The sequence below is a fragment of the Empidonax traillii genome, unplaced genomic scaffold (genome assembly GCF_003031625.1).
Source record: "Empidonax traillii isolate 1590-97213 ecotype Southwest subspecies unplaced genomic scaffold, ASM303162v1 scaffold343:size799674, whole genome shotgun sequence".
Lineage (NCBI taxonomy): Eukaryota > Metazoa > Chordata > Aves > Passeriformes > Tyrannidae > Empidonax > Empidonax traillii.
This window is the reverse complement of record NW_020955536.1, coordinates 3,138-75,226: the sequence shown is the minus strand read 5'-3', so window position 1 is coordinate 75,226 and position 72,089 is coordinate 3,138. Positions and strand designations below refer to the sequence as shown.

The window sequence follows — 72,089 nt, the reverse complement described above, 5'->3', positions numbered from 1 at the left end:
ATTTTACTGCTGCCATGCCAAGCTAGAAAGTCCTCTTTTGTGATTTCCCCCTTGAAACCCTCCTGCAGAAATCACTGCACCACACTTCCCTAGACACTGTGGATGTTCTCAAAATTCTCCTGGGCAAATGAAAAGCAGTCTCTTTTTCTGTGGGGCAGCATAGTCAACGAAAAGCAAGAGCGCTTTGTGTTGCCCATGGATACCTGGCTATTATGGGCAGTACAGTGCGTGGCAAAAAAGCAACCAGGGTAATAAAAAGCAAAACACCAAGGTTTCTTAGTCTTTAAATTGCCCAGTAAATGGGCAGTAAGCCATCATGAGTGGTTCTCTTACCTAACTGTAGCTGCCTATAAGTTAGGAGTCTGGTCTCAGCTAACTGTCTCCCTATAGAACTGGGGAGAAAGAGGATTCATCCCACCATAGCACGTGGTTAATACTGTCCATTGGAAGTGTGCCACTCTGCTGGTTACTGAAAAATCCTGGATGCCAGTTCAAAGTCAAAGAATCCTATTCTAAGAACAGAATTACACACAAAAACTGAAAAATCAATGTGGGCCAATAATTAACTTGAAAGTGTTCCCTTTAGAAGAGATTTTATACAACTTTTTGTTTCCAAAACAAATCATTTGGGTAAAAATAACAACACTGTTTTGGTTCAATCTCAACAGAAATAAACAAACAAAGAAAATATTTTTCATTGAAAACATCAATTATTGCATGACAGGATATAACTTTCTACCACATCCTATTTCTAGCTTCAGACTTTCTAAAAAGGCACCAGCAGCCCAGTGGTGGAAGTGGTATTGTTGAATGAGCTCTCTGGTGACAGAGCTTTCCAACGACAGCAAGTCTCGTCTTCACCTCTCCATCAGGTCTGCCAGAGGGTGAGTTCAGAGTTAAGTCAGGATGGGCAAAGACATCACAACATCATCTTTCAGCCCTTTGAAAAAAACAAAGAGCACATACTTGGCAGCACTGTAATTTCTATGGTTACTTATGAATAACAGCACAGCTGGGGAACTGTTGCTACAAGCCACTAGCAGAGATCATTTAAGAGGTCACACTAAAGAAGATCCATTAAAAAAGCACTGGGGTTTTTTTCAGGGATAATAGAACTGAGGACTGTAGGTTGTACTCTTTACATTAGTTTCAAGTGGACTATCCTGTGAGTCATAAATTTTCTCTCATTACTGTCATTGTTTAGAAAGCAAGAAGAGGAAGGATGACTCTTCATTTAAGACACCAACCAGGACTGATTGTTTCTAGACAAAATCTTGACCAGGAACATGATTTACTTGGATTTTTTCGGTCTGAGATGTTGATGTCTCCCTTGCTAATGCAGGCCAATGCCTCATGCAGCTTGGAGAGACTTTCTGGCCAGAGAGACCTGCATCAAGGCTTCTCCTTCTACCAAGGGGACAGTAATACAATTTTCCAGCAAAGTCCGGAAAAAATAATTGAGTAACCCTGAATCAGAATGGTTTGGAAGCTTTGACACAGACTTCCTGTACGACCTGGGTGAAATGGCTGGTTTGTGTTTCCAGTTTTGTTTTGTATTTCCTTTCTTAGCAGTTAGGACAGCAGTCATGAAGCCCTGGTAACTTCATTGCAATACAATATATCTTTAAATAATTGATGGAACAGATTTTAAAAACCTTTTGGCCTAGGAATGTCTATTTCTTTGTTTTACACATGCCCTATTCAGAATGGAAGGCAAAATTCATCCTTCTTTTTGCCTGCCATGCACTAACTGTGGGCCCCTCTGAAGAAAATCCATTCCTGAAACAGCCAGTAATAATGAAAAGACTGTTAAAAATAAAAAATAACTACTAATTATGGTTTGGCTTGGAAGGGACCTTAAAAATCATCCAGTTCCAACCCCCTTGCCATGGGCAGGGATGTCACCCACTGGGAGAAGCTGTTGAATTAACGCCCTAAACCTGTGAGTCGGCCCACAGAAATGCACTGGTGCGCCAATGCAAGTGTTGCATTTTGACATTTTATTCAGTGGAATGCAGGATTAGAATCAGAAAAGACAAATTAAATCCATGTAAACCCTTTTGCAAGACTCTTCTTTCTGCATACTGTGCCTACACACAGTGGAACAAGCACATCATCCCAAATGAAGCCACTGACATCAGTAGAGTTTCACCTGGGACAGATTTGGCCTACTTTTGCAAGTTGCATCATTACCCTCAAGCTACGCTGAACAATTCATTAGTGGCAGACAGCTGAATTTCTGAAAGTGTGTGTAACCTAACTCTAACCACCACACAGTAGAAACTACTCTCAGTAGCTCCTCTGGGCAACCAAGGACACCATGAAATTGAACAAATAAATATAAACAAAGAATGTTTTTCAATTTGCTGTCCATCTGGAGTGCTGGATATTTTTCCAGCTCTGAAACTGAGGCATGTTTGCACATTATTAAAGGCAATCCTCTTTACATTCTGCCATCTCTGATGACCTCAGTGAATTCAAGTGCATTCCTATAGATTAGAAATTTCCCTTGTCACCACTTTCGAAGAATAAGCCAATATGCCATGGGTTGCTTCATTTTTGAATTGTTTGCTTAAATATTTTTTTTGTTTTATCTAAGGCAAAGGCCAAACTATGATTTCGATTTTTATTCTTTCTTCCTCAATGCATGTTTTCACCTACCGGTTAAACTCCTACAAACAATGAGGCAATGCTGGGCATGGCTCCTGGCTGAGTGGAGCTGAGCTGCTGGAGCAGTGCCTGGGCTGGGGTGGCAGGGACAGGCAGCTCTCCACCACAGCTCCCAGGCCATTCCCCATGGGAGGTGTCCGCATGCTGCTGTCCCGGAGGAGAGCTGAGGTCACTGCCAGACAGGGCTTGCACTGTGCCAGCTGGCTGGAGTGCCTGACAGCCTTTCTGAACTTGCTTGATTTACCATCAGAAGCTTAACTTTGGAGTCTGCTGAGGCACCTTTCACTGGCAGGTACGTGCTGGATTCCTTTTTCACTTTTGTCTTACACTGCTTAAGGAGGAATGGTATTGCTTCATTTCTCTTGTGTTAGACTCTGGATGAACAGGATGTTTCCTACAGAACTTGCCATTTGACTGATGTGTCTAATATCCAGTGTAGGACTTAATTAAATAAATATCCCCCCATCCAAATAATCTTAGTTCTTGGCTAAAGTTTTATTTCTTGAGACAAAAAATTACCTAATCTGTAATGTTGTTATTATTCTCATCTTCCTTCTCTCTTTCTGATTCATGATCTTATTTTTTCTCAGTAACAGTGCTTCAAGGATGGAGGGACCATCACTCTGTCAGTGGGACACTCTTCTTTCTCCCCATGATGGCTGGAAATGGCAGAGACTGTAGGTAAATAATCACAGGCTTGTTTCTGGATCTCACCAGAGCCGTTTGGGTGCAAGTGCAGCAGATACATGTGAATGTAGACTTCCAGGTATCTGCTCTAACAAATATTCCAGTCAGGAAGTGAATACTTTTGTTAATGTCTGCAGAAAATGGTGTTCATCTCACCCCACCACACACTTTTGAAATAGCTATTATGAGCAGTACCTGTTTCTATTCATATAAAGGCATTCAAGATGAGCCCCTCAGCTGCACCATTGCAGACTGTGATTTCCTGACACAGGTACTATTTACAGAGTAAAAATCTGTGATCAAATCTGTTTCTCCTACATGCCCTTCCCCACTCCAGTGTATTGCCTTTTGGACAATATCCAGCTTGCAGACCGAGCTCAAGTTTTCTTCCCACCCTGCCTGACTTGTATTTGAGGAAGACCTACATGTTCCAGCCATGGAATCAGCATTTTCCAATTTTTTTAAGAGCTGGGGTTATGCCCAGAGAAGCACCCTGGGGACTGCATTTGTGAATATTCCTGGTAGATGCTGACTAACATGCACCTGCTGCTTGAACAGGTCCCAGTCAACATACTGGCTGTGATCTGGGTTTGATATTGTCTCAGATGTGCTGATTCAGCAGAGCCCCTCCTGTTGCATGCTGGAGCCATCCTCCCCTTTCTCCTGGAACTGAGTCCAGACCTTATCAAGTCTAATAGTCTAGAGTTCCCAGGAAAACAAATCATCCTCCGTGAATCACCTCATAAGACAGGCATTTCATTGTCCTCCACCTCTGGTTCTGTGTAAATAAAGAAGCTGAATCATCTTTTTCAGAAATATTTAACTTGACCTAGTCTGCAAAAAAGAATAAGATCAGAAAAAGATTTTTATAAACATACTGTACATGTCCAGTTTATTCTGCTTTAGCAAAGTGTAGCCAAAGACTAGAGAGATTCTGATCAGTACTTAGTAGAAAGTTTATATTTAGAGAGGAACTTACATGTATCAGTGTGTTCCATATATATATATATATATTTATATATCAGTGCATTCAAGCATTCTGTGTATCTACACACTGGTCAAGCAGTTAAATTTTAGGGGTAAAGTCCATTAAAGCCTAAAGTAAGGAGACAGCAGTCTAAACTTTGGTCGAGGCCATGATCAAGTAAGTTTGAAGACAGCTACTGCACAGCCGAGTGCTGTAAATTGCTAGCGACAATCCCTAGCAAAATTCCCTAGCAAACTTTCTGTGGTGTAGCTTTATCACCAAATGTGATCTCTTAATTTAATTAGTGAATAAATTACAAGTAGAAGTTAATTTGACTCTTTATTGCTTATCTTCTTTATCTCTATTTCTTTACTTTACCTCTCCAAAAAGTAAAATTGCTTGTACAAAAGAAGTTTCTCACTTGCTCTGATTCCAGGAATAAAGACAAACCAATCTCTGATGCTGTCCTTCACCTCCTGCCTGTCCCTCAAACCAGCTGCTGCAAGTCCAGCCTTTTTAACACTTATCTGCATTTAGTACTACTTTTCTAGTTTTTAAGCTCTCAAGCAGTGTGTCACTTTAAAGGTGATTAATGAAAGTAACAAACCTATATCAGACTGAGACCGTTAGAACTTTTCTTTTAAACACAGAAAGTATCCAGTCTGGTGAATATAAACTGATAGCACTTTCAAATGCAGTAACTGGGAAAGACCCTGGTCACTGAAGATGTGATGCAATTGTGCAGTTGACTCTCCTGCTCAGCTGCAGCCAAGGAAATCATGGCAGGTTTTGTGCTGGGGGTTTGAGGAGCACAGAAGTAGCGGGGATCCATGTACCAAGTGTAAACTTCTACTGTTTGAGCTGTAGCTTTGCTTCTGACACCTTAGGATGCATGCAGGCCTGGTTTCAACAGGAGGGACTCCAAAGCTGTTCAGAAGTAAGTAGTGAAGATACTTCCCTGGGAAGTGCATCTCAGGCTACTCCTGCTGAGAGGGAGCTGGATGCTGTCCTCACCTTTCCAGAGCCAGTACTGTGAAGGAGAGTGTCACCTCACTGCTGGCAGCACAGGTATAAAGGCTCAACCTGACCTACAAAGAGGGGCTCTGGACTCTGCAGTCTTTTGAGTGTCCATTCCCATCCTGAATTAGACTCTGTAGCTGGAGAGAGGAGCAAGGGTTTGCATGTGTTTGTCTGCAGGCTGGCTCCTATCAGCAAGCCCTGCACCTCTCGTGTTCATAATACATACATCTGCTTGTATTTGTGCTCTTGCATATGAAACTTTTTCCACCCATAGTTGTGCCAAGCAGTTTTGAGTAATGTGGTTGCAGTGAGTTAATTTAGCACTTCAAAACTAAAGTACAAATGAATATTGGTATGAGTAAAAGGTGCTTTGGACAGTGTAGATTGGGACAGCAAATGTTCATCCCACTTAAAGCAAATTTCTTTCTATAACTATTTCAAGGAAATGTGTTTGTCTTGTGCAAAATGGCTAAAAGATTTTAGGGACCATTTAATAATTATATGTAGTTCAAGAAGGTAAGTAGAACAGAAACTACACTTTTCATAACTCAAGGAATCATAGCATGCAGCAGTGGTAATTTGGCACAGAGCTTACACAATAGATTTCATTTTTTCTTAACAGAACAATAATTGAAAACTGACTTAGCCCCTTAAATAAACCAGTGACAGCTGGGAAAATCAGCAGATTGGCCCTTTGTGTCTGTTTATAGTAGATTTTGGCAGTGAGGTAGTTGATGTAGTCTCTATAGGACACAGCTATTATGTCTTCCAGATGTGCTTGACCTTTATCTTGGATAAAAAACCATCTTGCCGTAGAAACTATCAATTTATATACTCTCAGCCCAAGTCATCAGCTTCTTTAAGATGCTGAAAAACCCCTCTTGTGGTGGTTATGCTTCCACTGCCATTCAGTACAGACGTCTAACCTGTGAGAGCCTAGATTTTTATGTATGATTGCATAATTTAGTTAAATGTGCCTGTAGAAATCCTCCTATCAGGAAGACCTGTAATAGGATAAGGGTTGCTCAGTACTTTCAGAGGGACGTTTAGGAGGCCCTTCGTTGGCTTGGTACTCACAGTGGGTGGAAGTAGAAAGAAAAATGACAATGGCTTCTTCATGGGTTGCCTTATTATTTATTTACGTGTACAGAATGATGCTACTGTTGTCTCTGGCTCTTTGGGGAAACTGTAGCAAACACAGAGCCTAGTGAAGAGTTAAAATACAGACAGATTATTGCTCACACACCAGGGAGTTGAGAAGGGCACAGACCAGCTCATACCTACTGAGTCCAGGGGATAATGGCATGCCTGTATCAATGCAAACTGTCCCACTGGCAAAACCCCTGAGCTGGGAAAGGAAGAAAAGGAGCCTCTGACTATAAATGCAGTTGAGTCAAAAGAGGATTTTTAGTTTGTTAATTTGACTGTACCAAAAGCTACAGAGGCATTTGGAGTGGCAGAAGAACGGAGTGAATGTCATACATCAGTGTTTATGGGGAGGAGACCAGGGGACATAGTGGAGCAGAGGAAAATAGGGGAAACAGGTAGAGTGCTGTGGGATGAGAGGGGAGCTCGGGGCATGCCAGGTTTGACTTGGAGGCACAGAGGACTCCGAGAGCATTACATCAGGTTGAAGAGAGGACTTGTTTTGATGGAAAATAAAGAAAGACAAGATGTCAAGTGTCTTGTACTTGGTGTCGCATGCTCAAGTCTCTGGGCTAGAAGGTGAAGAGCAATGGCTCCCTGACTCCCAATGGTTTTGTGGCATCTCTGTAATTTGGTTAACCCTATAGTGACTGAACTGCTCGTTTTTCTGTTTCATGTAGATCAGACATGAGAACTCCTGACACGGAATACAGGTTCAGTGCAGGAATCCAGGCTGACACATTGACTCAGGGAGCTGCACATCTTGATGAGTGTGTTTCAGACAATCTCAGTGCAGTGCTCCTTTCACCACCACATGAACCAATCTGCCTTGGTTCCCTGTAACCAGGCAGGCTCACAGGTGTGTGCTTGTCACCGAATCTGAGGCATAATGTTCCCACAGGACCACCTCATTACGTGACTTTGTGTACAGATGCCTCGTGCTGGGAATTTAGAGGGTTGGAGTGGGGTGTGACAGGGTGGGTTAAGGTCACAGCAGAAGAAACCCGACTGAAAGAAAGACTAGAGCCAAGCTGCGTGAGCTGTTGGCCCACTAGTATGGTCCACTGACAGTGATGGATACGGCTCTACCCTCTACCTTGCTGAAGGGCAGGAAGGTAAGCTTATGGAAAGGAGGAGTATACAAATGATGGAGGGAAGAGACAAGAAAGGGACTGAACAACATTCCCTCATGTCCACATTTCACTCAAAGCCTCTGAGATTCTATAACACAACAGTAAGCCAGTTCCAAAAAAGAAGGAGGATTCTGGAACATGATTTCTGCAATGGTATGTAGCACTGTTTCTGCAGCTGATTTTATGAGGAATTGTTTGTGGGAAATTGAAAAAGAAACAAACCCACAGTAACCGTTCAAACTGGACCAAAATTACAGACAAATAAAAATCTTGATTTTCAGCCTTTGTATTTGTCTTCTGGCTCTTCTACTGAGACAAAAATGCCAGCTGGCAACAGATGGATGGCGCTTTCCGAGATGTTGTTTCCTGGAGATAGGAATATTTTTAAGAGAGGTGAAAGGCAAGACAGGACTTTGCTTAATCATACTGAACTGCTGGTGTAATGTTGTTGGAGGGCATTACTGAGTTCTGCAAAGTGGCAGCTCTAAACAGGGCTGTCTTCCTGTGCTCTGCAGAACTCTGAAAGGGAAGAATTCTGTCTATAAATCCCTGTTTCTTTCAGTATTGAGAAAGATATAATGGTACACATGCCAATTTATCCATATTAACGACTTCAATAATTTCACAGTATCTCTAAATCATGAGGCAAATCAAGGAAGGCAGTAAAGCAATATGGGGAAATGTATTTTGTTAAAATAACCAAAGAAAAAAAAAAAAAGAGAATATGACAAGTGAGAGGAGGGAACAGCTGCCTCAGTTTTTACTTTGCTGTGTAAACAGTTTAATGCAATTATAAATCTGCTTCTGGTCATGCTGTGCTATAAATAAGAATAATAATAAAAATTAATTAATAAATACACTGTTCCTCTGCTTCCATCGGAAGTCCTCCTCTTGAATCTCAGACTGTTTTGGTAGTTTGGTAACACATGGTAAACTGTGTTTGTGGGCTGACATGCAGATGTTTCAGCCTGAGCCTCTGCAGATGCTCTTGTCTGGACTGCTGGGGATGAGCAGGTGCTATCAAACCCCGTGGCTGGATTGCAGGGTTCAGGCCATGCCTTCGCCTTTATGCTTCTGCCAGCAGGAAGACCGCAGCTTGTCTTCTTAGTAGTGCCCTTGTGACTCTTACAAAATGCACACCTTTTTTGCTCAGATTTAACCCATACCTGTGATCTTTGCCAGATTTAACCAGCTTTACATCCCATCACTCACAAACCCCATGGAGTTTGAAGACAAAGAAACAAGGCATTTCCCAAACTGTTAGTCCAGCAGAAGATGCACGAATGTGGCCTGTCCTATGCTAGGGCTGAGCTAGAGGAGGCTTTTACGGAGCTGTTGTCCTGAGTCTTCTGCCCCCAGATTCCTGCCTGCAGAGGGTCAGCCAGTGCAGACCCCTGGTGCTGTGGAGGCAGCTTCCTACACACAGGGGTCTGCCCACTGCTTCTTTCAGCTTCATAAACTGAAAACTTCTGGCTCAGAGACCACTGCTTACTATGGACTATTCAGTGTTGGGCTTTTTTTGTGTGTGGTTTAAATGCTGACTTGCTTGCAGTGCGACAGACACACTGTAACCTGCATGAGGCAGGGCAGAGTTTGCATGGGTGCACATGTAGGGAAGTTCATAAGGAAGGGGGTTTAGAAAGAGTTTGCCTTCCAAGTCCGGAAACAGTACAATGCAATAATTTAAAACACATTACTTCAGTAATCAGAGTGGGTGTATGCATCAAAATAGAGTTTGCATGTAACTTAAAGCTTTTCAAAGCATTTATAGTTTACATAGCTATATGTTAATCCACAGACAGAGTAATAGTTCTGAGTATTCTCATAGCAACCACAGATCAACAAATGATTTCCCTGGGTTCTTTAGGCATACCACTGCCATTAGATCCTCTGATTTTTAATTAAAAGGAAATATCTCTAAACATCTTGAGGTAATTAAAATGGTAATATCTTCTGTAGGATGCATTTGTTAAAATAGCAGCAATTCCCCTACGTGACTTTATTACTCAAAAATATAACTGCAACTTCATTAGACAAATGAGATAAACTAATTTTTTTATATAAACTTAAAATATAAAATATGCTAACAGTTCTGCTGTAATTCTTGAATGTAATAAGAGAATTCCCTCTCCCACACTTTGCAGTGTAACTCATCATATAATGATCTTATTTACTTTTACTATATTTCTAATATACCATATCATAAATAGCTCCTTATTATCTCTCTGCCATTTGTAATGCTTTCATAAGAAGATGATTACTGTGATAATGTTATGACTCTGTGTCAAAAAAAAATTCCACATGCACACCTAGATTTACACAATTATTTCTGGAAGAATTCTGACTGAAAGAAATAGCAACCAGAAGGAGAAAAATTTGAGTAAATAACTTTGCTTTAAAATTGTCTTATTTGCATCTGAACACATATCTGCATGAATTGAGTCTTGTAAATAAGTGTATATCTGTGTGTGTATGAAATCTGTATATAGTAATGTTGCAACATGTTGCAATGAACTACTGGATTTTAGAAGTTTTTTTAGAGAATAATATTATTCTAGGTGTTGCCTAGATACATATGGAAGAAAAAATAACTGAACAAAAATTGCAAAAGATGTAATTAAATAGTGGTTTAAGGAGAGACTTCCACTGTGGATGAAAATTCATCATCAGCCAGTCTGGTCCTTAAGTCCAAACTTTAAAACCCCTTGGAGTTTTCTGTAAAAACTATTGACTTCCCTCTCATACAGCAAAACTGACTTATAGAAGTATGTACCCATTATTTCCTTTTCTCTGTCTTTGGCAAATGCACTTCTGTCCTTTTAATGTCCATGCCAAATACAAGAGATTACTTGCACTTTCTCTTAGCACAGGACCTTGGCATTGTCCCTTGCTTCCTGTGTCTCTCCACTGTCTTTGTTATTAGATAAAGGGTAAATTCTTGGTCTTCACTCTTGAGATTCATCATAATCCAGTCCTAATTTTGAAATCTCTCATTCACTGATAGCATATTTACTCCAGCCTCTGTGATGCCATTCTGGATGCCGAGTACTGGATACCATTTTTCTCATAAGCTCCCTTTCCAAATTAGGATGGTCTCAGAAAATTTTGGCTAAAAATGGCAAATGTTACATTGAGATTGCTGCACATCATGCAATTCAGTACTGACATATTGATTTGTTTACAGTATGTTTATTTCATTTCTTCTATTTAAATTGCAAACGGTTTGGAAATACATTTGTGAGAGTACAGTTGTGTACAGCATTTAGGATGGTGGGACCATACGCTATGATTTCATCTCTCATGCATTAAAAGCCCTCCCCCTCTCTCCACCAAGAATCAAAAAAAATGAGAAGAAAATATGCTAGATTTCTAAAACAACAGCTATGCCTACCTTTTACAGTATGTTAATCACAGCGTAACCTGTATTAAGAAAATTTGAGATCTAAGGACTAATGCAGTTGCAGTTCATCTTGTCTGGAAGAACAGCATTTGACCAGATGACATCTTGAGTAATCTCAACTTGTATGACGTGGGACACGTCTGAAAGAGTCTGTATGGGACTTCTTAATTGTTTTTCTTAGTTACATTCCTGAGTGCAAATTTGAATACACATGAGAGAATCATTCTGGTCATTCAGAGGTAACACGATGGTTCTGAGAAATGGTGAGACACACCTCACTACTAATAATGATGCTACCATATTCCTCCCAACTAAAACAAGCTGTGATCAATCATGCTGCAGATTGAACTTCTAAGGAATGTACCTTTTTGTAGAAGTTTTTTGCTCTCTACCCTCAACTTAAGCAAAATACAGCATGAATATTTCAATTCTGAGCTTTCTTAGGTCCGAATGAAAAAACCAAGAAAATATCTTTTTTCCTTTAAACATTGAAAATCCTGTCTTGTGAGATTATCTGGTGAATCAAGTTTTGGATAATATTATTATGGGAGAAGTCAAGCAAACAGAAAGATGACTCAAACAGTTTATTGCCAGGACTATTTCTTAACACAGAGGAAAATCATATCTGGTTGCATATGGAATCCTCCTAAAATGAACAGGGAGCCTGGCAACAGAAATAAAACTGCAAATGCTCCAACTTCTGTTGTTGAACTGGCCTCACAGCTGAAGGATAGTGCAAAGACACCAGAAATCTGGACACCAAGGAGGAGAAACCACAACATAGTTAAGTAATGCTATGCCTGTTGCCTTGCTTGTCAAAACAGACAACCGGGTAATTAGAAAGGTAAAATTTTCTGCAATTCTCCCTCCCCTTCAAAAGAACCCGAATGAAACCCACAACTAAAAGTGAGCCAAAAACATAGAGGGAAATTCCCTGAACACATGCTCTCACTGTAGGCACGATGGAGAGTGCAGGCTAAGAACGTGTTTCTTCTGCTCAAGTGAAGTGCAGCAGGACAGCACTGCACCACCTCCAAAGTGTCACCTGGTGATGGTCATGGGGCCACCCCAGAACAGAGCCCACCAGTGAAAGCAAAGAGTGGCTCTGACTGCATCTGTGCCCGTGCCTTGGATGAACAACGCTGAGTGCCGTGAAAAAAAACTCCATGGTTTTCATCTGCTGAGGAGCACAGCTCAACCATGCAAATATTTATGTACTGAGCAAAGAACTGGGCTGCTGCTTGCTGAGTGTCTGAGGCACTTGTGTGTTTCTCCCACTGCCCCACACTCCTGGCTGTGGAACTCACCCACATATTTAGGACTGGGACAGGATATGCAGTTCTGTGGAGCTGGAAGACATCCCTTTAATAAGAATTTGTAAAGAGATCAAAACAAGCACAGAAACCCAATTCCACCCTGTATGTGTCAAAAATAAATTTACAACAGGGAATACTCCCCAGGAGATATGTTTTTCCTGGCTTCTCCCTCACACTAGTGAAATACAGCCAGTGCTCAGTCCTGGACTTTGCAAACACTCATCATTGATAAACGAGACGGAAAAAGCCAAGTGTTTGTGTGGGCTTAAAAAAAAAAATCATTTTTTAATGACACTCAGGTTTTTGGAGGGTAGTTCATATGGCACCAGCTGTTCTGATTTAAAGGATCTTAGTACAGTATGTAACAGAACCATAGACTGTATTTTGGTCACCCCAAATACTGTGTATATGCACTTTCCTTCAAAGAAGGAACTTTCCTACAAAGTAAACCATTTCCTTAAATCTCTCCCCATTTATGGGACAAAAATTATATTTATTTTGACATACAACATTTTGTTCCACTTTGGACAACAAGCCAGTAACATCGTAATTGCATCATATTTTAAGCTCCTCTTTGACATGCTAGACATTAAGTTTGTCCTGTTGTACCACACTTTTCTCCAGCTTTGAAGTCAATATTGTTGCTCCTTTTTTGCAGGTTTGCACCTGTAAGGAAGCAGGAGTCTTGCACCTAGTTTCTGCCAGCACATATAAGTACTCACAGAAACTCTCTTTTTCCACAGGACCATTTCCATTTTCCAGGCAGGCTGGCATTTGGATGTGGCTTTTTAACAACAGGACTGGACAATTCTCTGATCATACAACGGTTATAAGGATCTCATGTTTTCTTTCTCTTCCTGTGACACTCCTGTAGCATTTAGAAAAATTACAATTCTCTTCAAAATACATAAATGGAGGTCAGTTGTTGATGAGAGAAACGAGACAGTGTGGAGAGGAAAGCATTCACCTTCTCTTTTCTCTGTCTGACCTAGGATGACAAAAATCTCTCTTTATCCCCATATTTTTGAAGGCGCTGTTGCGTACTTGGATGAGCAACACCAGGCTAGTTTAAATTTACTAAGCATTTCAGATTATTTCTGTTCTCACCTTTATTTGCCAGTCCACCAATTCTGCACATTTTAATAAAAGAGATTTTATAACTAATTCAATCTTTCTGAAGAAAATAATAAGCAGTGGCAGGTCTGGGATTATCCTTAATAACATTCCTAAAGCACACATAATGATTTCTCCACTAATGGCTTCCTGAGATCTTGTCAGTCAGAAAGTTCCTAACCTAAGTCAAGTGTGTTTGCTGATAGAATGCCAATTTTTTTACTTTTGGTGTCATGTAACTCTAAATATGGTGTGTTAGAGAGGTAAATGTCTATGTTGCAATGACACATACATTCAAAAAAGAGTTTGAGAATACCTGGAATAAAATCAGGTTTATCTGACAAAATGTATTTTGCGTAAAATTTCGGGCTGTTATTTTTTTTGTATTATTGTATGCTAATTATTTTATTTGCACACAGTAATACAAAAACCCCTTCAGGTTTTCCATTATTTTGCTTGTGATAGAATCAGGTTCACCACTTTTTTGTCCTTTTAAAATATTGGTATGATATCTGGCAAACTCTAATCTAGAGGAATTTCTTTGATATTCTTGAATATAACAGAAATGAGTATGATTAAACCAGTCAAATCTTCCTAGGAAAGTCTTCACCATCTTTTGTTATATGGGTCTGCTAATTTTAAAGTGTTTACCACAGTACATGTTGCTTAACATCCGCCTGGGTTACTAAGGGATTGAAAAGTATTTCCTCACATCCCAGTGATAAAAGCATGTAAATATAGTGCAGAACCACTTCTTCAGTACTTCTTTTGCCTCATTATAAACAATTTCGTCATCACAGCTCATGTTTTTGCCATAGGAAATGATGTCTCTCTATAGATTCTTGTTTTGATTTTTACATCTTACAAAAATAACATATCACACTGTTAAAAGAGGCTTCCTTCTCAGGCAATGTTTGTTTGTCCATTGCTTATGGACAGGCTGCTCCAGGTGATAAGGTCAGTGCAGTATATGCTGTACAGCATAGTGGCAGGATGGTTGCTTTTCTCTGGATGCCTTAGAAGGTGACCTGGCCCAAGAGTCACGTCCCTATCACAGCCACAGGTCTGGACAAACTCCAGCTCCATGTTGGTCCTTTCATGGGTTGTTTTCCAACTCCTGCCTCTCTCTCCATGGCAAATATGCAGGAGGCAACTTCTCTTCTAAACAAAATTGACATTATGGATTGAGGCAATTTTTTCTATCAAGGAACACATAATTCAAAAATATTCTTTGCTTAAAAGGAGAAATAACAATGGATATTTTGTGATTTGGCAAAAAGAAGGAGTATTTAGCAAAGGTATGAGTATAGACAAGATCACAAGTGAAATCAGTTGGGGAGGGTGCTCTGGAGGAGGATGGAAGAACATGGGCAGGTGAAGGCAGCTATTGCCCAATGACACCAAGGCAAGGCAGTCAGCAGAACTGTTGTTCTCAGCAAAACTGTGTTCACCTCTCCCTCTGCCTCTGAAAGGAACTGATGTGAAATGCTCTGCTTGCACTTGATAAATCTGTGATTTGACTCGCTTAGAGAAGAACGAAGCTTTCTGCTTCTGTTCCCACTGACAGTGTTGTGGGCAGCCCACTGTGATCACAGCTGACCTTCACTTGGCTGGATCGCCTGTCTCAGATTATACTATCACATGGATGTCTCATGCAGCGAGCTCCCCTCTGCTTATGGTGCTCCTTAGGCCAGTGAACCGAGTTAAAATGATCTGGAGCCTTACTCTGATCTCAGGCTAATGAGAATTGGGAATAACAAAACACAGTTGAGGCCCGTGAAGGTACAGTGCTGCAAGAGGACACACAGGCCTCTGTGATGTCCATATGGCTGAATCTGAGAGAGAGACTGGTCATGCTGGTAGCATGTGCTTGTATGAAATCACCTCTCTGCTTTGAAAACACATTAAGTCAGTAAAGAAAATATATGAATAAAAGCAAACAGAAGAGGAACTTGTAACCCTGCAGAATATGTGATAAATCATTTAATACAGTGGGAAAGAGGCTTTAGGACAGAAGTAGTAGTGTATGAATCTACTTATCTCTCAAGAAAACAAGCACCTCTGGGAAACCTGCATCCACAGAACTGCAGCTGTAAAGACAGTAGAAGTTCCACCTGACTCCCCGTGTATTTCTCCTGACACCCATCACTCCTACAAAGGTGATGTGAAATATTCATGTATTTATCTTGCCACATCAGCAAGGGAGGTGTGTGCATTCAGTGTCCTAATGCTCATAAACAATTTATTGTTTTTTTTGCTAGAACCTTTTTGCTTTGAGTCACATCAGCAGGAAGAGCTCATCATAGAAGAAACCAGTTTGAAACACCCTTGGCAGACATTCACTATCCAGGAGAGAAGCATGACACGGGGCACAGGGGAAGCAGAACGTTAGGGCTCTTTCAGGCCTGCTTAGATTCAACTTTCTGGTGCCTTCATGTGGCAGCTTAAAAGGACAGATTCCTGTGGCCAAATTGTTTTCGACTGAAGCTATTTGACAGCCTTTGACCCGGTTCCCCAAACAAGTTAAAATGACACATCCAACTTTATTTGGCATTTGAAGTGGAAGGGAAATGACTTTTCTGTTCTGCCGGAAGCCTCTCTTATTTAATGTTCTACAAAGAGGAAGAAACTGCATATAATAATGACATCTTGTGGTAGTTGTTGAATTATTGCCCTATGATTTAGTATATAATTGGATGCCAAATTTCATGACGCCTCTCTCCCTCTGTGCTGAAGCTCTGCAAATTCAGACTTATAATTTCTGTTGCTGAGAAGCTGGATGTAGAAGACCTCTAGAACCTTTGAGTTATTACTGAGTTCATAGGAAGAGTATATTTTGATCATTTGATTACAAAGGTCTGGATAAACACACAGTTCAGAAATTCACAGTCATAATTGATGAAAGAATGGCTATCCAGCTACCCATACAGAAAATACCAGTTTTGATAATGTTGAGTGCAGAGTGGCTTTCCACATCCATAAACAGGATGAACCTGCTTATGTTGCACCATGGCTTTGTACTGGGTGTGGGTCTAAATGGTGACAGCCTCTGCTGGCAGCACGTAAACGTGACAGCTGCTGAACACCTGCACTGAGCTTGCAAACAGCCTCGGTGAGTGGTGTTTTAAACAGTAAATCCCCAAGGCCTCACAGTACCCTTGCTCTGCTCCTACTTACTTCAGCTGTGGAGTGCCAGTCTCTAACCCCTGCCATTAACTGTGTAGGTAGCCAAGGACCCCATGAAGCTCTAAGCTTACCACAAGCTGTGCGACAGTTCATATTTAGGGTCCATAATCGTGCTACTTAACTGATCCTATTTTCTCTGCCCATAATCATGTTCTTGCTGATGTAGCCTCTGCAGTGCTCGCTCTAGTTGAAGTTAGAAGCTTTGCAGAACAAACAGCACCCTCCCTGCCAGTTTGTACAGTCCTTATCAGCATGGAGGAGATCAGCTTTTATCAGGGAGTTTGGCTGTTGACAAAATAGTCATAATAAATAAGATTTGTGGGAACAACTTAGGGATATATTTTTGCAGGGTGTCTGTTTATTCTGTCATGTGTTTTGGCCTCCCCAGGTCTTCAGTTCTGTGGTACTGTGACAGTTTTGTTTTGGGGTTATTTTGGGGATGAAGGCAGCTTAAACTATATGCCAAACACCTTTGTGATTTCTTCTGGGCTACCAAGGCCTCATAAACAGACTTATGGTTATATGCAAGACTTACACAAACCTCCGTTTCCCAGCTGCGAGGAAGGAGGCAGGAAAAGACCATGTCACTTATGAAGAACTCAGAGGTGATGGTGAAATCACACGCATGTAAGACAGTGAAATAATACTGTTGATCAGGGAGCCCCTGGTGGTCTAGGGGAAAGGCACTGCACTGTCACTGCAGAGACCCGGGTTCGATTCCCGGTTGGGGCCACTCCCTGAGCAGATGGAGCTCGTTAGCCCTGTAAGGCAATCCATCTACATCCTGAGGACCTTGCTGCCACTGTCCAAGCTCGCTTGGCCCCGGCAGATGAACCTCAGGATTAAAGGGTGGGCTCAGTTCCGCACACACTGTGTCTCACCTAAAAAATCCAATGCGCAGGCTGGAAGGTGGAAAGACCTTCCCCGGTTCTTCGTTCGCAAAGACTGGACATTATTACTGTTGATCAGCACTGATAGTACAGTATGTGGATGGACAGATCACTGCTACTACATTTAATGTAGCAGGGCTTCTCTTCCCCATTTGCCTTTTTCTCTGTCAGAGATCCTGGTGTCTACAATGGATATTGGGTGTAATCTACTCTGCCTGTTTCCTTCAGCTCTGCACAAATGCAAGCAGGAGACACCTGCTGGATTCCCTATTGATACAGAAAATTGCTAACCATGAGACTCCATGATTCCATAATATCTAATGACATTGTATTGATCTATTTTTTTTCAGGGGATGATGCCACCTATTGGACTTTATTAAGAGAGGCAAAACAGCTCAAAGAAAAGAAATACTTTATGCTGGGCCATTTTTTTTTCAGCAAAGGTTATACTTTCCTACAGTTCAGTAGCAAGAAAAAGAGTTTCTCTTAGGACATCCTGAATTATGGTACCTCATTAAAAGAGAAGAGGAATAGAGGCAGAAAAAATACTGACAACACTGACTATCTCTGGAAAGGAAAAAGAAGTTCAGAAAAAAAATACTGGTAAGGTTTAACAAGATAGTTTTTATCCATTTTTCCAATGGGTCTATAAATGAAAGTAGCAGAATTTTGGGATTTTGTTTGATTTTTTTTTTAACTGAAGTGGGTTGATGGTGATCATTTTTAACTGACCTTGAAATTGTGGTGGAAAAATTATTAATATCTAAGATTGAGAGGTCTGGCTAAGAAGCTATCTTTAGAAAAGGACATCCTTTCAGCCAAGTCTGTGATTACTTCCAACTTCCCTATTCTGAGCTAAGATAAAAAAGGTGTGTCACTAATCGGGGCCATTTTTTCATACTGCTGTTATTTACTGTTTAGTTCCTTAGAATTGTGGTAGTTAGAAAGCTCTCTACGGAGTCCCATGCCTCCAGGGATGGATGTCTGGTTCTAACATTGAAATGGTTACTTTTACTTACCTCTTCCTTTCTTTTTTTCTGAAACAGTACATAGGTTGGTTCTCTGCAATCTGAGAACAGCAGAAGGGAAGATGTTCTCTGAATGTTCTCTCACTGTATTCACAGTTAGTACAGCTTCTGTCTGACCTGTCCTAATTTACTTATTTTTTTTTTGCTTTTGTCAGTTTATTCATAATCCCTGCTGGGATATGTTTTTTTAATTATTTACCTTCTGTAATATGACAGTAATGACAACAGACTGATTGGAAAATTTCTTTTATATAAACTTTGCAAAGCAGCAATCATAATGAATCTTCATTTTTTTGCATTTAATTGAGTAAATATGTATAGTGTGCAGATTTGTTGCTCTTGCTCCTGTCATTACTATGCTAACAGTCCCTGAGACCAAGTTGGACTTGATTTCAAAGTTACTTTACAACTTGGCACCTCTCAATGAAAATCTCTTCCATTTTCAGTGTTTGACATATGGTATCCTTTCGTCTTGATGTTTGAAATGAGGTATCCATCTCAGGCCCATCCAAACTCCTACAAGTTGTTTGGTTTACAATCTTGACCCCAGCCTGCCTGTAACAGGTTTATTAATACAAAATTCTGCCCACCATGGAGGTCTGTTCAGAGCTTTGTTGCCTTGAAGGATCTCTCCCCAGATATTTTTATATAACTGCAAAATAATAATAACAAAAAATGATTAATGCATACGGAAGAAACAAACAAAACTTCTGCAAGATAGATGATCTAACTTATTGGTTGAAATGAGTTTGTGATTGAATTTCTAGATAACAAATGTGAATAATTATGTAGAGGCAAGAGTAAACACACAGAGAAAGCACAGAATTTCAAAGTACTGTAAACGTCAGATTTCTGTGTAGATCATTTAGACCATACTTGGCATAAGAACAAGAAGTCAGTAATCTTTATTACTTACTGTTTTCAATTTGACATGAGTTATATTATCAAAGGTAGAAATTCGGAAACAAGGTTATATTAAGCTAATCTTTGTTCTGTCCAAACCTGATACCAGAAGACTGTATCTGAAAGCACTCATGCATGCCTGTTGTTATCTTTGTTTCAACACATTTCTGGAGATTTACAGAACTTCTCTCCCAGATGTGAACTGTTCAATTTAAGCATAAGAGACTCTTCTCTCTTAAGCATATTTTTAATTTATCATCAATTTCCAATTTTATGTGGAAGAGTTAAAAATGTCTATGTGAAGTAAATTTTGCAAATGCGTAATTTTAGCAATATTTCTTATTTCATAATTAATTGAAGCTTAAAACTTTATTTAACATTCCAATAAGATGAGGAAAGGAAGGCCATATTTTCAGCAGTAAGATAGAGTAGAGTACAATAAAATATTAACATAATATAAAAGCAATCAGGGAGGTAAAGTGAAAAACCTTTCTTCTACACTGAAAGATGGGCTGGCCCTACACATTTGTGATGATTTAATTAATAGTGAAATATAATATATTTAATATTAATATATTTTACCTTGATTACATGGGCCATTTTTAACTATTTATTCCATTCTATGTTTGAGTTAATATTGTTCAACAATTTTTAATTAATGTTGAAATAAATGTGACAATAACTTCACATATTTAAGTGACAATTGTCAAAACTTCTACACAGAAACGATGTCCACACCATGAAAGTTTCTTTTAAAGAGAATGTGAATTCTTCTTTCGTGCAAAGAGCTGCCCATAACAAATCTTGAAACTTTTTTTCTGCTCTGGTGAGCGGAAGATCTGAGGCTCATGGTGCAAGGCACTCCACTGCAGCACAGCATAGCTTACCTCGAATTAAAGTAATTTTCCTGTTATACTTGGATTATCTATTCTTTACCATATTGTAATTTTTACTAAAATGTTTGTATTGGTTTTTAGAAGCTGCAAAGATAGCAATGAATAGGGAATTAAATATAGACAGCCAGGAGACAAGGAGCTTTATTGAGTATTTTCTTTGAGTGAAGGATTGGCAGCCTTTTTCAAATTTCAGTTGAAAATATTTACACAAGTTGAAAACCACAGACTCAAAGGCAGTTCATAAACCCTTCCTGAATTCCATAGAGCACGGGTTGGATATCACTGATTGAAATTATTTTCTCAATATGATTCAATGAATTTATAAAAAATTAATACACAAGGAAGCCAATAGTGTTTATAGTCCCATGTGCATAATTAATACATTATACTCGTAATGGTAATCTCTAATATAAATAAGCCTCTGTGCCTCCTGCATTTGTATGAGCTAAGAGCTAGCCAAATCCATCACATGACAGCTTTATCAGCTAAGGAATCTCCATCTGACTGTTAGAAAGGGGATAGTATTCTAGGGAGGGATCACTGGGTACTTGCACTATATTTTATATTTCTGCCTATAGTACCTGTTCACAGCTTCTGTTAGAGACAGAATAATGTGTGAAAATGGCCTTTTGGTCAATACAGATATTCTTATAAATTATGTTTCTTCTCTCAAAAGATACCTTTGGAGCTTCCAACCCAAAACCCTACAGAAATGGAAACAACGTTTCCAGTGATGATTACAGCCCTCAGTTGAGATGGCTGGATAGGTAACACTAGGCTTTCCTCCTGTATTTGTAAAGACTGTATTAAAAAAGTAATCATTGTGTTAGGTCAACCTCTGGTTAGAAACATCTGGGCTGCCTTCTGTATTCCTTGATCACCATGGGAACGATGGACAACTTTGGACAAGAAGACACAGAGAATATTGGAAAGCATCGAGCACTTGACTCAGCAATCCTGACAAACATCCTGGCAGTGTCCCCAGGCTAGTGATTGTCTACAGTATCTATCCACACTAAACCAAACTACTGTAACTGTGACACCAGTCTCTACAAAATAGCTACCCACAGCTTGACCCTGCTGAGTTAGGTTCGGCCAGTAAGCAGGAATTCTGGTTTGCTGAGACTTTGGAATGAAATACGGATCTTGAAATGTGTCAAGATAAAAAAACAGTGAGACAGGGACCATGACCTTGTACACCAACTCCGTGGTGCACCCACATCCCAAGTCCTGCTTGTAGGTCTGGTTATGACACCTCAGAAAGGATATGGCAGAAGCAGAAAACATACAGAAGGAGGAGAACAAGGTCTGTCAGAGGAATGAAAAGGCTCCCATAGATAGCAACTGTACATGGACTGGGACTAGAAAGTATTTTTTCACAATACTCATAATTAAGCTGTAGAAATTATTGTGCAATGGAAACCAAAAGACAGCTGAATTTAAAAATGGATGGAAAAAATGGAGGATAGCCACATCTGTGGCTATGAAACAGAATGATACAAATACAACCTATAGTATGAGATGTCTCTTAAACCACCAACTGCCAACAGTTCAGACACCAGGGAAAGAACACCTCAATGTTTCACCTGTCTTGTACAATGTTCTGCTTGGCCACCATTCTCTGTCAGTTAATCCAGTATGGCCATTCTTATGCTCTTAACTCTTGCTTTGTGTAACTGTACCAAAAAATTCCTCTCAGCCTTTTTTTGTGTGTGTGTTCAGTGCATAGGTGCCTACAAGAGCAAGCTAGAGCAATACTTTACAAGCTTATCTTCAGCAAATGCAAAATGCCATTTACTGCTGAAATCAATTAAACTCTGGTAGGACCTTCCACTGAAAAAGAGATTTTTTTTAATTTTGTACCTGTGAAGTGTCTCAAATGTGTTAAGGCTATTTACAGGCAATAATCCTCTTAATCATTAAGCTTACAAATCTAACAATGGGTTTTCTTACCTCTCCACTAGCTTTACCAATGGGAGAATTGAGAATGAAGTCGGGAGGAGCAAAGACATCAACCAGGGCAACGGCATTATCTTTCAACTGTTTAAACACAAAAGACAGAACACTTGACAACTTCTGTACTTGTCTAAGGCTACCTGTGAACTCCAGAGCAGCATAAAAAATATTTTCATAAAGTATCAGCTACTGATAATTTAAGAGAAATCCACAATAAGTAGCCTAGTTTTATTTTTCCTCTTTTTTTCACTCCCAGGGTAACTGCCAAAAGAGACTGTATTTAAAATGTTTTCCTTCTTTACTTATGGAGTGGGTTTAAAACACATTTTAACCAATATGGTGCTGTTTACATGCATAAACACATATATTTTTGAACTTTAAAAATGTAGTAATGTCCATCTTCTTCTTTGAAATTTTGCTGACCTGCAAAGAATATATTCCAGTTTGGAAAGCTTTTGTGCTAAGAAAAAAATTCACAAGGTAACACAATAATGAAATAAATAGAACTTGACTGAAATATTTCACTGGCTTTCCAATGAAGATTGCAAGGCCACAAATGCTATGGTGTTATTTTGTAGGATATATTGTTTTCTGTTTATTGGTAAATAAATGAGGACTAGATTCAGGGTCAATGAGTTGCTAAACTTTACAGAAAATTATTCAGACACTATTAATGTAGTATTATGCTAATTTACCCCTTGAAGTACAGAATAACCGATCTATCTCCTTTTTAGTATTTGTGTAGTATATTATTATCTAATCACAACAAACAGGCTTACCCTGTAGCAGAGCTCCAGAATGGCATTCTGAATAAGTCTACCAGGTTGTTCACCTGAAGCATAGCCACCTGCAAACACATTCACAGAGAAGTTGATACCGGTTAAGATTACACTGATGCAAACTTTTTACAAAAACTACTAAATAGATTCACCCATGCAATTGAATTGAAAGTCTTTCATTAATGAGTTGGCTGCAAAACTTTTATTCTAAGATATGTAGAGCCTTTTGCAGTAACAATCTACACTACAGCATCTTGTTGTCTATCCCTTATCCTCTCCCCCAAGAACTGGATCACAGCAAAACTTATGATGCCTCCATCATCTCTAAACTAAGAGAGAGCCTTTTGGTTATTTGTCTTTCCAGATTCCCTCTCCTGAAAATTTGGTCGAGTAGGATCGTTTTGTATTAGACAAGCAGTAAGAAAATGCTCTAACGTAAATCCTAGTTAGGATCCCCTCCCCTTGCCAAGTTAAGAGTTTTCTGAAGGGACATGTACAGTTTATTCAGGAGCTGATCTCACCTTGGTAGAGCACGGCCAGGTGTTTACTTAAAGACCAGAGTCCATAGAGAGCACTGAGATTCTTAAGCACTGGCTGCAGCGCAGGTGGAATGCTGGGGTCGTGAGTGTAGTCGTGATACCGCTGTAAGACTGTTTGTTCAATAAAGGCAATGGCTAAGGATCGACAGTAGTACACCTTGGGAAATAGAAAACAAGGACATTGAGTATCAAAATACAATGAAACAATCCTCAGTTGGTGCAGATTGGCATTGCTCCGGTGAAGTTAGTACAGTTCTTTTGATTTAGTGTGAGATTAAAGAAATTCTAAGAAGAAGCAGTAGGAGAAAACACTTTCTACAATGTCTATGCAAAGGTTATTCATGAGATATCTCATGAAATGCCTCTTAGAAATAAGACTGTATGCCTATTACCAGTGTAATTTGGCAGTTGCACACAGACTTTATAGGATAGAGTAGCTACATCAGAGAGAAGACAATGCAAAATGAGGTTTGTTGATTTTAGGATCGTTAATAAACACATATAACTCCTAAGAAGATAAATATTCATATTTATTTAATTTAATTACGCAGAGTTTTATAGAGCAGACAAAATCTTCTTATTGAAATCATATTACAGTTTCTTCAAACAACAAATAAAAATGTAATCATGTCAGCATGAGCGGATTCTGTTTATGGATGGCACAGATTGCAACACGTTACAATCACACACCAGCTATAGGATAGACAAGGGATTAGACCCAGCCAGCACGTGTTTAAGAAGGGCAGGTCCTGTCTGACCAACTTGCTCTCCTTTTATGATCAGGCAACCAGCAGTAGGACAAGAGGGCACGATCATAAGCTCTGCCAGGGGAAACTTAGGTTGGATATTAGAAAGAAATTTTTTATGGAGACAGTAATCAGACATTGGAAGGGGCTGCCCAGGTAGGTGGTGGATTCACTGTCCCTGAAGGTTTTTAAGATGAGACTGGACGTGGCACTCAGTGCCATGGTCTGGTAACCATGGTGGTGTTGGATCAAGGGTTGTACTTGATGATATTGGAGGTCTTTTCCAACCTGGTTGATTCTATGAGTCTATGATTTTCAAGGAATTAAGGAACTAATCCTTGTCAACTATCTCATGAGAAAGACAAGTCACCTGTTACTGTTAATGCAGAGGACAAGGAACATTTGTCTATATTTATATGCTTCACCTTTGCTATATTGTGGCCTATGTCCTGCAATGAAATACACTGCTGACTGACAACATTGTAGCTGGTGAACAGGAGGGGAATACGAAACCATTGCTGTTCTAGCTGATTTGTTGCAGTGCTGTTAACATCTGTTTGGTTTTAGTCCATTTGTTAAGGGTTGGGGTTTTTTTGGTTTTTTTTCGTGGGTTCCAGCCCCCCTTTTTTAATTTAGAAATAATTGATAGGTTTTTTTTCTTTTACATGCTTTTATTATTTTTGCATCTAAATCCACTGCAACATTTAAAAAAGGCATATTCCAAAGATCACTGTGTCTCTCAACAGCTGTCCAGTTGCATACTTATGTCCAAGCTCAGATACCAGTATGAACAGCAAACCACACATCTATTCTCTGCAGGATTAGGGAAGACTTCCCCCTTACTACAAGGTCTTTTTGTAGATATGAATGCCAATTCCCTAGTCAGAATGAAATAAGTCTTAAAAATTATTTCTCTGTTATTCTCCTCTATAATTCTATTTCCCTCTTTACCTTTGCTTGCACTACTGTATTGTTTCTATCAAGCTACCCCCAAACCAAAACACCCAAGGGATAGGTTAGGAATTTCTTCCAGATCCCCCATAGCATGAATAAATATTATGTATTAGTCAGCCACTGGGCTGACAGAAAACTTCATGCCCAGAAAGTTTTAAATCAAATATGTACATGTCTTCAAAGCACAGTTTGTAAATAATTTTCAGATGTTTTCGAGGCATGCCATTTAAAATAAAAAGTCCTGCTGTCCTGAGGAAGAGTTTTAGGGAGAAAATAAAACTTAACGACTTAAAGTATATCAATGCCTATCTTAAAAGCAATTGTGTGCCCGAATGTCTTTGGATTTTAGCACATCTGAATACAAAAGAGAAAAGAACCTTCACACTTCTGAGAAAACCACTCTCTCTAAGGCACTGGCCCCAGCACCAGCCTCCCCAAGACCTGGCCAACTGACAGGAAATCAGACTTGAATTTCTGACAATTTCCATTCTGAGTTTGACCCTGAAGAGTTTCTCTAAGAAGCTGCTTCTAGGGTAAAAACAGGAAAGACTTTCTCCACTCTAGCAGTTGTTTCACACTGATCATACTCTGTTGAAGCTACGCTTGGTCTTTTTAGGTGTAGAGTTGAATATTCCTTCCTGATGTTTTTTTAATGAGCTTTGCAGATAAGGTGAATGACACTGACCATTTTCAGGGATTTCTAAGTGACAAATGACAAGTGCTCTTTTTTGGGTGTGAGCCAGTTTTTCTCATGGAGGTAACAGAGGAATCTGGTAGACTTGGGGATATGCACTGAAATTTGGAGTTAAGCCATTCCTAGCTGTTAAAACTCTCTGGTGAGAGAGTGGATCTGCTATATGTAAATTGTCAATGTTTCCTTTTCAGGTTCCAGTGCTGTCAGTCTGGTATCTTTCATGAGTACTTTGCCCTATAGGAATTGGAGATGAAAAAGACCCATTAGGTCATCTAGTTTACCTACCTGCCAGAGCAAGATTCTTTCCTACAGTATGTATTTGGCCACAAGAGCAGATGGGGAAGTAATAGTCAGATGCTGCAGTAGATTTAATACTAGTAGATTTAGTCTTCAGAAATTGTGCTATCAAAATTACAGACAGCACCCAGCACATGCCTGCAACTTTTTTGAAGGAAAATATATCCTGAAAGACTTCTGCTGATAGTAACTGTCCTGTTATCATGTCCTATGCCAAGCACGTGGACAGGTATTAAGTTTTATTAGTTATTTGACTTGCTGCTTTATGGTTGACGAAATTGTACTTCATGACACAAGCAGATAAAGCTAACAGGAACTGAAAAACTTGCATGAAGACAAATAAATAAAATGAGAAAGTTTAGTAAGTATTACCTGACAATTGTTTTTTGCCTCAAAATCACTTAGCCCAGCCTGCTTTTCCTTTCCCAGTTTTAGGTCACTTTCTTGGAGCAGGTAGCAAACCAGCCATTTATAAGCTGCTAAAGGAACTGTGAGAAAGAGAGAAGCAAAATTCTTAACATTCACATTTATAATGAAAGAATTCACATGCAAATTCTACTGCAGTCCTAGTTTTTGTTACTCGAGATGAAAAGTGAAAGTGTTAATTAACTGACACGTTAATTAATGTGACACTTTGTACACTAGTTCAAACTGACCCAAAGCTAGAAGACAAGGTATATCTACAGCTCAATTTAGACTTCTGACATGAATAAATTTTGTATCTTGATAATTTTTTCTGATATTAAGACTTAGGTCTGCAAGGTACACAGTTTTGTCTGAGAATACAAGAAAGTCCACATTTAATGGAAGCTTGACTTCCAACATTGCAAAGATGGCTGAATGTGATCACATTTAAATTAATAGCTTTGTACATAATTGTGTCATATTTTAAGAACAGCCTGTACCTATTAAGGTAAAAAGTAATTCAGCATAAAGTCCTAGTTTGAATCCTGCTTGCTTGTTTCTTAGCTTAGGATTTAGTGTAGATTATGATTTAGACATTTGGGAGTGTTTACATGCTGCCTAAATTTTGGCAACTAAATTAACAGTCCAGTTTCTAACAGAATGGATCAATAAACAGATTGAGATTTTTTTTTTTTTTTTAACTCTCGTCTGTTTCAGTAGGTATTAAAAGAGAGAACATGTGCTTACATATCAGTTTATGCATCTTGGAGACATACAGCAAGAAAGAAAGCAAGCAGTTGTTTTGAACTGGTCTTTTTCTTATAAGTGTTTATGTTTTGAATTTATTCAGATTTTGTCCTGTAGGTATTATGATACTATCTTGGTACTGTGCACCACTATCTGAAGTTCAGTTTTTCTGTAATTATTTGAGTACTGAAGTGGTTATTGCATTATAGGAATCAACTTGATTGCTCCTTATATAACATGGATAGAGTTTCTTCCCCCATTACGTTCTTAGTTACACAGATTCACTTAAGCTCTCTGTCCTGTAGCTCTCTCATTATCTGCTCACTTCTTTTTAATTTTTGGCTCCAAGGGCCAATCTGGGCTCACAGGGATACACATGTCATACTTGATTTGATGATACTAGACTAAACCAGGAAAACTGCAGGGAATTTTCTTTTTACCATTACTCCATGTTTTTCTCTATACGACCAAAAGCAACTGTCAAAACCAGAGAAAATTAATGCCTTTTCAACATATTTCTATATCACTTGTGTGGTTTCCCAAAAGAAGATATTTTAGTGATAGGAGGTAGTGGCAATCAATCGCCTTAGAACTGGAAAAACAGCAATACAGTGGCAAACCCCCAAAATCACAAATGTTACTTTAGAGAAACAAAAATGAAAGAAAAATATCTGATGCTATCCTCCACTCCAGAACTGAATCTGGGGACAATACAACCTACTTTGAAATACAAACTATGTTCTTAGCAAATTGAAATGCCTGTAATACAAAGAAAGTCAGCAAATATGACAAATACCTAATAAATAGCAGAGGCTGAATCTAAAATACCAGGATCCTTTCCTTTGGAAAGGAATTCAGGATTCTAGAATCAGTTTAACAACAGCAGAAGGCTACCTGAGGAGTCCATGCAATCTTCAACACTAATAGCTGTGAATTTCCAGCCAAGGATATGATGGTAGTCTTGCAAAACGTTTATTGTTCCCAAAGGGGATTCAAAAGGAGCTTTATCTGAAACACCAAAAGAAATAAAAATGATATATGAGAAAAGAAATCAGACTTTTTGGAAGTAAAAGCTTATTACAAAGCCATGCATGCACTCGACAGGCCAGATGAAATTAGGCCATAATATTTATTTTATTATGGCCTAGTCCAGCCAAAAGAGGACTGGCGGACAAGTGTGGAAAAACCTGACATCACTGCTTGTAATTATGCCCCATAAGATTCAACTCCAATTGCTGAGTTTTCCAGCTCTGTAAGATGCTAGTGAAACTCACTGCTGGAAAACTGAAACAAAATCTAGGGAACTACAAAACATAGTGATGGATACTGCTACCAAGTTAGGCGATACAAGCTGTTTTAAGTCCAATAAACAGACTTATGATGACTTTACCAATACAGAATCACAGAATCATAGAATGGGATGGGTTGGAGGGGACCGTAAAGATCATCTAGTTCCAACCCTCCCATCCTGGACAGGGACACCTTCCACTAGACCAGCGTGCTCATCAAAGCCCCATCAAATCAGCCTTGAACACTTCCAGCGTTGGGGCATCCAAAACTTCTCTGCACAACATGTTCCAGTGTCTCACCACCCTCATAGGGAAGAATGTCTTCCTAACATCTAATCTAAATCTCTCATCTTCTAGTTTAAAAACATTCACCTTTTTCATATCACTATCTGCCCACGTAAAAAGTAGCTCTCCCTCTTTTTTAGAAGTACTGGAAGGCCACAACGAGGTCTCCCTGGAGCCTTTCCTTCTCTGGGCTGAACAAACCCAACCCTCTCTGCCTCATTTCATAGTAGAGGTGCTCCAGTCCTCTTGAGAATCTTGGTGTCCTCCTCTGGACCTTCTCTAACAGGTCCAAATCCTTCTTGTGCTTAGGACCTCAGACCTGGATGCACTACTGAGGTAATTCCACTGAACTAAACTGCACTTCTCAGGGAGTAGGATATGACTTAACCTGATTAGGGATGGCAAAACATCTAGCTAGCTTCTGCAAGATTTAGGAGGAAGAATATTTCTTGCAGCAAATATCTGTGTATTATGAATGTACCATATGACAGAGCCTGTGGCACATTATTTATGCTCCACAAAATGATTACATGACTGTCGATTGCTTTCAGTATGAAATTACCTCCTAATTCCATTAGCTACACACTGTTGGGTTCAGCACAAGATTCCACACTGAAAGCTTACCTCTTATGCAGTTCATCCAGCTCATTAAGTAGTTGCTGGTTTGCTGAAGGAGGACGTTGTTATCTCCCTCATATGTGCAGTTTGGATCATTGTCATTTCGGATTTCACCCAGACGATTCACTTAATAAGAACAAGTACATAATTTAAAATATTGCAATGTACTAGTGGAAGCTCAGAGAGATTAAATAATTATTCTGTGTCAGAACGCAAGAGAGTTTTCTGTTCCTGTATGTAAAACTATTGTGCTGAACAGAGGAGCTTGAAAGTTGACTGTTTAGTGAAAGTGAACATAACTGTAAAGATTTTAAAAAAGTCATCTTACAAGGGGAATTTTCATCAGTAAAGTCTGCATCTTTAGTTTTGAAACTGAGACTGAATTGCTTGTATAGTCCGTCCAAATGCTTGTGCAGATTCTGTGCAGGTTTAGGGTTGGTTTTTTTTGTGGTAACAGGAATGACATAAGCTTTAAAAATATGGATATGAGGAAAAAATACTTTCTAAACATATTTCTAAAATTCAGACATCAAGATAGAATAGCAGTTGAAGAACACATCAACGTAACCGTTCTCTCTCTGATCAGTGTATGCAGTAGGCTCTGACTTACTGGCAAGGTAACCATGTCCTCCACAAGCTTCTCGGCACTCCTGGGCTGCCTGTTGAGCAGTCCAAGATGCCAGTGGTTTGCTGGCAGCAGATAAAGCATGAATCTCACGTCCCAAATCAGCCTTGGTGAAAAGAAAGTTGTAAGTGAGTATTAACTTTTACACAAAGTAAGTTTGTGACCAGTTAAAGCCACAGATATGTGAACTGCTTAATAATGAACAGTAATTGGCAATACATGCATAAAATTTCCTGAGATCTTTCCCTCCCAAAAATGGAGAGGCAGGTGGTTGAAGGTGGCCCATCCAGAGAAAGTTTCATTCCCTCTGTGACATAAGCACTATCCCTCTCCCTGGTCAGCGAGGGGATATTTATAAAATATATCGCCTTACACAGTTTTCACTGATCTTTTAAGCATCTGTTTTGTAAGGAGTAGGAAAACTTAAATGTACACCCTCGGTTTCCAGAGAAGCAGAGTAGTCTGCATTTACACTAACTCTGCTGACCCTCCTTTGAAAATGCATTTGGAATGCCAGTTTCTGGAGACAGTGGCTTGATACAACCAAGGCTTGTTTAAAAGGGACTCCCTGGTTGCTTTTGTTTGTTTGTTTGTTTGTTTTAAGATCTCCTGTCAAACAAAAGGAATGCACAAGGATTACAATCTTAACATTTTCAACAAACAATGATGTTTATTCCTATCATGGTTTTTTTCCTGAGAACCAACGTTTTGCCTAAGATTAGTGACCTGCAGACCTCTAGAGACGAAGTATCAGATAAAAAAAATGAAACAGATTCTTCTGTGGTTTGTGCAAAGAGGAGAAATTAAACTACCCAGAGATTAGTACAAAAATCTTTCATGAGCTATATTTTAGCTGAAAAAAGCCTGAATGTTTAAGTAAGATCTGAGCAATTCACAGTCAGGGTGTAGGTCCCAATAATTTGTATTAACAAAATTTGTAAAAATAAAATTTATATGCTATAAAACTCCCCATACTGCTGTTATTTTGATTAAGAATCAGTCCTTGCACAGAGATGATAGATTAAACTATTTCCTCTGTAAAGGGATGACTTCCAATGGGCTGATTGTGGATGTGCAATTCATCATGGACTCCAAAGTCTTAACTTTTTTCTCTAAAAATATTTATCCTAATGCACAGATTTGAATTGCAAAGTCAAGCCAGACTCAAGGCTTGTGCAGGAATTAAGAATAGTAACATTTCAGAAAGTCTTTGATATATGCTCCCTGGAGAATCATTTACAACAGTTATAAACTGAATATGCACCCTCATAACATATTTATGATAAAAAATTCTGCAAGAAAACATAACTTTTAATCCCACAGAAATCAATAAAACTTTAATCACTTCATCAAAACTAACTTTAATGTTTTTTTAAATGCAACTTTAATCAGTACTTTGTAGACCCATATTTCTGAAACACTGCTCCATCATTCTTGATTGCAAGATAGCCTAAGACTTCTAAGTAGGTCTTTCAGTTTAAGTTTCCAGTTCATTATAGTTAGAACTCAGTGAAGAAGAAATGTGTAAATATCTCACCTGTCTCTGACTCCTTTGCTGTGTCAACACTCCTGCATAAAACTCTACGTAGTTCTCAAACAGGGACTTGGAGAAATAATCTAAGGCATATGCAGCGGCTAGGTAAGGAAGAAGACGCCATTGCTAGAAAAAAAGTTAAACTGATTTGATCACAAATTGATATATGTTCTTAATACTTATTGTATTGAACTAACCCATTAATTTTTACTGTGTTCAAGCTGGAAACTGTTTAATGGAGAACTGTTTAATGGAGAACAATAACCATCTATTAACATAACTAAGTGTAACAAGTTACGGTTATGTTATTCTAGTTCTTGCATTTCATGACTTTGTGATAAATATTCTGTCAAACTAGTGCAAAAGTTCACTGAAGCTTTGGGGACCAATGACTTTATTTTTACCCTGTGTTTATAAAAAGTCTGGCGTGCCAGGGCCAGTCACGATTCATACGTTTCTTCACTACCAACGTGACAGAGGTTGTAACCATTTCACTTGCTTGTTTGTTGATGAATGTATTTTAGTGCTCGTTATGTTCTGTGAAAAAAAATCCAACAAACAAGGGCTGAGAAGCAGAGAAAAAAACATCTTTGCTACTCCATGCAACTTGGGGCTTGTGAAGGAAACCAGAAACTGCTTAGAAAGCTTTTATAGTAAAGGAAGAAGGGAATGAGAAGAAGCTGAAACTGAGAAAAATTGAGACTCAAAGAATAGTGGGAAGCAGATCCCAGCGTATTCAGAAATGGTGGAAAGAAGGCAGCTTTCACCAGTTTGTGGAAACCCATGAACTCTTTCAACATTGCAAGACTAAGTGCAAACCGGAAAAAACCGTACACATTGCAAGGACAAACTGGGCACATTTTTTTTCAGCACTTCTTATATACTAACTTTTGTCATTCAGCAGATATGAGTTTTCTCTCTCCCAGTTATTCCAGATACTCTAGTTCTATTTTTTCAGAGCAAAAAGTGGTTTTCATCTGCATAAACTGCAGACAACCATTAGTTACATTTCCCTCCAAATCAGTACTAGCTTGAGACTTCTCCACAATGAATGTAATTATTTTTATAATTTTAAAGAATAAAGACTAAAAAAGAAAAAATTGGAGTAGCAGCAAAAGAAGCACTGATATTTTTAGAGAAATACTAGTTCCTATATCTGCAGTACTTTCATGTGTGCATATGAGACAATCTTTCTCTGAAAAGGTTACTATTTGGAAGACAAAAGTTTCTAGGTACTTCAGAAACATGAATATTTTTGGGTTTGCTATTCCAAGAACTTATGTCAAAAGCCTGATCATGCCAGGAGAAGGTCTTGAGCTGGAATGAACCCTCACAACTGCACTAGAATGAGGCTTCAGATGACACAGACAACTTTAATTTCACTAACTGAAGTGCTACTATTGTGATCTGCAGTAGTTCTGAATCTGCGTTTCATGATGTAAAACTCCGTAGATGTAAATTCCACAGTATTTACCTGTGTTTGGTATTCAAGAACAGGTATTTCTTCATCCTCAGTTGGTCCAAACTGGCGGCGAGCTGCTGAGAAGCGAATGGCTATTGCCAAGGCGAGCTTTAAATTGGTCGTGGAAACGGCTGTGATCATAATCCTGCCAGGGGACAAGGCTCCCAGAGCTGCACTGAAATGCTCTTTAACATCCTGAATGAACAGAGGGCACAGACGGAATGGTGAGGCTAACATTTCATTTACACCCCCCATAAAGATGCAACTTTGGTAGCACGATTAGAAGCACAAGTGGATTGGCCAGTTTTGTTTCTTGACTTATTTAGATAAGGCTTTCAGGCAAGACTCAGAGTAGTCCTGCCTGAACGTAGTGAAACTCTAAACTCTTTGGGATCAGTGGGGTAGCTCAAAGAGCACAAGTTCTGCAAAATCAGTAAGGTGAGTTGAGACATCTCTGAAATGCAATTAGAAAAATGGCATTCATATCTCATGTGAAATTGTCAACAGCCTTATTTAAGTTCAGGTCTCTAGTACTTCCCGACATAAGAGGTCCATGCTCTGTCTCTTAATCTACTTATATTTTGTATATTTAATGAACTATATAAATGAATCAAAACCTTGTTTCATACCTTGACTGAGCTTGAGTATTTCCCCTCAGCTGTGACATCTCCAGCTATATTCAGTATGTTTTCTTTAGGTATCCTGACGTTGTGGAACATGGCAAATCTGTTTAAACAAATACACAGTATAAAATCTATGTCTACATAGTCTGAGGTGCTTACATTATAGAAAAAAGGTCACAACAAAGACAGGATTGCACAATGATCTCAGGCATGTCAGTGAATTGAAAAGTGTGCCCATCAAGCCAGGCAGGTTATTTTAGGAGAGTATGCCTTGGACAACAAAGGCTTTCATATTCAGAGCAGCACAAGAAACTCAAGAAGGACGATTAGTTGTTGTAATTCATCTGGTTTATTGGGTCTGTTTTAAAAAGATGATGATTACAAAACCAAAACACACACTTCATTGACTCTAGGAGACCATTTCAGCAGCTTTGTAAGTAAAGTAGTAAAAAAAGTAATGGAAGGATGAGCAATGTATTCTATCAGAGGGAAGGGACAAGCAAAGTCACTTATTAGGCAGTTTGATAGGTACTTTCACCAACACCTCAGACACTTGAACTGAATTCTCAGTCTGCATGAGTCTAGGTAAGTTACTTAGCTTGATATCTCAGCTGTCAAAAAACTTGGCAAGATGAATAACTTCCTTCTCCTGCCTAGAACCTGACTGGACCATTCTGACTGCTAATAATTCCCTGCCACTAACAATTCTGCTGGAGCATATGCTTTACTGAAGTGTTGTTTAGTCCAGCCTGGAGATTGCTTTGGAATAGAGGCACTGTATATTTTTATGAGTCTAAAATATAGATCTGGGAGGATCATTCATGCTCTTGCAAAACAAATGAGGACATAGCGGCAATAGTGCTCTGAGGAGGAACCAAATGGAAAATTTCCCTTTGTTTAAACTCAGATTAGGAATTCTGTTCCCTTGAATGTGGCATCTTAAAAAAGGAAGACTGAGACAGCCTTTTCTAAATTGTGGCACCCTAGCAGCAATAAAGAGGGAAGTTGGAATAGGGAGAATGTCCTGAGTATTCCTATTGCTCAGAAAAAAAGTGTCTGAACTGTTTCACCCAAATGGGCAATAGAACTTGGCACAATAGCAGTAGTATCAACCCCACTCAGAAATATGACACTATCTAATAGCACTTGAAAAGCTGTATTTGTAATCAAAGAAAATTCCTTTTCCCTGCCAATACAGGCTGATCTATTTAATAAGGCTCACGAGAGCCAGGTCTTTCACATTAATAAATTACATAAGGGCTGCATTGCTGCATGTGCTTTTAAATTATGAGTTGTTTCCAAGGAAACATATCTGCATACGGAATTTATTCAGCCTTAGAGATACACAGTATTTTTGGACTTAGAGAAAGGCATGCTATCCTAACCAAGAACCAGCTGCTTACTGGTCTTAACAATCCTAATAAGTGCTTTGTAAGTGGCAGTTTCTGTGAGACAACACTACTTTGTAACAAAAAAAAAAAAATTCAGAATTTCCAGAAAGCTGATTTTGGTCTTTGTTATTATTTTCTCAGATCACTGAAAATAAAAAATCTCATTCAAGAAAGATCTTTTGGGTAAATTCACATTCGCTGCTCCCTATATCCCAAACAGAATCACAATTAAAACTGTATAACCAACAATATTTTTAAGCAATAGCATGCATCTTAGACAGAACTTGAGCTTTTAAATTATTACTACTCATTACTTTAATTACAGGAGAGTGTGTGTGGCATGGTTTAGGTCCCTGGTTTAGCACTTTCTTTTCATAGTTGCTGCACATCCAAGAAGGTGTTTCCTCCTAGGAAACTAGAATTTCAAGAAGGTGTTTCCTCCTAGGACCCTACGATCCAAGCATAAGGCAGGAAGGTACAAATGTGTTCAAACACAGTTTAGCTGACACTAACTACTGAAGAATACTTTCTTGACAGGATACCTGCCAGTCACAGCACACTGGCAGAGCTAATCAATGGCATTTTTTTACAAGCTGTTAGAGCAAATAAGAATTTTAAGAAGGGATCAATGATCAAAGTAAGGGTATCTCTTGGATGCTTATAAAGGATCCCTCCCAGGTAATAAAAGATGCATGGAAGAAATCAGTATCATTTTAAAAAGCCACTGCATGGGTGAAAAAAACGGGAATTATAAACCAGACTAAAGGAAGAGCTGACCTAACAGAGAGACGACATGACCTCAGTGGTACAAATTAGGAAGAAATTTCAAAGGGTTCCAGTTCTTAAGCCTTCTCTTTGCAAATCCCTATTTGGAAATGCTTAGCCTTGTGTGTGATGAATGGTAAGATCCATGGTAGTGATCATCGAATCAATAAGGATGGAAAAGACCTCCAAGACTGGGTCCAGCTGTTAACCCAGCACCATCATGTTTACCATGTTCCCAAGTGCGACATCCACATGCCTTTTGAACATTTCCAGGGATGGCGATTCCACAACTTCCCTGGGCAGCCTGTTCCAATGCCTGAACACTATTTCAGGGAAGAAATTTTTCCCAATATCTAACCTAAAGCACCCCTGGTGCAACTTGAGTCCGTTTCCTTTTGTCCTGTCACTTGTCATTTGATAGGTAACAACAATTAATAAGATGGCAAATTATCCAGTTGCTTTTTACACTGTAGCGATTTGTTCAATTCATTCAGCAAAACTGTGCAGTTGTAGAAAACTGTTTATATTGATATGTGCTTGAGACTCCAGAGTTTACAAAAAGCAAATTCAAATCTGCTATTTTACTATGTAAATCCATATACCAATAACCTACTTTTAGGAAATTCAAGCCTACTCATATTGAACATGTGACAGATGTGTGCCAAACAAAACAGCTCCCAAAATGACCTAAACAGTTTTACCCACTTTCACCTGTTGTGATACAATCCCAAACAGTTAGATCTAGAGGAAATCTTTTGTTGGAAAGAGTGAAAAACATTTAAGGAAGTTTTATTATAATCTGTTTGACGTAAATATAATGGAGCTAATTCTATACCACATAAAAGATGACCTAGAATTACTATAATTAAAAACTACATGTACACCCTTCTTCAATAATTTTTCTCACAGTTAGTCAACCAGAATACAGAATTTCCTATTGTTATATAATAACCTATTTTCTCAAGATCAAATGGAATTCAAATAACAGATTTTGAAAGTTTAGAGTTTTTCCCTTGATACTATCCATTACAGATATATTATTTACTTCTTTTCCTGCAAGCTGCTATAAGATATACAGATACACATGCAAAATGGCAAAGACTTTAAGAAGCAAAAGAGAGTGGCAGAACTAGCAATTTAAAATCACACAGAAAATTCCCATGTGTAAAGAAATAAGATATTTTGCCTATAAGCACCAGCGTTGAAAACAAATGCAGAACCTTACAGGACTAGGCATTTAGGTGACCTTATGAGATTGCTGCCAACTGCTGCTATACTCCTTCTCCAAGAACTTTGCTGTTGGGAATTGTTAGACATACTGGCCAATTTGAACTTGATATTGGAACATATTAAAAATAAATAGTAAGATTTAATGAAGTCAATGATCACATTTCTAATGGTTATTAGCCTAGAAAGCACAGACTTGGCCCACATCTGTCAACGCATAGGGGAAAAATCTCCTTAAAGAACTGAAGGAATATCTTACAATAATGGAACTGTATACACAGTCATGGGGATATCAGGTACCAGCAAGTTTGGAAAATGGCTAAATTTTGCACAGTGATGACAAGACCAGAGGTTTGAAAGCTGCCCTACTTTGGGCCTCTTCAGCATAGCAAATAGCGTGACTGAGATTCAGACCTCTCAGCAAGACAGACTGACAGCTGTCACTGGAAATATATATCACAGGGCTCTACTCATGATGCAATGCGCAATTTTGCATCATGAAATCCTGTATTTTAACACAGGTAAAAACTGCACCCCACAGATTTCTACCTAGACTAGCTGAGCAGAGTGAAGTGCTACTCCAATAGCAGCATTCTTGTTTGGGTTCTTTGGCCAGTAGCTGAGGGAACATTTCAAGCTAAGTTAATCTTACTGACTTTAAATCATGCAATAGTACTTCAGCTGGTGTGCAGCAATGCTGATAAAAGAGGAGCAGCTGGAAAAGCTACGAGCTCCTTTTGCCAGTACTAAATTAATAAGCTGTTACCTATAGTACAAATCGCTCAAACATGCTTTGGTGAATTTCAGACTCACTAAAATGCCTTTTCTGCCAGCTTTTGTTACTGACTATGTTAGACATGGTACAAGGACACCAGCCAGACTTTTAGCCAGAAACAGAAAACAGGTGAATGGTATTGGAGGACCATGAGTCAAGTGATCTCATGGCTGTTTATGAGATACAATGAACCATGGGAAGAATAACATTTCAGAGGTTTGGTGAAAAACTTTCAGAAGGAAAGAAAACAGCCAGATATTCCAGACTGAAACTCACAGAAAGGTTAGAGTTGAAAAGAGTTACAGAGAAACAGGGGAAAACTGCAAGGCAGTATTTTAGCTCTAGTTTCTACAATCAAGTCTCTAATCTAAGAATGCAGCTCTGTACAGTAATGGTGAATAGCACTGATAAAACAATATAGCATTTTATAGGACTCCTAATCCTACCTTCATGGACTTCATGAACACAAAAAGACCCACTCACTCTAAAGTTCTTACACTCTTACGCGCCAGTCTTGCAAGGAGCTCTGGACGTGCAGACTCCTGCAACTGTGGAGAGCTGACAGAGCTCTGCTAAGGAATAAAAATGGTTGTTTGAAGGTTGCTGCAGTTGTGAGGCTGCATTTCTGTGCATGATAAAACAAATGTGTGACCAGATCTGAATCTACCTTCCCCCATTAGCACCACCAAGTGCCTTTCATTGTGAACTAGAGATGGCTGTAGAACTGTGAGGCACATGAACATGACAAAAATAAGGGGATAAGGCAGCGCTCTGCAGCTTTGTGACTACATCTTAGTAATGTGCACAGCACTGCAGGTACCCATATAGTGTCTAACCTCGACTACAACAAAAATCACTGTTTTGACTTAAACTTCAAACATGTAAGATGTGTTTGCAAACTACTTAGTTTTAACTGTGAAAGTGGCACTTTTCACAAGGATTGAAGTATTGATGGTGTCCTCAGATAACGTAAATACAGGCACAGGCATTTTTAACTTTTTTTTTTTTTTTTAATAGCCATTTCATCATTATTGCAATTGTTTGTGATTTAGGTCAGAGGTTGTAAGTCAAAAAAAATGTTAAACAAGCCCAAACTTGTTTACTTGGGAAGCAGGACTGATTTCTACACTTGATTTCTTATTCATATCCCTGAACTGTCCCTTTCCCTGTACTGAAACAGCCACTCCTGAGGCCTTGCAAGGAAACAGACCTGACAAATGATCTGGTTGAAGACAGCTAAAACTGTCTGGTGTTTTTTTTCAGATTAGTTTTCAGGCAGTTCCAGTTCCTCAGCTGAGTCCTCTGCATGGCTACATAAGAGTTCATCCCAGCACAAAGAAAAAGGCAGTGTGGGAGCAGAAGCAAACAACCAAAAAAGCTGATTACAGATATTATCTTCACCAAACTACTGCTTCAGATTGAAAGATGAAGCTCCAAAGACTATTTAGACTTCAACCACACATTACAGCTCCTATCTTCCTAGTGAAATAACTGTAACCATTGCAAAACCTAAATGAGAGTTAAGAGTATAAATACTAGGAGACAAAGACCTTTTGAAAGACTAGACTTTCATTTGTTCTGCCCTTAAACTAGCAGTAGCAGAATCATAATGTATTATTTGCCCTGATACTGAAGTAGTAACAAGGAAAAAACTATGAATTAACCATTTAAAAGTCATCTGTAAAGGTCTGGAGGTTATATGATGTATGCCATCTTTGCCAATATACAAGGAATTACAGTGAGGGCTTTCAGAGCCTGCAACCTTTCTAGAAGGGGTTTTTTTACACCATTTATTGCCTTTCTACCCAATAAATCCCCTGTACCCATTCCCTCTTGGATGTTTTACTTTGTTTTCAGCATCCAGAAAACTAACTCTGGCCTAACTGATTGCTAGAGAATATGCTGAACATCTTAGCATATTGTATGTCTGCACCAGACATAATTATACATGAAAGCTTGCTAAACAGCTAATAAAAACCACCAGTTTTCCAAACTGCATTATTATGATGAGATAGAGTTAACAATTCTTCTTCCCCCAGAAAGATTGTTTTCTCCCCTACACAAAATTCACCTGAAACGACAGCTTCACTTCACTAGTTCTTCCTTTATTATAAGTTTTGTCTGCTCAACAAACTATATACATGTTATCAGTGGATAGAGCTGCACGAGCTCAGAACACATTTTACAAAGAGAAGCATGGTAAGCACCACTTCAGAAACACAATTATAGCTGATTTTCACCTTCCCTGGGTAGATTCAGATGGGCATCATTTCCATCTCTGGAGAGGGGAAAGAAGCAATTTGCTGCTAGTTACAAATGGATATGAAATTGGTTCACCACCAGTCCAATGTCAATCAATTACTGATGCACACTGCAGTAATGGGTAATTTTGGTAATGTCACATTAGCCAAGGGAGACAGAAAAAAACACAAAAACCAAAACCCCCACAATATAGGAAAAAAACAGAAATGCATATCAGCACTTACCCAATATGTCTGTGTCACACAATCCCCCCTTATGCCTTTTATTGCAAAGCCCCCAAAATCCCAAATACCCAGGGATTTTTTCAGTGGTTGTTTTTTTCCCTCAGCTACTTCCATTTTGGGTTGGCAGTGAACCGCATATTTCAAAGACTAGTGCCAGAGCACTAGCAACAGGTGGACATTTTAATATCATAAAATAAAGACTGAAGCACTTGCAACCCCTGGTGGCAGTCTTGATTTAATTTTGGTAACAAAACACAAAACCAGTCTAAACTCTCCATAAGAAAAACTGGAGTTATGATTTTATCCATTTATGCATTGATTACACAAATTGTTGCAAATTTCCAAGAGGAAGAAAAATATTTAAAAATATTTTACAGTGATTTTGTCTTTTTTGTTGTTTTGTTTGAGGTTTTTTTTTGTCAGAATAGTGAACTTACAAAGACCTGCAAACCCCATGTGATTTTTGGACATTTGAATTATGAAACTATGAGAATTATTTGGAAAGATAGACTGAGAAATGGACTTACACTCTAAAAATTCCCACATTACTTATGAAATTCTTTCTGTTACTAAAAACATAAGCAGGAAACCAGCTTTCAGTTAAACAACCCAAGAGATTAATTGTTTTCCAAAGCCAGAAGAGACAACTACAATCTCCTATGCTGTTCTCTTACATAGCATATATCAATGGCATTTTCCAAGGAGGCTCTGGAATTTCTTCCCCATGACCTTCATTTAGTGTTCGGGAACTTAACTCTCTATATTCATTTTGAAAATCATTAGCATAAATTTCTTGAAGCACAGGAACAAAATCAAACATTTCTGTCAGAGATGGAAGACTCTGATCCTCACTCTGACCACATATCCTGAGTGTAACTACATGAAAATAGACCTGATTGACTAAGTGTTTATGGTAGTTGAACCAGGCTTCAAATACACATTAAAAAAACCTGGCAATGCATGCAGTAGAGACTAACACCTGCACTCACAGTATAAGGGAATGTTTTCTCATGCCCACATACAGCAGGCTTCTATACTGCAGGTTGTGCTTTCTCTGGGATAAGCTAGGATATAAGATTGCTAAACAGCTAAGGAGAACACCCTGACAAGGCAGTGTCTGGTGAAATGTCTCTCTGTACCTCTGGCATTTCGCAGATCAATCAACCAATGGTCCATTTTCTAGGGTGGCACAGCTTGTTGTCTCTACAAACAAACACAGAACTCTGAAGCTACTCCCTCTCCAGTCCCCATCCAGACCTTCGTGTGCCTCTGAGAAGCAATGTCTGTAAGTCCTGACACTTTTGACAGCTCAGTGTGAGCAGAGAGGTTGCAAAACAAAAAAAAATCTCTAGTTTTGGCTTCTTGCCTTAGAGCTCTCCAAATAGCTGAGGTAGTTCAGGAACACAGGTGCCTGGAGTTTTTAGCTGAATTAAGGGTATCTGTTGGTAACCTTGGGCTTCCTTGTTCTGTCTTAATCTGCAGGAGCTGTCTTAAGCTTTCTAATACAGGGACTGCCTTAATGTATACTTAAAAGAGACATAGATCTATGACTGGGGCTCTTTAGGCACTTCTGTTAAAAGAAAATATTATTCTTTTAAAGCAACACATTCAAATGAAATAGGATGATTAGAATGCCCTATGACTGCTTTAAATGACATATGATGTCAAAACTAAGATAAGGGACTCCACCTGACGTTAAGACAGAAATGCACTGGCATCTCTTATTTACATTGTATTATATGGATTATAATTTCAGATTATTCAGTTATCAATATTTTGAGAAATGCTCTATTTTCCCCAGTAGATCAAAGGGAAAAATGGATTTAAAACTATACACATTTTGAATTAATGTAACAAGCACACACTTCTTCCTTGTGCTGCACATAAAACTATGCAACATAAACTATGCAACATAAAACTATATGAAACACAAAACTATGTTGCATATTAAGAATGAACAGCAGTATTTGAACGTTTCTACAGAAATATGTAGTTAAAGTACATTTAGATTACTCAGGCCCCATGTTACTGTGCCATCTGCTGGCTACTAGTTTGTAATGCAGAAGAAGGCAAAAGTATGCCCCCAAACGCAAACCTCCCTCTTTTCCAGACCTTTTCTCACATTTTTCCTCCATAAAAATTAATTTTTTTTATTTATTTATTTCTTCTGTGTCTTCAGGAAACAGAGAATCAATGAGACTGAGCTACCTAAACACAAAATTCAGTGCTATTTTTGCCACTACAGCATATCTGGGACAAAAGAAGGAGGCAACAAACTACAGAAGGAAGACCTGTGACTTTCTGGAAAGACAGTCAAAGCCATTACATTTGAAAACAAGGTACTCTAGGATGTCTATACTTTACTCCAATGCTATGTTATGAAGGACAATACATATACCTTTCATGAAATTAATCTACAGGAAGAGGTAAATTTAAGGCATAAAGCAGATTTCCTCACTGTCTCTCCTCCCCATCAGACTCCTTTGGTTAGTAAAGCAGAGACACAGTAAGGCCACTGAAGTCCACGACTAAGAAATGCAGCTCAGGTATTTTTTATTTCAGCTACACACAGAGAATACAGAAAAAACAAAAACAAAAACAAGCCTTCTCCTTCTCTTCTGCAGTGAACAGGATTAGTCCAGAAATCTCATTGTTTAAAAAGGATACAGAGTTTCTCTTATTAATCTTACATCTTTACTAACAATATTGATGAAAACAATTAGCCTTCTTGTGGGCTGGAAAACAACAGAGAAAATAATTACGGGCTTACACTCAGATGGGTGCAGAGGTTGATAAAGTTCTTTACTCAGAACTTACCAGAATGACTTTGTTGGCTTTTTTTTTAGCTATTACTGTTGCAGAGTGTATGACTGAAAGACTGCTTGGGGATATTCACAGAATACTAGGGACACTTCACATTCTAAAAGTTTAGAGAAGCTGAAAGAGTATGCATATTTAGATAGAAAATACTGAAATTCAATATTTTTCAGTTTGGGTTTTGTTTCTTCTTCTTTGAGAAATACCAACAGTTTAAAACCACTTGCCAACACCTAAGAAGTGAAGACAGAACTGATACAGTGTGATATTTGCACCACTACACTGTGATATAACTGAGAATGCTTCCTCCTTCAAATGGATTGACTTACCCATTATCCAACCCATTTTGCCCAATTTTCTTTCCTATGTCCCCTACCATCACACCTGGCATTGGTAGGAGAGTTTTTGTATCTCGAATCTGTATAGAAGTGAAACAAAACATTATTTCAGTTGCGGAACAATGAAATTTATTGGCTGAACTTTTCAAACACAGAAAATACTTTTAACTTGCACTCTCTTATTAACACTAAAGAAATCTCTGTTTCTTCCAAGTACATAATCCTAGATATAGCTTGTACTTAAGCAAGACATAAATCCTTTAATGAAAATTACTTCAGCAATGACACTGATTACATCACTGTGTTAAATACGCCTGAACTCTAATGACTGCTGTCATCAGACTAGCACTGAAATTTTCTTCAGGTGTACACAGACATGGTAGCAATCAATGGAACTTTTATGTAACAATCACCTTTGAGATATTCCCCGATTCTGTAATAAATTCTGTTCAGTCTGCAACTAGTTCATTAATCCTATAAACTGATTTCTGTGGTAGAAGCTTGCACATTTTATACAAATCAGCCTGTAGCACTGGCAGACATAAACCACCTTAAGCCTCATGCAAGACTTTCAGGACTTCATATAACATAGGTGAGTTCTAACTATATAAGTACCATGATTGTCTGGACACTTTTCAGCTCTTTTGTATTTTTCAGAATTCTTTGCAGAGAACTGACAGTCTAAAACTGGCTGTACAGCCATCAAAAAATCAGTGAACACTTAAAAACTTGTTACAATTGCAATAAACTGTGACAGTGTGACATAAAGAATCTGCAGGTCAGACACAAATAAAACACAACAGAAAGTCTTTAATTTGAAACAAAAAAAAAAAAGGACAGGCAATATTTCTACCCTACCTGTACAAGAAAAGAATGCAATCCTTGGCACTGTCCATCAGGAGTATAGAGCTGGGCATACAAAACTGCGTGAGTGGCATGTTTTCCCATATTACCAACCCAGAACTTTGCAGCTTCAAAGTCAGGTGTATTGATGATAAATTCCTGTAGCCAGGAAAGAAAATTATATACATCACAAAATTCAGCACACAGATACTTTGGGTTGTTGTTGGTTTTTTTTTTTTTTTTTTTTTCCATTACCCTGGTAATGCTTTGAAAACTTTCATTAACTGCCAGGATTTTATTCTGTACTGCACTCCAACAAATGACATGTCTCCTACTGTATTCAACTTTGGAGAGAACACATGTAGCTAGGGAAAAAATTACAATTTAGAAACTTCATTACCTCACTGTAAAGCCTGAAATTCATCTTTTTTAATTGCTCATTTAAGCACTTAAGAAAAATAAAGCAGACTGATGGACTCAGAAGCATCTCCTAGATCTTGGCTTAAACTAAGCTGTTAGCTCAAGTGAGGGACTGCGAGGGCTGTTCCAGATGTGAGGGCTGAAGTCTATGCAGGAACCACCTCCTCCTTACACAGTTTTGTATGGAATGAAAGCCTGGTTAACAGTGTGAAAGGCAGCACGCTTCCCGTTTGGACAAATGGGGGACCAAAAGTAGTCAGAATTCTGAAAAATACTTGCATCCTGAAATCTAGGCATAGCATGCTTTCTGGATGTAAAAGAAACTCAAACTCAGGAGCTTCATGACCTTATCAAATAATTAGTCATTTCAGTCACTTTCACTGCAGTGCACTCATCACCAGACTAAAACTCAATTTATTTAAATGGAACTTCTCATGCTGCTGGCCTCACGAGTTTGGTTTGTTTGCGTGTTTTTTTCTGCAAAGAGATCTAATCATCCATGTTACATAAATGGTCCCTGAATTGCTTGTATATGAAAAAATACAGGTTGAAATGTTGTCCTACTGAAGAATATAAAATCTTACATTTCAAATCTATGATTCTCATTTCTTACTATTGTGAAGCCACTTCATGATGTGCCATTGTTTGCTAGCATTAGTAATAGTGCTCAGTTCCGTATATTACAGTGCAATAATGCCACAGTCTTTGGGGGGGATGAGAGAATACCCTCTTGGGACATTAAACAACACACTTTAAATTCTACTGGTTACAAACCAAGCATGTAGATGACAAAGAGTGAGAAAAAGTTGTAAAATTCTTCTTTCAACTTCTATTTTCTTCTCTCTTAATGTAAAACTATGATGAATTCTAATCATTTACCAAGAAAATCCTAGGATAGTGAATTTATTTCTGCAGTAGTGCTGATAGCAAGCACTGTTCTAATTGAAAAAGCAGTTTATTCTTTTCTTCTCTGGGTCTGTTTGACAGTCTTCTTATATCTTTTTTTTCTCATCCTAGAAAATAAGTCTTATCTTAGTATAAAAAGCCTTAATATTTAAAGACAAAAGACAATTAAATCTGCACATTCAACTATTCCTTAAGATGCACAACAAAGGAAAAGGCTGCAATCCTTATTTTGTATCAGAACCAGAAGAGAAAGCAAGAAAACAGGATTTTTTATCATTTAAACAATAAACAACGGGTTTAAGAATTTATAATAATGTAAATATATCCCAAGTTTTATTACACTTGAAGTTGAACTTGATTCTTTCTTGTTAATCAAAAGAAATCCCTGAATCACTCTGTTCTGTTAGTAAATAACAGAGCTTAGCATTGTCAAACATTATTCCTGTGCATTAAGGACTGACCTGAGTGTTACGATCAAATGTGGCAGTAGTTCGTATGGCTTTGGTATTAGTTCCATGGCTGAGCTCAGTCAGAGCAAAACATCCAAAAATCTAAATAAGAACATACAAGGCACAGTTCGAGACCATTTTATTACAGTAGTTAAAACTGCAAGACTTTCAAATGATTGCAATAAAGAGTAACAAAAGAAGCTCAGTTCGGGTGCACTCAGTATATTCATCTTGCATTACCAAAGAGGGTCTGGCCAGACAGTGAATGCTGCCCACATGGCCCAGACTGGAGAAACTCTTTAGGACTGGCTCCTCCTGTATCACACTGGCTCCACTTATTCTGCAGGATACTTGGTCTCCACTGAGTCTCCACTGGACTCCATGTGGTGTTTCCCTGGCATTAAAACATTGTTATTTTCCATTTTATAGCATTGAAATGGAGTTTTTAAGGCATCATGGTAAGGGCAGGATACTCTTAAATGACCAGAGAGAGACTAAACTGGTTAGTGTCATCTGTACTGCCTTTTGAAAGAAGTCCCCAAACTTTGCCTGCATACCAACTTGGACAGTCTAAAAGAGATCCAGGAAGTAGTTTAGCAGCCAGTAGTGAGGATGGTCAGAGCTCAGAGCTTGAATCTGCCCCATGGCCTTTTCTTTTGCTATTTAGAAGTACTTAGGTACGTACAAATATAGAAATAACACAAAGCTGCAAGTGGTGACACAGTTCTGAAGCTGCCCACTTCTCACAAGTTATTTTTAAAAATTACCTCCATTCTATAAGCTTGTTTCAGAATGTGTGCAAACTTCTTATAAGCACTCATGATTGCACCTCCAAATACCTGTAAAAACAGAGAATTATGGATTAAATCAGTGACCTGTGATGGAAAGCACAAATTGCACATGGTTTGTAATAGTGATGTCCAGTAAAGAGACCAGGGAAAGTGGGCTGTACAGTAAACTACACTTAGAACATAGCTGGGGGAGGTAAGGTAGGATTTGATCTTGTCAAGGTCCCTTTACAGAGGACTTAAATTATCACAGCACTAACCTGTTCAAGCCTTCATTGCAAATGTTTAGAAATGCTTTCTACTTGTCCCTTGAGAAAAGTAAAACTTAAAGACTATTCAGGTTAATTTTCCTGCAAATGGATTAGGAACTGAAGGTAGCTGCTTCAAGATCAAACAAAAATGCTGTTTTTAAAGTTACCTTTAGTTTTCCTAGATGAATATACACATAACAAAATATAATTCCTGGATCCCCCTCTTCCATCTGAGTACTAATAATTAATTAATTCAACTGATATTATTTGACCAGCTATGCTGAGTATTTTGAGAGACTCATCTGGGAAGCAACTGATTAACAGAATTCAGCCGCTGATGTCAGTGAGAAACTTCACACTGGTTTCCATTCCTTCTGCATTCTGACCTTAATCAAGACACTGGGGTTTAGCCAAGGGAGTTTCTGATACTTCTAAACAGATAAAATTTAATTTCATTTTTGAAAATGAAGGACTAGGGAAAGACATAACTTTAATAAAATAGGCATAAAGCAATAAAATTATGATATTAGAAGCTACTGAAATTGAAATATATACCTGTATACCCCTTGACTAGTACTTACACCGCTATGCAAGACAAACTGGAGACATGGAGACCAATCGTACATTCCTACACAGACCACCATATTAAGGACCTTTAATGGGTTCTCCATGATCTCTTGTTGAGTAAGAAAATCATACTCAAAGAGCCTTTTACAGCGCAGAAATGTCAGCTCCTGATATTTCTCACGGCTCAGTTCTTCTCCAGGATGATGTGCAAACAGAGGATCACTTTCCAGAGCAGAGAAGATTCTGTTCTTGAGGGCAAAAAAAGTGACATGAGAATGTTAATTTAAAAGCATTAACAAAACCAGTTAATTCTTCTAGGATAATATGGGGCCTCAAACTACAATCATTTGATTAAAGGTGTAAATTTATAAAGTGAAAATGCCAGAGAATTAAAAAATATATTTAAATGATCTGTCATGATATATATACAGCTCATGCAGCTAAATTTTATGAAAGCTCCTTCATCATGAAGTAATAATGATTCACTGATTCACTCTGAATGTATGAGAACAGCATGGTAAAACTCACTTGCTTTTTATAGCAGCTTCATTATTTCAATATATGAAGCTGCTGGCAGGATCTAAAGGGCAACATCCCTCAATGTGAGGACAAAGGTAAAACTCCAGGGGTTACATTCAGTTAGAAATATGCCATGATGGTAAAGCCATTAAGCTACCACAAGTGCTCTGTTCCCAGATGAAAGCAGAAATGTACTCCATTTAATGGAACCATCATTTGCAGCCACTCAATACAGGGATGTGCAACTTTTAATGTTTTAATTTGGATCTTTTTTTCCATTAGATAATATACTTTTTTACCTCAGATCTTCAAGATATGTGTGTTCAAGATATCCACATCTTAATTGTCTCTCACACAATTTACAAAAAAAAAAATTACAGTGCCTTAGGCAAAATCTTTTAGAAATGTTTTTGAAGTCCTTTCTTTCTCTCTGAAGAGGATGACACAATAAGAAGGAAGAAAACCAGACTCCTTGTGCTTTCCTTTGAAAAGCAGGGTCATTCCTTCTCTCTGAATGAACAACACTATATGCCCACAAACTCCCTCAGACACAGAGCACTTGTGTTCTTTCTATGCTCTACATGTACCAGTCAGATGCAGAAAAAGGCCTTTTTGATCTCTCTGATCTACCTACTAGGATTTTAATAATTACAGTGAACATTCAAGATTAGCTTAAATCCATATAACTCTACACCACCTTTAAGAAAGCTAGCTCTCTCCCCTCTTACATCTCCAAGTCATGCATTTCCATACCACCTCATGTGGTGCAGTTAATCTCTTTTTTTCAGTAGGGTTAGCTTTTGGTGAGGTAGACATGCTGATCTGCCCAACTGCAACATCACATAAGCAATAATGCAAGCACAGAAGGTCATAGGAAATTATGTCAGGTCAAAGACAGACAGAAGTATTATGTTTGATAGTGGCTTAGCTCCACATAAGTGCCTTGCAAAATCATGGGATAAATGACTTAATGTAAACAGTAAAGAAATATGGTATAGTTCTTTCTCAGTTTCAAATCAACACTGAAGTTCTGTAATGTAGCACCTGTTGGTCTCCCTTGTACTGATGTTTAATAATTAAATAAGCCTCATGAGACAGCAAAGTAGGTTGCTTAAAAGTTCATCTCTGTTCTGAAAATTGGATGTGCAAATCCAATTTCTTCATGCTCTGTATTTACTGAGTATTATTAACTACTCTCCCTTTGAAAATCACACACTTGCTTCTACTGATATCTCCAGAATTAAAACATGCTTACAGTTCTTGCAGAGTTTACCTTAAATTGGATGATATCTTCGCCATCTAGGAACACTGCCATCTCTTTCCAGTTGAAAGAAGCTTTCTTACGGTATCTGCAAAGCGGGCCTTTAGGTAAATCTGGTAGCAAACTATCCCATGAATTTTGGTTGCCAGTGGCTTCTTTCTGATTCGTTGTGGATGCCATTGTTGGCTAAACTGCAATCAAAGGGGAAAAGATAAATCATGAACTGAAGTTGATTTTTAATAATAAAAAGAAAACAAAAAGGTTGTTAATTAAATACATAGACTTGTTTAAATGTAAGATTACAACACTACAGGGTCAACTTAAAGCTTGTCCTTCCCTTTTTCTAATTCAGCTGGTTTGATACAAATGTATTTATATTTGATCAAATGTAATTGAATTACACTGTCTTTGTTACTAAAACACAAGCCAAATATGAAACAGGGACACTACTGGTTAATATTGTGCAGTAAGAAAGAGGGAGATAAAAGACCCAGGCAAGAAAATACCATGTCTTAAATACCAAAAAGAAAAAAAGGCAGTAAGGACCCACAAAGTCTGCTGGCATCTTATTGTGTGCAAGAGCACTGCAAAACTGCACAGACCCTGCAGGATTCCACTGCCAGTAAGTACAACCGCACTGGTTTAGGAGAGAAGGAGAATCTTGCTTTTTGTTAGAACCTGGCCTAAAGGAGTAAAGGCTGATAGCTCTGCTGCTCCCAGAAGCTGGTGTCAGAGGGCCCTCTGCTGCTCATGGCACACCCAGCAATTCCTGCCACCACGCAGGTGGCAGAGATCTCTGTCATACTTGTAAAGTGCAAAAACCGTCAGGCAGGGGAGCAGAAACTGGCCACGTTTTAACAAGGAAACTGGCTGGAAAGCAATTCAAATGTATAGGTACCATATCCAGGTTCAGGGCTGTCCAAGGGCTCCATATGGACTTTGAACATAATAAAGCACAGAAACCATTAGTTCAGCAATCTGCTTTTTCCATCACATTTTTTCCCTCATCATCTAGATATATTTCTTTGCTACATCTTTCAACCTTATCCCGTCATGGAGGACATCCCCCAGTTGTGGACAGTACAAACATAGCAGAAGAGAACTGCAGGACAGTATTTCTGCATGAGACTTCCAAATCAGTTTTAGGAAGGTGCAGCTTCCAGAATTGAACAACAGGTTTGGAAAGANAAGGCAATGAGAAAGTGTGTTTCAACCGGCAGCCAAATAGGTATTACACTTTTAACTGGAAAACAGGTAAATCAGGCAGAAGTTTAAGGTTTCTGACTCAGAGAAAAAGATTATGTTGAAATATTGCAGGTACTGCATCTAACTTCATTGACATTGCAAATCAGTGAGACTGCCCAAATGAGGAAAAAAAAATAAAATAATAAAAAAATGATCCTGTAGTTAAATCCGACTTCACACAATATTTTAGTATAATTTGGCTCCAAGCAAACAGTTTCAAAACTAATTAGGAAACCAAAACAGGCGGTTACAATAGGAAAGTAACAAAAGACTGCCCTAAGGAAAACCCCCGGTGTTAATTTCAGCCTTGTCCTGATATGTCGAAATGCGTGTGAAGCTGGCAGTAAAAACCACGTTATTTTCAATTTGCCAAGAGCTGCTGCGATTTCACCGCGAAACGCTGAGTTGGCAACCTTTTTCTGCAGGAAAGTGCCCCTGCTGGTTGTTCCAATTCATGACCGGACAACAACAGCGGGTCACAAACCACGAGGGGAAACGTCAGTTCGCAGGGCACTATCGTCGATTATCTTGTGTAGCTCAGACTCTTGGTAGTGTCAAGATTAATGACGCTGTACCCTTATTCTCCCACTTGTGCGGGAGCCCTTTGAGGGTTCACTGCACAGCCGCTACGTGAACTGCCTGAACTGACCGCAGGGCCTCGCTTCTGCTCAGAGGAAGCAGAAAGAGACTATGTTTTGTGTACGAAATGTACACAAAATGTATCGAGACGTTTCCTTGAAGAGACGGACAGCCGGGACTGTCAGAGCTCCCGGTCAGGAGTCCGCTCTCAGAAGGCTGTGACAGCGACACAGACCTTCCCCTAACAGTGCTACAAATGCAGCGACGACCCTCCAGCCTCACTCGCTGCCGGGAGCTCAGGGCTCCCCGTGTTTCCAGCCGCAGCGGGCCGTTTCCCCGCGCCCTTCGCGGCGTTCGGCGTCTCAGAGCCACAGCCCGGGGTGAGCTACGTACCTGGAGCCGCCGCCGTCCCCGCCTCGGGAACTGACGGGAGCAGCCTGCGACGCGCTCCGCCTCCTCCTGCCGCGGCGCGGTGGCGGCGGCGGGCGGTGGATGGGGGTGGTGGGCACGGCGGCCGTGCCGGACCCCGGCGGGGCCGCGCTGCCCCGCGGCTTCTGGGCGGCCGTGCGCGTGTGGCTGGAGAAGCCGCAGGTGGTCAACAGGAGGCTGTGCGGAGCCGCCCTGGAGGCGGAGGGCGCGGTGCCACTCGGGGAGGGCGGGCAGGCACCTCCGTCCCTCGCCGCCGTGGGCGGCGGGCAAGAGGGGCGAGCGGGGACCGCGGAGCTGGGCAGGCTGTGGAGGGAGGTACGGGGCCAGCTATGTCTGCTGCCGCCGCCCCTCAGGCCGTGGGGCGGGCCGGGCGAGCTCCGAGCCCTGCTGAGGACGCTGCTGCCCCGGGCGCGCCCACCCACCCCGCCGGCCCGGGAGCTGGTGGTCCAAGGTGAGCGGAGCCCGGCGCTGAGGGGGCGGGATGCTGGGGCTGCCACACACCTGTCCCGTCAGAGATTGTCTGGCAAATGGGATAAATACCGCTTTTTTTTTCCTTCTTTATCTTCTATTTTTATCTTTTGTTGCTATACTGGGAAGAGGCAGCAGTTCGAAACGCAAATTAACAGGGGTCGAACACCTGCAGGACTCTGGAGCTCCTGTCTGTCATGTGTAAGCGGCCCACGCACAAACGCTGCTTGTAGTGCAGACCTAATTACGGGCTTGTAAAGACTGATGATAGTGTTGGAAAATGAATCATAGAATCAGCCGGGTTGGAAAAGACCTCCGAGACCATCAAGTCCAACCCTTGACCCAACACTGCTGTGGTTACTAGACCATGGCACTGAGTGTCACATCCAGCCTCATATTAAAATCCTCCAGGGACGTTGAACCCACCACCTCCCTGGGCAGCCCGTTCCAGTGTCTGATTACTCACTCTGTAAAAAATTTCTTTCTAATATCCAACTTAAAACTCCCCTGGCAGAGTTGTTGTCCTACTGCTTGTTGCCTGGGAGAAGAGACCGACCCCCACCTGGCTACAACCTCCTCTCAGGTAGTTGTAGAGAGTGATGAGGTCTCTCCTGAGCCTCCTCTTCTCCAGACTAAACAACCCCACCTCCCTCAGCCTCTCCCCGCAGGACTTGTGCTCGAGTCCCTTCACTAGCCTTGTTACTGAATAGAACAGGCAGCTGTGTCACCTGCCTGGCCAAGTTGAATTGTTTGTATCGACTTTCTTGTTGTTTAGTGTTGCTTAAAAATGTAGCTGGACTTGTCTTGTTGGTGTGGGTTTTTTTCCCCTTTGTTTTGTTTTTACACTGTTTGACAGTACTATGCTGGAGTAAATCCTATTAACATAAACAAAATTTTAAAGGTTGACAACTCTTTTAAGATAAATTTTGGAAAAAATTATATGGATTAAATATGTTGATATGGATTGAATTCTAGTAGTAATGTTCTGAAAAGAATCAGAATTCCAGAAAAATTCAAATTTACTGTTCGGAAAGACCTATGGTCACTTATGGGTGACAGCTGACTTTGGATGCTCTTGTGGCCTGTGTTTCTTAATCTACTGCCTTAAAAAGATTGGGAAATAAAAAAAAGTCTATGTTACAGTTTTAATTTTTAATTTGATGTTAAGAGAAGGTGTTCCTGAGCTCTGTCTAGAGAGCATATCTGTAAGATTTTTTTTTTTAATTATTATGTTTAAAATGAAAACATGTCAGGGATGGGATTACTAAAGATGAGACAAGACTTAATGTTTCCTCTATTGATAATTATTCTTTCTTGTCTCAGAAAATTTTGGAGCCCATTGAAAATTGATTTTGTAGCTAATATAGCATTTGTAGTTGCCAGAATGTTTGTTTTGATAGTACTTGAAAAACCACTTGCAAAACTGAGAACTTAATAAGTTATTCAGAGGAAATCACCCTGCATAAACAATAGCTAAAAAGATTTTCGCAACTACTTTATAAAGCAATAGTGCATACACATTGTAAGACATATGGAATATCATGCAACAGAATGCTAAATTTTGAGAATTCAGACCATCCAGTTTTTGGACATCAGGCACACTGAGAAACAGATTTGTTCTTAGCGTTGAGATTCTTCCTGTGTTTCCTAGATCTCACTTGTTTGCATTTAACATAGTAAGGAGACAAAAGTTCATTTTGGTGCTAACCAGGATGTAATAATATACCCCTGTTTGCATATCTTTTCAGATGTTTACAATGGAACTGTGACCTTTCTGCCTTTGGAGGAAAATAGTGAAGGAAAATGCCTGATTAAAAAGTGCAATATTTATCAAATTCAACTTAGACACATAAAAGATGAGGAATGGTAAGTAACTGAGAGGGGAAGCAAACAGTGAGTTATTGCAAGAGTTACATAATGGCTTAGTATTGGTACATAGGCAATTTGGTTTTTATAATTTCCTGCTTGATTAGTAAATTACAGTAGTGTTGTGATCTGAGTGCATAGTGTTCTGTAAAAAGAAACATCTACAATACCCAAAGTAATACAAAGCTGTATCAGCTTTGAATGTGTACATTGACTGTAGCTGTGTGTGGTCTAGAAAAAAATATGCCTATTCTGATCACAAGGAACTAGCTATGCCTATGAAAAAGGTCAGGTTTTGGGGGTGTTAGTAGGGCTGAGGTCAAACTGGAGTTACTGTGAACCCCCTGAGCTTCAGTCACTGAAAGGTGACATGGCAGTTTGGTCCTGAGCATCTGAGGATGTAGCTCTAATGAAACCTGAATAAAGTTAGAGAAGATGAAATAATGGATTGTGCCAATGGATATATTTTTCTTCTAAATTTTCCTGCTTTTTTTTTCATGAATTTTATAAACTGACTTTTGCTACTTAGTATTTGGCTATCTTGTTAAACCTGGTTGTTCATCATATGCGAGTCCTCATTCATTATGTTAAATGCGGCATGGACTCTCATGTACAGTGTTTGAATTGACAGACAATGAGCTAACAAAATTCAGGGGAGACTGTTAACCCATTATTCAGAAACCTTGTTGTTTTATTTTCCTTTTGGTTTTGTATATTACATATTTCCATATTCTCCTGTCTAGTTTTATATCTCTGATCTGATGGTTTTCTCCACTTAATCAGTCTCTCCCTCTTTGGTGTAGCTGAAATAATGAAATATACTGTATTTATTAAAAATTGTTTGTTTGTTTGTTTTAAAGGTCTGTGTCTGTTGTAGCTCCATTTCCAGAGGATTGGTTTTCAGATGGAATTGCATACCCCAAACTAGCATGGCTTGGAAATGAACTTCTGTCCAAACTGGCTAAATGGTCCGTGGAGCAAAAACCCAGTGAGTTTAAAAGTACACTCTCACTCATTTCCGTTGCAAAGTACAGCAAAGTGTATCAAGAGCTCAAAGAAAAATACAAAGAAATGGTAAAGGTAAGTTTAGCAATACATACAGTAATAATATCTTTTCATAACTTTTTTCATTGTTTGTGTAGTGAAGCTGCTTTTGTCACTAAATCCTTTTTTTTTTTTTTTTTTTTTAATAAAAGAAGCAATTGAATTGAAATGTATGTTCTTTGGTTTCATGTTTTGGGGTTTTATTTTTTTGGTGCATATGGAGAAAAAAATTCAGTATTTGGAAGAACTTGAAAAGCAAGATTTAGAGACAAATTCACTTAAACGTTTTTGAGAATGTATCTTTTGTTTTAAAAAGTAAGCAGCAGGTCAGTGGAATAAATACTAAGTCATCCACGTTAGAAGGCACAAATAAAGCACTTGCTTCTCCAACCTGAAAGACTCTGTAAACAGCACTGGTTAGCAAGTAGGTTTATTTTCCTACTACTCTTCTGAAATTTGTATGAGATCTTAATATGTGTTATATATGTGCTTTGTTAAATGTATTGTGAAAATGTTGGAAGGTTTTGCTGTTGATACTTCTGTACTAACAGAAAGATCTACTTGAGAGGATAATTGGTCTTTTGGGTAAGGCAGTGGTTCAAGCTTTAGATCTGCAGTAGAATTAATGTAGAGTTGAGCATTTTAGTCTTTGTCTCAATTCCTCGTTTAGAAAATAATACCTGGGGATAATACTTGAGCTCTCTGACTTCCAACTTCAGATTTTGATTCTTTGTGCCAAGATAATTCTATGTCTGTTACATTAAAGAAATCTATAAATATTCATGTTAACCATGTTGCATAGGAAAAATATAAGCATTTTTCTCCTGAGAGAGTTGAGCAGAACATACATAATCTATTACAGAACAGATGCAGCAGTTTACTCATGACCTGCACATATGGAGCCATAATGTTCTTGGAAATTTTATTGTTTGGATGAGAACATTCTTTACACCATCATTCTTCCGTGTGAATCACAAAATCAAAGTCTTTATTTACATTCTTTGTGTGTATTTTTAATGTGGTTAAAATACAAAATTCATGAGGTGCAGAAACCTATTGAAGTGGATGAGTGCATGAGTATCCAGATTGCTGTAACTGAGCACTTTTTTTAGTTATTTCAGATGATGCAGAAAATAAATTTTCTTCATTTTTTTTCTCAATTTTTTTTTCCTGAAGGTGTGGCCTGAAGTGACAGATCCTGAAAAATTTGTTTATGAAGATGTTGCCATTGCCTCTTACTTGCTGGTAGGGAATCACTTTGCCTAATAGTATTCTATAAGCTTCTATTTCCTAATAATAGAACCTCTTAGAAATCAGAAAATCAATTTAGAAGGAAACAAGAACTTTTTTTTAAAGATATGATAAAAAATTACCATCTTCTGTTGCAGGAAATTGATGATCTACACAGATAAGATGTATTTATTTCTAAGTGATAAAGCGAAAAGCATTGATGTAGAAGTGGTTGGTTGGACCAACTGGAGATCAGCAGTGATTGTTTTACATGTTTTTCTATCACTTGTTAATTTTATGCTAAAGGTTTTTCACTGCTATGCCTTTCCCTGATAAAATTTTAGATCAAATCCCATCTTCTACCATCTCCAGCTGTAGATGCTGGGAATGCTTGGTGCAGTTTTCTAAGACACCTACATACTTAGATTCTGTGAAAATTCTGCCACCTGCAGTCACTAGAAACTTCAGTTTTATAAAAAGCATCAAAAGGGTCCCTATGTAGGCACAAAAATATTTTTGACTGCCATCCAGAGTGTGGTAAGAGCATGCCTACCTTGAACTCTACCTCTAGCATCTATTTAAATAGTATTTGTAAGTAAGTTAGATCACTTACAGAACTTATTGAAGGCTAATTAATTTTTATAATTGACTGTTTAACCCCTTAGAGCCTTAGATACTGGCTTGTGGAAAGACCTATGTAATAGACTCATCTTTACCATTTTTACCAATGTGTGAATATTAGGTGTTGAAAACTAGGAATTTAATTGTAGCCACAAGAAATTCTGTAGTGATAGCACGTGAATGTTGGTTCACAGTGATAATATGTGTTAGCTGATGTAGCAGTAGTTTTTAAAAAGTTATTAAATTCATCCAATATACAGTTTATATAAATGAAAACCTAAACTATGGTATACCTTAACCTCCCTCCAAAATGTTCAGGTATCTATATGATGTCATAGAATAACTCATTGGAATAGGCTGCCCAGGGAAATGGTGGATTCTCCATCCCTGGAGGTTTTTAAGATGAGACTTAGTGGCACTTAATGCCATTGTCTAGTAACCATGGTGATAGTGGGTCAAGGGTTGGATTTGATGATCTCAGAGGTCCTTTCCAATCCAGCTGATTCTATGACTCTATGTTTATTTAGAACTGCATTAAACAAGTGGTTGAGAGTAGTTGGTTGAAAGTAGTGGTTGAAAGTAGGTCCAGTGTTGTTATGGATTTAACATGTGAGGTCTACATGTGGCCTCATTTTACTCTGCAATCACCTGTATCTAGGACTATGGCCTAAGCAGTAGCTGTTCAGTTTGTATTGGGAAATGATAGGTATGATCTAGTTGGAGATGATTAAGGGTTTCTGGGATACTGCCTAAAGTGCCAAAGTGCAATGACTGGTAAATTTAAAAACATAAATATAGCCTGATAATCTCATGGATTATCTTCATCTTCTTTCCCTCTAGCAAAATGGATATATTCACAAGAGACAATGTTACAAATATTAATTTTCATAGTTAAATATTCTTGGAGATTTTTGTCAGTCATAGTGAATGAGAGCGCAGAGTTGATGAACATGTGCTCTGTAACTTCTCATTGAAGGAAAAAGTTTTACAGTGATAGAGATTAATCTGTGTTCTGCAGAGAAATGTCCAATTGTTAATTACAAATTACATACCTATGTAAAAGTAACTACTTTTACATAGGTATGTAATTTGTAATTTGGGTGAAAGCTTTGGGGTCCCTTTAGCTGATGCAGAATTTGGGGCAGCTAACTTGCTCAGTAACACTGTTGCTTTGTTTAGTAGAAAGGGATGTTACATTTGCCAATATATATAATGCCAACTGATCACAAATTTTGGTTATTTTCAGCTCTGCCACCACAAATACAATGGATATAAACACCTCCAGGGTGTTACTTGCAGAGATATTGTTGAAATTTACTTGATACTTCCCTTGCTTTTCACTGTTGTTCTCTTGCACCCACTGTTTTAGCGATTTACTTTATATTTATGCTCGTTCTGATCCAGATTGTATAGCCCTGATTAAGTGGATGATGTGCTTAGCACTTAGAAACTGATATTTTGCAACATAATTCTTGCTCCTTTCCATAAAAGGTTTCAGTGTTTTTCTCTTCTGTTTTGTTTTTTTTTTTCCTCTAAAGGTTTTTTGTCTGTGAGTACAGGGAATATTTTCTGTCACATCTGTATTCCCAGCTTTCTCCTTTAACTTCCAATAACTTTTACTTCTTTTTTACAGGGAAACTTGAGAGCAGAAGTCTAAAATGTTGTGTTTTTTCTCTTGCCTTAGGTTCTTTGGGAAGAAGAAAGAAAGGAAAAAGGATTAACTAAGAAACAGACGTTTGTAGATCTTGGATGTGGAAATGGTCTACTGGTTCACATTCTAAACAATGAAGGGGTAAATAGAATGCTTTTTGAAAGAATGATTAAAAACTGGAGATAGTCAATATTCTTGTTATGCTTTCCTTTTATCTGGCGTGCAAATAGCCAAAATACAATCAATTCATCTCACTAAAATAGGATTTTGTTACACCAGTTACCAATAGAAAATCCTAGCAGAGCTTTAGAAACCTTTCATTTATACATCTCTGTTTACTAGTACATTTCACGTCAAATCAAGGCTATTTTTTCTGAGGTAAGAAAGTAATGGGGGAAATTAAAAATAATGGAGTAATTTAGTTACGCTGTAGAAAAAAAGCAAAAAGTAATGTGGAATCTTGACATGGAGATTCTCTCTCACAACATGGTGTTCATGAACTTATTTTTGAATTGAATTCTACTTGTGGTGTCCTGACAATGTTTTTCTGTATCTTTGAAAACAATCCTGAGATCTGTTAATTGAAAATGCCCAACAACATAATGTGCTTTTGGGAATGAAAATGTGGCAACACGGTAGTCTCTTGATGCATAGTTTCTGACACAACAGCAAAAAAAGGTCAGTGACACTTAAACACAATGACTGTTTCAGGAATTCCATTTTCCACTTTTGGGAGAATGTGATAAACTTTGTAGAGGAGATTAATATCTCCTGTTAGATCAATAGATTTCATTGGCAGGAAAAATTCGCTCAAGTTCTCCTAACACAAGCTTTCTATTCTTGTGTAACCAGAAAAATTTTGTCTATTGAAGATGCTATTTTTCTTGTAAATGTTTCTTTTCATTCATCATTAGGTCATCACTGCTGGAGGGCTGACAAACACTGACTGTCAAAAAAATCATGTGTGAGAGTTTTATGAGACTTTTTTAGAAATTGATTTTGGTTAGTTCTGTACAAGGTTCTTGAAGTTCAATACTTACACATTCTTCATTTCTTGCTTTAGTTTCCAGTCTATTTCCTCTTCCCTTCAACTCACACAGGAAAAAAATGTGTTTGGACTTTGATGGTTGAAAGGTGGTTCTCCACTAAGGGCTGCTTAGAGTAGCACTCTTCTCTGAGCCCTGTGGGAGCTACAGTAGTACTCACCTTATGAAAGGTTTTGTTATTTTAAAAACAAACAAAAAATGATACCTCTGCTTCTACATTTTTAGAGATCCAGATTTTCAAGAGCAATCTCAGTAGGTGTGCTCTGGTAACATTTTTTAACGAGATATATTCTTAAAGTTTCTAAGTAATTCCCTTTATATTTCAAAGGGAAAGAAGGGATTAAAAGTATTCAGCTTCTGCCTGAAATGGTGAAGCAGTGTTTCGTTTCGTGTCTTAAATTTTATCTAGAATGAAATAATCACTGTTAATATGTACATTTAGTTTGACAATTTCTGCTAAAAGTAGTACTTAAAATGACACTTTTTGTTGTTCAAATATTTCAGCATTCAGGTAGAGGAATTGATGTGAGGAGAAGAAAAATATGGGACATGTATGGACCAGAAACTCATTTAGAGGTATTATGCAAATGTATGTCAGTCTTACTGTTTTGTAAATTTATTGTTTTGTTCATTGCTTCAGATTGTATTGATGCAAGTGTAATGAAGCATACTGGGTTACAGCCAGTTGTCTGAAGTGGCCCAATGGTTTGGTATGATGCCATCCAGAGGGTCTGTGAAGTAAGTTCTAAAGGGAATTATGAGAGCAATACTGTGTCGTACCCTTGCGTATTTGCAACTTGCTAGTTTTTCAGCCAGGAAGACTAACATGATTTCTTACTGCGTGTACAGACATGCACACTGTGAAACAAGCATTTGATTTTACTGGGAGATCAATATTAAGCAGCTTTATTTGCACCACTGTAGCTCATAAAAGATAATAATACCCAAAATTATGAGTGTCTTTTTCTTGAAAGTGATGACCTTCCAGTGCTATGTGCTGTTTTGGTGACAAATTTGTTGTCGAACCTCAAAGGAGCCAATATAAAAGCCTTCAAAAATGAACAGGAAAATGAGTCTGAAAGAGGGATTATATTTCAAGTTCCATATTAGCATTTTTATGAGAACAGGAACAATTTGAGCACGGGAACATTCACTTTGACTCCAGGCATTCTTGGTCTGACATCATTAAAGTGTGGTGCCAAGGAACAGTTTGCCTTTGGACTTGAGATGTTCCTGGTTTTCTTGTTCTCTAAACTCTAAAGTTTCTCACTGTGTTCTCTCAAAAATTGTCAGCTTCCAGTACAGTAAACTAATTCCCCACCTGCAGTTATTCTCTAATAGTTTTGTGTAAAGTTAATTTGACATAACTTTGGACGCTGATAACTTACACTAAATCAACAAAAGAGCAGCAGTTTTCACAGGTGGGAGGTGAAGCTTTAACAGTATTTTGTGTGGCATTCTCTTTGCCACTCTGCCATTTTGGGTACAGATTGCCAAAAATGCCATATTCTTTTGCTGCAGTCTGCAAACAGATCTTACTGAAATGCTTCAAGAAACAATCCAAAACATCAGGCTGCAGAGCTCCTTCATACCTGTTGTACTACATTAAGTCACATCTGACAATGCCAAACAGCGTCTTCTCTTTTCCTGTGTGTTACATGTTCCTTTTCCTGCCCAGACAGAAACAAAGCAACTGTAAAAATATCAAAAGTATGCGTGTGGGGAAAGTGATGATTTATGATGGAAGGAGTTATACAGTGAACAGGAAGGGTGAAAACATTTTGCAAGGCTCCTGTAGCCGTGGGAGCCGCAGAAGGAGAAAGCACCTGCTCACAACCTGTTGTTACCTTGAAGCTTATTTTGTTTTGATCTTTACTTAAAGCATGAGTTGCAGAATGGATATTGCCATCTGTGACATTTAGTACAGAACTAGCAATATAAAGGAATGTAACAGGTGTCACTCTGTATTGCCAAACTGCTGTCAGATGTGGTGAATACAAATTTGATTATGGGTGACTGTCAAAATGTGGAGTGTGGCACTGATAATTCATGCTGTGCCTAAATTGAGTGATCAAAACTGAAATATAAAGTATGAGTAATTTGTTCAATCAACCTTAAGAAAACACCCAAGACTTGGTCTAGTAACCTGCCAGAGAGAAATTTGTTACATTCATTATCTAGAAATGTATATACATAACTAGAAATGGTCAGAGATGTAGTTTTTAAAGTGAACAATAAACACCATATTGATCCTTGAGGGGGAATTGGAATGTAACCAGAGATACTCTGAAATTCCTGAAATTCCTTAATAAGAGGTTTGGGTTTGTTTTTGTTTTGGGGATTTTTTTCAAATTCCTATGCAGATACTACTTTGCATATACATGTGAATTTTAAGCTTGTAAAGCATACAGTTTCTATATAAAAAGAGAGTATAAGCATAATTTTCAGAACTTTTCCTGAAGGTCTGTGGAAATTCAAATCTAAAACTCTTTTCAAATCTGCCCAATAATTCTTTTAAGATTTATACATGTTTTCAGGCAAGAGTGTGTACTTCCATGGTATTAATAACAATTCATATATATTGAATTTCCGTTAGGCAAAATGCTATTCCAAAGGTCACCAAAGAAGAATTCTTTTTGTAACCTGTTGTTTCCTGGTTTTCCTCCTGTTTTAACATGTATCATAAGGTGGTCTTGACACAACTTGAAGGGAGTGGAATGGCAACATAAACAAGGGGAGAAAGTGTTAGGCTGGATTAGGGTTATTTTATGTGAAAGCATGTGAAGAGTGGTGTTCTCTATGTTAGGATTTGGTCTGGGAAGCATCTGTGAAAGAGAAGATAACAGTGAAGCTGTGTTCTGATTAATAGCTGCATGAGTCCTAGGGACTGTAAACGTAGGAAATTAAGTGACTTCCTGAAAAATTGAGTCCAGACATACATGTAACAGAAGGAGATTGTCAAGGAATCGTAGTCCAGTGTATGATACTTGTTTGTAGATATTTAGGGTGCCACATATCTTAATCATAGTTGTTATTCCATTCCTTTTCTGACCAGTGTGGGAATTTTCATGGGTATTTGTTGCTAAATTACTTCTGGGTAGCTATAAAAAATTTCTACCTAGCAAAAATTCATATTGAGGAAAATGATGATGCCTGTGATTCTCGTTCACCTTGTATTTGTCAGCTGGTGTTTTATATTATTGCTTAGCGCTTTACTAACAAATAAAATGCCTTAAAGAAACCTGTAATAGAATTCACTTAATGTGTTGTTTTGTGTTTTAGGAATCTACAATCATGCCAGGTGACAGTCATCTCTTTCCAGATACTGACTGGCTCATAGGGAACCATTCAGATGAATTAACACCGTGGATACCTGTAATTGCAGCTAGGTATTTGTGTAGGGTGGGGAGAGAGAGGGAAGGAATTTAAAAAACGCAAACAAGCAAAAGAAAACAAACGTAATTACCTGTGTGGGCTTGGTAAAAGCTGTCACTTTTGCTGCCACACCTGTTGCCCTTGCAAGACTCACTTCTTTTGATGCCACTTTATTATTTTTACAGTGTTTCTCTTCCTATGGAGAAGCAGTATTTACTTTCTCATAGAATTTAGTGCAGCATTTTGTTTTTGAAGTTCAGAAACTTCATGTATGTGAATCTGTTGGTTTTTTGTTGGTTTTGTGGGGGTTTTTTTGTAAATAAGAGCTTATGGTTCTACCTTCCCTTGAACTGTTGCTCTCTTTACAACCAGCAGCAGTAGTTTACTATCTAGAGGTTTAGTTCTGCAAACCACGTTGGCATGGTAATTTACATCCGCAAATACTTTATGAAATAGTATTTTTGATTAAACTAATAGATCTACTGAAAGAGGGAGTTATAAGTATTACTGCATGAAGCTCTGTCACTTAATAAAAATTTAAAATATTGCTTTTATCTGATGGTTTGTTTGTTAAATTTTTGTATTTTCTGAAATAACGTCAGCAGTTTTTTATCTGCCTTGTAGGTCTTCCTATTCATGTTGCTACTTTGTGCTGCCATGTTGTTTCTTTGATTTCCATGGAAAATACAGCCGAAGACAAAGCAAGAAAACTCAGTACAGAGAATATATAGATTTTGTTGCCCAAGTGGGATTTGTATGTGGCTTTCATGTAGAGGAAGATTGCCTTAGAATTCCATCAACAAAAAGGGTAATTTTTGGACTGTGTAGAGCTTTGTCTTTTTTTTTCCTTTTTGTTTTCTTTTTAAATTTGCTGGCTGTTTGAAGCATGTGGATGTTTGTTCATTGTTACTGTAAGATCAGACTGTAGTCAGCTGCATTACTTGTTACAATATGCTCTGAAGAGAGACTGAAAATACTCCTTGTTTTCTTGGGTATTCTGCTCCTAATGTCATAGGTACAATCCTAAAAATGAGAAGGAATGGAAGGTTTCATGATTTTTTCTTATACCACTGTATAGGATGGAAAATTTAAACCTGCCTGTCTTGTTTATTTGTCCTTAATTTTGCAGTTTTTCATGTCCAGTGAAATTCAAAGTGAAATGTTCTCAGATAGGAAGAGATGTGCAGCTTTAACATCGTAAATAATCCGAGAGTCAGGAAAATTGCTTTTGCTCTGTAGTTGCATAGCATGATTGTTTTTGATTTGTTTACTGTATTTTTTCCCATGGCATCAGTATTTAAAATCTAGAATTAAAAGTACCTCAGATGTTAATGAGCTTTGGACTTGTATTGGTATCTCCTGTAGGCAGTGAGAAACCTGCAGAAACATGAGGAGGTTAGGGGGCTGTGTGTAAGTTTGGGACTCTGTGTAAATAGTGATTTACCTTTTCCTACTAAAATAGGTAAGCCTGATTGGAAAAAATAGGACCTATCCACCTACAGAATCTGCTCTGATTGACAAGCAGATAACAGAGTTTATTAATAATCGTCGGACCTGTGCTGGGATCACATGTGACAGAAGAGTTGGATTTAATCATAAAGATCACTGTGATGGTGTATGTGAAGAAGCAGGCTCAGAACTGCCTGAAGACGAGACTGAGACAGCTGGTACGACTTGGATGCCTGGATTTCAACCCAGAGAAAAAGTGGAACAAATCAGAAACTGTGCTTCCCTCCCTCGGGAGTTTGTAGATGAAGTGGTTCTCAATGTGGCAAACTTGCTGTTAAATGCAACCCCCCAAAAGTCATGTTCAAATATGCAGGGTGGAAATACAAATTCCTGGAATCAAGGAGGTGAGATTGTCTTTCTTTTACACTACCTTTTGCTGGTGGAACATGTCTTTTCCAATAAATTCACATATTTGTAAATTCAGTAAGTGAAATAGATTTTAGGAAATACAAAAAACAGTACAGTAGCAATCAAAGGTGCTTTTTTTTACGTTTTATTGCACATAGAAGAATATTTTGAAATTTGTGTGAGGCTTTTATTCTGGTTTATACTTAAATAGTTTAGAGAATCCATTTTTATTGAAACACACCCAACTAAACCCCAGAAGTCTTCCCCATTTTCAAAAACAAAACACTGCATCTGTTTGGGGAGAATATTAAGTTTTTGAATATTCATATGATAATTAGCAGTAATTCTGTAAGAATTGTGTAAGAAGCGCTTTGAAGTGCCGTTTGGTTACAATGATTAGGAATTCTTAGTTTAGTCTTGCAAACGAGGAATAGAAATTGCTGTTAATTTTATGAGCATTCAGTTAGTTCACACTATTATTATCTTCTGTTTTCCTGTTTTAATTATTTCTTTTCTGTAGTTTGTCATGTTAAGGTTGCAGGAGGTCCTTTGAGTTATTCTCTCTTCTAACTACATGCCTATAAACAGTGCTTATTGGGAGGAGGGTTACCTGGTACTATAAAAAAAGCAGGGCAAATTAGAAGTGTCTTACTGTGGAAATTCCATCTTGAGTCCTGTAGAATGAAAGCTGCTGTCTTACAGGCAACACACATGTAAAATATGTATCGTACCCGATATTGTGAGAACAAAATTGCTGCAGTACTGGTAGGTAATTCTTACATTCTGCTCATAATCATTACCCTATATATAAGTTAAATTTTCTGAGGATTTTATTTGTGTAAATTTTTAATGTCTATACCATTTTTATTGCAGAAAGCCTTTCCTTGAAAGAAGTGGCAGAACACTTAAATAAAGAGACACTAAAAAGGCTGAAGAGTGAATATGGAGGCCTGCAGACACTACTCAAGAACAATCATCAAGTATTTGAAGGTAAAGAAGTTTTGGGTTTTGTTTCTCTGTAATCGTATATTTTATCTCCTCTTTATACAGCTAAAGTTAACTGAAAAATTACTATGGGGGTGGCTTTTTAACTGCTTTCTGTATCTCTGAGGAAAATCAAATATTCTTTATGTGCCCCTTGTTCTGAGATACCATTAGTAAAACTGTTTTAAGTGAGATTGGTAAGACATCAACAAAATCTTCTAGACCAACTGCATCTGAAAAGACAGCCCTTTTGTTAAAGTGGCTAATTTGATGCTATTCTTTGACTGGGAGCATTTTTATTTTTCCTATGAAATATTGATGATTTTGGGGCTGTCAAATACAGAGCATGTGCACTGAAGCATTTAACTGAGACAGCCTGGCCTTACTAAGCCCCACAGTGTAAATGGTGACATGAAATAAAACTAGTCTCCATGAGAACCTGTAACTGTGAGCTTGATGTGTTTATATAGCCTGTAGTAGTGTGGCAGAAAGAACTCAGTAGCAAGTCTCTGAGATTGCTGATAGCAGGTTTTTTGTTTTGTTTTGTTTTGTTTTTCCTCTGCTGTATTATGATGGTGGTGTGTTTTGTGCAGTTGTTTTGTTGTTCGGGGTTTTTTGCCAGTGTGAAGTTTTGCAGAAGTTTTGCTTTCAAGGTTTTTATCAGTATTAAAGCTGCTTCAAATTTCAAAGTGCATTAAGTCCCAACAGTTCTATCTCAGCTGTAAAATATTGATCAACTAGTCCATGGCAAGTAATCCTGAGCATGCATTCTAGTTGCTGCCAGTGGCTAACTTTGCTAAGTTTAGTATCCAGTAAGAAGTTCTGTACACTTGAAAATTATAAAATGTGAATCCATACTGAAATCCTTTTTAAAAGAGTTGGTCACACTGTGGTCATTATGTGTTTGAATTTGATTCCTGTCATTAGGAATAGATGAAATAGATTTACAACCTGTTACATGGAATAAGCATTTAAATTTGCATGGTTGCTTTTTGTACATTGTCTCTGAAGAGAGACCAGGATTAAGGGCAGATATTTCTCAGTAATTTATATCACATGGATACTCCCCAGGGCTTCGGTAGAGACCACTTGATTCTTTCCTTCAGGTGCATGTCACCATAACAAGAGGCTTTTATCAGCAGGTGGTCTGGAAGGATATTGCTCATGCCCAAGAGGACAAAGAAGAACATGCCTACAGCACTTTTGTCATCTTTACTGAATTGTTTTTCATTTAAAACGTGAAAGACAGATGCACACACACACACACATGCACAGACACAGACATACAAAAAAGGGACTTAGGAGTAATTGATCTGTGACAAATTTCTTTTGATCAGGCATCTTGTCCAATACAGGATTGATTTTCTAGGGAAAAATTATGCTTGATCATAAATAGCACTATATCTGCTCATTTTTCTTCATCTGTTGAGAGGGGTTTTAAAGCTTGTCTGCTTCTCAAATGGCTTTATATGAGTTCACATCTGTCTGTGTATAACAGGGAAACCTGGAGGGATGAATTAATCCAGACCAGAATGTGTGATAATCAGCTTCCACTGGCTGGACTTCTTATCTTTTGAATAGCAATTTTTAGAATGCCAAATGATATTGATTAACTGTTCCAAGCTACAAGGGTGTGATACAGAAGGTGTGATTGAAGCAGAATATGAAAATAGAGCATGGCAACTTAGAAGTGGCAAATTCTCCCCTCCTCATTTTGGCTGTTGTTTTTCATCCGTTCTTACTTCCTCCTTTCATCTGTCTTATGTTTCTCCCTTCCTAACTTACTTTTATTCCATTTTGTTTACACATTTAAGGACTTGACAGACGTTCACAAGTGTGTGTGTATATGTGTGTGCAGTTTATGGTCATAACACAGCAAATGATTTTAAAAAAAAATCCAAAGTGTTGAATCTTTATTAACCAATGAGAATGTGCCATTGATTCCTTTGAAGGATTAGACTTGTCTTCTCTTTGGTGCAGCGTGTTTTTGGATCAATGAACTGTGTAGTGAAATTAGTAGAAGACTCTTGCTGGTAGTCACATTTTAAATGTAGTCATAAAGTTCTGAACACCAGAAAAATTACAGTTCTTGAAGTTGAAACTTTGTCAGGACTTGAAATCTGAATTCAGAGGATTTTAGTCTAAATGATTCTGCTATATTTAAAATGAACAAACTTCTACAAAGGCAATATAAAGGTGCCTCAAACTATTCAGCATCACAGTAAAACATCTCTCAGGGAAAACAATCTTCTTTATGATGTGTCTATATTGTCTTGATTTGTTGTGTGCTTCTTTCTATTTCTGTCTGAATGGCTCATTTGGTTTTACCTACCTGTAGGCAAATGTTTAGAATACATGTGTATTTTATTCATAGAACGTCGTTGAAGTAAGTTCCAGTTTAATTCCCATGGCTGTCTATTAACAGCTACATTTTTGTTTGTTTTTAAATCTTAGTTTTGAATGGGAGAGTTCACATTCGTGACTGGAGAAAAGAGAAACCATCAAGTAAAACGAAACCTGAAGTGAAGCGTCGCCTTTCAGCTGAAGCATTTAAAACACGTCTCTGTTGGTTTTTCATTCATCATCCTGATGGTTGTTCTTTGCCTTCTGAATCTTGCCCATATGCTCATGGAACTGAGGAGCTAAGGAAGTCTCAGATAATTAAAAAGAAAAAACATGTAAAGTAATAAAATGTTGCCACTTGTGTTCAAGCTTGTGTACACCCCTGAAGCTAGGATGGACTTTGGGACTGTGTAGTGCAGGAAGATCTGTACAATATGGAGGGGTTTTTCACGGTCCTATGCCTCTTATTTTGCAGCTGGTTTACAAGTTCTCCCGTATTTCTAATTCTTTATTTTTGTATGGAAAAGGTATAGTAAAGGATATCTCTACATTTGGATTTGTCATGGCTTGTCTATTACGCGTTTGTATAAGGAGAAGATTTAAAAACTTAATTTCCTCAATCAGTTCAAAAGCACATGATGCAGCATTTTCAAACCCTAAAAATTAGCCAGTTTGTTCCTCATTTTCAAGGAGTGTTAAGGAAACTTTTCTCTCTGACTATCCAGGAGTCACTCTGGCAGTTACACCCACATCACCTGAGCTGGGACCAAAGCCACCTTACCTCCCTACACACCCCACACTCACACAGGCAGACCAGGTGTCCTTACTGACTCTGCCTCAGGTTTCCCAGAGTAGTCTCAGACGTCGCAATCCTTAAAACAGTTTAATCTTGGTGCAATAACAGAGTAACTGCTCGAGCTGGTGCCTCCAAGGAGGGACCCCGAACAAAGGAGACCCAGGGCTTTTATAACCTCACAGTCTGAGCTATGAAAGTCTCGGAGTCATTGGCTCCTGCCGTGTCTCTGAGTGTCTGGTCCCCTGGCCGGTGCCACATGCCCTTTGTTATGCCAAGGGTTGGCAGTTCACAGCCTTTTGCCTTGGAGCTCCTGCCACCCAGAGCTCAACCTGCAGCTTGTACTGCAGCTGCAAGGGGAGCTACCTGCACTGAATGTATTCCTCAACAGGAGGATTTAGAGTTTCTTATGACTCATAGTGGCCCTTGGGAGTCAGAAATTAGGGAGATTTCACTCTTTCCTGACTTGCCAGCTTCCTTTCTATGTTACTATGCAGTAATACCATATAATATGCTTGCTTTCTTGGTCAGACCTTAGTCCTTTCCTTGCTTTTTATGTTGATTCAAAGTGCTTGTTGGTTTGAAGAACAACTTGCTGGGAAATTATTGTGGAAGATTTCAGACGTAGATGTAGGTTTTTAGGGTTTTGTATGCCACACTTTCATAGATTCACAGAATGGTTTGTGTAAGAAGGAACGTTTAAGACTGTCTAGTTCCAATGCCCCCTGCTATGGGCAGGAACATCTTCCACTAGACCAGATTGTTCAAAGCCCCATCCAACCTAGTCTTTTGCTCTTTTTTAAAAGTATGGACTAACAGTAGAAAGTATCTTTAATAATATTAGAATGGTGAGGCTTCTGTTTATCAGATGACAAAGGAATGTCTTGGCACCCTGAGCAGGTTATGATTTTCTTTAGTAGAATATTATTTTATTTAAAAGGTTAAATTTTTTAAGTTAAATGCACATCCAAAGAAAGATAATGAAGCTGGTGAAGGGTCTGGAGAAAAAATCCAGTGAGGAGCAGCTGAGGGAACTGGGGTTTTTTAGACTGGAGAAAAGGAAAATTATTACTCTCTACAACTACCTGAAAGGAGATTGTAGCCAGGTGGAGATTGGTCTCTTATCTGAAGTAACAAGGGATAGGATAAAACAAAATGCCCTCAAGTTGAACCATGGGAGGTTTAGATTGGATATTAGGAAAAATTTCTTCAGCAAAAGGCTTGTCAAACATTGGAACAGGCTGCACAGGGAAAGAGTGGGCTCATTCCACCATCCCTGAAGTATTTAAAAGATGTGTAGATGATAAACTTAGGGACTTGGTTTAGTGGTGAACTTGGCAGTTCTGGGTTAATGCATGGACTTGATAATCTTAAAGGTCTTTTCCAACATAATTTTGTGATTCTGTGAACTTATCACTGATCCTAATTATTACTCAGTGACAGTCATTAAATTCGTGTAGTAGTACATATCTGTCAAGTGCTAGGTACTTGTAAAGTTCAGTATCTGCTGTACAAGCTCTGCAACAAGGAATCGTGTTGGCTCTGGGCCAGTTTGTATACTGATAGTGAGGGAACTCTGACCTACTCAGACAAGACTTTGATTTCAAAGCCTACTAAAGAAAGGGCAAGATAAAAATGAAAAGTTACTAAAGAAGAAATGTGGAGATGAGAGCAATGGCACAGAAAATGATTGCAGGACAGAGAGGTGTAGGGGTAAGAGTGAATAAGGCATGCGAGAACTCTGGATGCTCAGGGAGCCTGAAGAAGGAAGGAAATAATAAGACAAAGCAGAGGAAAAGTTAAATATGACATTGGAACCACTTTTCTCACACCCTAACTTCAAGCCAACAGGTTGCAGTCCACTGCATGCAGAAGAAGCCGTCAAAATCTACTGACAGTGTGGGAGCAAAGAGCTGATTGAAGTGTTGTATGTTCTCCCCTCTGCCTTTACATTTCTCTTCTGATCCTGGAAGAAGCAGCTCTTGCTGTATGACATTGACCCTGAGAATTGCAGCAGTGCTTGCTCATGGATCATGCACTGCGTTATCCAATATGCCACATAGTGCAGCTACCTGGCCTGCCTCTAACACCAGTCCTGTGGTGGGCTCTGAGCCTTCCCTCATGGCTCTGATCTGCAGTGTTGTAAATCGAGTCCTGAGTTTAGCCCTAATCAGTGCTGTGTTATGATCAGTACAGAATTTGCTCATTTCAAAAGAAAAAAACCACACGTACCCTGAGGTGAATTACATCCTGAGGGGCAAGTTCAGTGAAGGTTGCTGGAGTAAGGGAAAGAATGGTGTAAGCCAGGTAAAGTGCAACTCCTGTGAAGCAGGGCAGCACAGTAAAGGGACACAGCTGATAGTGTAGGTACTGTTGTAAGAATCAGAAAAACATTTTGCTTATTGAGTGGACAAGAGTTGAGGAAAGACGTGAAACTGTTTAAACTTGAATGTAATCAAGTGATGATGTTGCCTGTGTTAGTCTTTGTTTGGCTACAAGCAGAGTAAGAAGAATTCCTCAAGATGCTTATTTATTGTGGTAAACATACTGATATGTTTGATGAGGAGGAGGCCCCTGTAAAATTAAGTTCATGCTATCTCCAGATGCAAATTGTTTCCAGATGGTGCAAAGGGGAAAAAACAAACTTTTGGTTCTTTTTCAGCCACTGGTGTCTTCCCTGAAAATTCACCTTCGGGTAGGATGTGTTTGATTTGAAATGGGTGGTTTCCTGACTTCACCTGTAGAGCTTCTCAGATGGTCTTGGGGGAAGTCAGGGTTAAGAAGCTGGAAGAAGGTTGGCTTGGGGCTTTTTTACCCTCCTTCTTTCCAATAAAGAGAAATAAAATA

At 38.6% G+C, this 72,089-nt stretch overlaps 2 protein-coding genes across 2 annotated transcripts; one reads left to right on the top strand and one right to left on the bottom strand.

Moving 5' to 3' along the window:
- Positions 1–18,786: 18,786 nt before the first annotated feature.
- On the bottom strand, positions 18,787–52,030 carry ACOX3 (acyl-CoA oxidase 3, pristanoyl). Its single transcript, XM_027892264.1, has 18 exons — positions 51,929–52,030; positions 49,724–49,902; positions 47,946–48,179; positions 47,093–47,164; positions 46,338–46,427; positions 44,566–44,709; positions 43,699–43,787; positions 33,915–34,011; positions 33,298–33,480; positions 31,827–31,949; positions 30,275–30,395; positions 29,671–29,790; positions 28,367–28,480; positions 26,693–26,808; positions 23,612–23,786; positions 23,091–23,158; positions 22,309–22,395; positions 18,787–19,208 (listed from the first exon to the last, which is right to left on the bottom strand). Exons 2-18 carry the CDS (start codon positions 49,889–49,891, stop codon positions 19,089–19,091), a joined length of 2,121 nt encoding a protein of 706 aa, XP_027748065.1. The 5' UTR covers positions 49,892–49,902; positions 51,929–52,030; the 3' UTR covers positions 18,787–19,088.
- TRMT44 (tRNA methyltransferase 44 homolog) lies at positions 52,013–69,010 on the top strand. The gene is made up of 11 exons (XM_027892265.1): positions 52,013–52,415; positions 54,181–54,298; positions 55,159–55,378; positions 56,519–56,587; positions 58,878–58,985; positions 60,395–60,466; positions 63,173–63,279; positions 63,890–64,073; positions 64,728–65,118; positions 65,996–66,112; positions 68,561–69,010. The coding sequence occupies exons 1-11, from the start codon at positions 52,028–52,030 to the stop codon at positions 68,791–68,793; spliced, it is 2,007 nt and encodes a 668-aa protein (XP_027748066.1). The 5' UTR covers positions 52,013–52,027; the 3' UTR covers positions 68,794–69,010.
- Positions 69,011–72,089: the final 3,079 nt, after the last annotated feature.

Excerpts from the sequence above, each read along its gene's own strand:
- ACOX3 (XM_027892264.1), bottom strand. The coding sequence starts at position 49,891 with ATGGCATCCACAACGAATCAGAAAGAAGCCACTGGCAACCAAAATTCA. Across the intron at positions 29,791-30,274 it reads AGGACATGGTTACCTTGCCA|TGAATCGTCTGGGTGAAATC; the intron begins GTAAGTCAGAGC and ends GTTCTTATTAAG. Across the intron at positions 26,809-28,366 it reads AGATTGCATGGACTCCTCAG|TTCCTTTAGCAGCTTATAAA; the intron begins GTAGCCTTCTGC and ends TCTTTCTCACAG.
- TRMT44 (XM_027892265.1), top strand. The coding sequence starts at position 52,028 with ATGGGGGTGGTGGGCACGGCGGCCGTGCCGGACCCCGGCGGGGCCGCG. Across the intron at positions 56,588-58,877 it reads CCATTGCCTCTTACTTGCTG|GTTCTTTGGGAAGAAGAAAG; the intron begins GTAGGGAATCAC and ends CTCTTGCCTTAG. Across the intron at positions 64,074-64,727 it reads GAATTCCATCAACAAAAAGG|GTAAGCCTGATTGGAAAAAA; the intron begins GTAATTTTTGGA and ends CTACTAAAATAG.